Source organism: Cibotium barometz, chromosome 60 (genome assembly GCF_041138505.1).
Source record: "Cibotium barometz isolate CiBa-2024 chromosome 60, ASM4113850v1, whole genome shotgun sequence".
NCBI classification, from domain to species: Eukaryota; Viridiplantae; Streptophyta; class Polypodiopsida; order Cyatheales; family Cibotiaceae; genus Cibotium; species Cibotium barometz.
The window spans coordinates 23,241,015-23,313,103 of NC_141105.1; the positions used below are offsets into that span (position 1 = coordinate 23,241,015).

The 72,089-nt window shown below is 40.8% G+C and overlaps 1 protein-coding gene across 2 annotated transcripts; it reads left to right on the forward strand.

Moving 5' to 3' along the window:
* Positions 1–4,532: 4,532 nt before the first annotated feature.
* LOC147605141 (ubiquitin-conjugating enzyme E2 36) lies at positions 4,533–31,204 on the forward strand. 2 transcript variants are annotated; one of them, XM_086794008.1, is made up of 9 exons: positions 4,533–4,709; positions 4,857–4,884; positions 4,965–5,051; positions 5,593–5,651; positions 29,675–29,716; positions 29,823–29,896; positions 30,072–30,169; positions 30,296–30,367; positions 30,968–31,204. In XM_086794008.1, exons 1-8 carry the CDS (start codon positions 4,674–4,676, stop codon positions 30,331–30,333), a joined length of 462 nt encoding a protein of 153 aa, XP_086650134.1. In that variant the 5' UTR covers positions 4,533–4,673; the 3' UTR covers positions 30,334–30,367; positions 30,968–31,204. The 2 variants fall into 2 exon arrangements, with proteins under 2 accessions (XP_086650134.1, XP_086650135.1); XM_086794009.1 differs by having other exon boundaries at positions 30,916–31,070.
* The last annotated feature ends 40,885 nt before the right edge of the window (positions 31,205–72,089 follow it).

Here is a 72,089-nt window from a genome sequence, read left to right on the forward strand (position 1 = left end):
TTTGGAAGAATAGTTATATTTTGATCCATTCACATTGCTTTCTCAAATTTTCCCAATGTAGAATATCATTACAGTCAAAAGGTACGATTCTCTTACACTTAACTCAACCTTATGATTACTAAATTCATATTTATTATTCAAGTTTATTTCAACTTCAAATGCAAATCAAGCTTTCATCATCTAGACTTGTTTACCTAATCAATACTGTTAGAATTGGTACTAGTCATTCATATTTAATTATTGCTTAAATTTTTAATAAAATCAATTTTATCTACTCTTCATTTATAATCTCACATCCTCGCAAACAACTTTTTCAACTCAAGGTTAGTATTCCCTATCCTTATATCCATAACTAATTTAACTTTTATTCTGATGATGTTAAGTTTCTCATGAGATTATGTTTAATAACCTTATATACTCTATTCATAGAAGTAATAACGATTCACATCTCTTTCGAGTGTTAATATTATTTTTGACATATTATTTCAATTACACCACAACGATGGAGGTATGTATATGTATATATATTCACTTCATTACAACTTTTTCATAAGTATTTCTGTAAATATTTTTCCAACCTAAGAACCTAATAAATAAACCATAGATTCAACATTAAAATTAGTTCAAGTTCAATAACTTTCAAAATTTTTTCATATACTTACTCTAGACACATTTAAGTCTTCTATCTTTTACCATCCTATGTGTGTATGTGCAACGCGCCTATGTGGTATAGGACACTTAGACTCGTCTTACATACATTCATAAAATCCAAAAAAATACAAAACCCTAAAAATTGTAAAAATCCTTAAAAAAATACAAAACCCTTAGAAATGCACAGACCCTTAAAAACAGAAAAAAGTAGATGAGCATGATGGTGTGGAGAAAAGGGTTAGCTAAGTGAGAGGGGGATAGGGTGGCTTTGATATCATATTAGCATTCTTAAGATCATACATATGCAGCTACTATGCGGTTAAGTGTGAGCATGGTGGGATGGAAAACACAGGTGAGAGGTGGATAGGGTGGCTTTGATACCGTATTAGCATTCTCAATATCATACATATGTAGCTACTATGAAAGATATCCATGATACGTATGTAGAAAGAGTGCAAGTAGAGAGATAAAATGGAAGCTCAAGCCATGTCAATAGTGCTCTCAGGAGAGAGAGAGAGAGAGAGAGAGAGAGAGAGAGAGAGAGAGAGAGAGCGACTGAGAGAGAGAGAGAGAGAGCGCATAACGGAGAGAGATTGCATAGCACAATGATGAATGAATCATGACAATACTTCCACCATGTATATTACTTTTATAGGCATCAAGCCTCATCTTTTAACCTAGACCTTTACACCCTAAGGGGGTGTTCACACCAATGCACACACTACTAGAGTTCAAAATACCCAACAAAGGATATGGTCCTTCGTGATGTTTCTCTCTCACAAAAGGTGGGGAAAGAAGAATCTAATGGAAGAGGGAAACCTACAGTTACGCCTATTTAAACAAGCATCCATCTAGCATGTTAGGAATCCAATAGCAAGCAAGCAAGAAGAGGGAAGAAGGAGAGCTCACAAGAAAACTATTGCAAGGGAATGATTGTGTCTTGCTTATTGTCAAAAACGACTTATATACAAATGACTAGTTTTTACACTAGGTTGGCCAAACTCAAAATGATCCACCCTTTATTATTAGTCTTAAGCAACTATGTACACAGAGTCTGTAGACTTTCTATTAGTCATAACCTCTATGGGGACGCCCATTATTTATGAATGTTATTGGGGATATTTTATTTTTGGATGCGCCTTATATTTATATCATTTTCTAGGATTAATGTGTTTAATCAACTGTGTGTGGCGCTTGTATGATATAATCAAGATTAATGTATTTAATCGGCTAACAAATATTATTTTTGATATAGGCGGACTATTTTGTTAGTCACAGATGGACCAATTCTTGGACCACAATGAGATATTTTGGAAGACACATGAACACCTATTATGGTTACACATTTTGGCATTAATATTTTTGGAAGGCTAAGGCCTCAAATCCTTGTACATACCATTTAGTATTTATACTTTTGGTAGACTCAAGACTTGGTAGGCCTCAAACCTTTATATATGCCAATTAGCATTTATACTTTTGGTAGGCCCAAGACTTGATAATTGTAACTTGCTATATTTTTGGAAGAGCTCGTACGCTAAAAAACTCAAAAAGCTCTTTCGCTTTATTTTTGGATGTCTTTTCGAAAAGCAAGCTTTTAATACATATAAATAACACTTATCCACAGGGGAGATTGTACCCAATCTTGTGTCGACGGTGTTCTCTTTCTTATTTTAAGTTATCTTGTTTATTTTATTTTGTTTATATAAGGTTCATGCTGTTAATTTGTTCCAAGTTTATGGTTTGCTCTAATTTTTGTGTTTGAGAAATAGAATTCTTCTCCAAGTGTCATAAAAGTCCTGACACTTTCCCTATTTGACATTAAACATAGGATAAGCAACTTTATATGTTCCAACATTGTCTTTCAAAAGATAAGTGACCATTTGCATGGGTAGGATGGTAAAGCATCTTATGGTAGGTCGGGTGGTAAAGCATCTTATGGTAGGTCGGATGGTAAAGCATCTTATGGTAGGTCGAGTGGGTGAAACCATGTTAATCTACGGAGTGGTTAACACAAGTATTGAAAAAGACCATTTATAAATGGAATCTCTAAGCTTCACACAACAAGTTTGATTAAAAAGTATGGAGAAATGCACAAACTATAATACCAAAATAGAAGATCATGGTTTTAATCCCTTGCATACGATTCAAAATTGCTGCTTAAAAACTATACATTCAAAACAATGAGAGACATGTAAGCAATTCAACTAATAACATAAATTCTTTTTTAGATTTGCAACATTGAGAATCAACACATAGATAGAAAAGGAGATGCTCTTCTTATGGTTTCCCTTCTTCTTTGCTCCACACATCTACAAGCTCATTTATACATTTCTAAGCTATCATGAAACTTATTACTCATGTACCCACACACATGTGAATTATGGGAGTAATTCTACTATCCCTGCCAAGATCATCTCCTTGGGCATGTACGTCCATGCCTATGACCATAAGAAAATAGGTAAATATTGTGAATGCATGCCCATGACCATCTAAAAATAGGTAATTAAAATACAGTGACTGCATATTCATGAATAGTGATTAACTTCTGGTGATTCCCAACCATGTGAAATATTATCATTGTACATCAAGTCCATGTCCAATAAGCACATCCATCTACATGTCCCATTTCATTTCTTATATAAAATGCTCTTCCAAGAGTGAACCTTATTCATGCATGCAAAACTATCCCAACAAATTGGTAATCACTAGATGCTATCCACATCAATTCACATGCTAGGGTTGAGGTCCATGTGTTGTTGCATCATGTCATATTACCATGCACATGCATGTCAAACTTTAAGCACTCTAGTTGCCATCATGAAAAGAGCTAATAAGAACTAGCTTTAGAAAACTATAGGAAAATTGGTCAAATGATGTCATACCCATCATGTTATGTGCTAAGTTTGAAGAAGACATTGAGAACTACCATGTCAACCATATGTGCATTTGATCATTAGATCACATTCGAACTTTCAACTGAAGTTGGTGTATTCTAACTTACTTATTCAACAGTATGTCCTTTACATCAAAAACTCATACAAAATTTGGGTCATAAAGTATTCAAAAAGTACATCAATGTCATATTCATAAAACTATCATAAAACTATATCTATGCCATATATTCAAAAACTATATTTATGCCATATTTAACAACTATATTTCAGGTCATATATTAATAAAGCTATATTTAGGTCATATTAACTAATGCCCCCCTAGTACTAACATTAATTAATAGTGCTCAAATTGTATAACATTATTATAGCCCAAAGTCTACCCTCGCTCCCGCCCTCCCTTCAAAAGCTCTTGTTGTCTATCCATCCTTGCTCACTCCGTTCTCCTCCTTGCTTGAATTGCAATTGCCCTTGCTCCAGAATTTTCACTCATACTAAGTCCATGGCCACCTTATCCTCCCAAGGCAACGATGGTATATTAGTCCCCTCCATCGTTTTTTTGTAGTCCACACCAACGCTTCCTCTTCTCTACGCTCAAGAATTTGGAGGGAGATAAAGAGAGAGATTTCCTAGAGAGAAACACACCCTTATAACTCGTAAAGTTGGCACATCTTTAATTGATGGAGAGTACTAGCTTCATGAAGGGAATGCCATGTTGGCAGCCTTCCAGAGCTTGGTAGTGTGTAGAAAACGTTTTTATTGAAAAGGCACTAGATCCTTTTCACCCGTGCTTGAAAAGGAAATTAGAAGGGATTTATATATATATGTAAAAAAAACTAAAATTTGTGAAATTTGAAAGGATTTTTTTTTTTGCTTCTCAGGAGGAAGTTGAGAAAGTTGAACAAGTTATAGGCCTCTCTTTTGGGGAACCTTGGTTTAGACTCTTAGATCATACATGAATGGGATTGGTGCCTGGACGTGTGTGTGTAACCAATATATATAATTGAGTTGCATTTTGCTCCAGGTGAAGTCCTTGTGCTTTCTGCTTTTGCACGTTTCGTTGGGAAACCCTAGTCCGCCATCGCAGGCAACATCAGCAGATTTCTTCCTTCTCCTGCTGCTGCCATCGCCATGGACAACAGCAACCTGCCCCGGCGCATCATCAAGGTGTGCGCCTGTCTTGATCTCGTTAGGCTGCCTTCTTTTTTGTTTCTTCCCTACAAAACCCTAAAAGCCTGCAGAAACAGGTATTTTCTTTCCTCATCTTCTTCATCTCGAAGCTAAGAAAGATTAGATTTACTTTCTGAATCGCAGGAAACCCAGCGGTTGCTTAGCGAACCAGGTATGTGTGTGTGCAATTGATGCTCTGTACAGACGACTGTTTTGGATCCGTGAGGGATTGATTGCGCTTTCGATGAGCAGCTCCTGGAATAAGTGCGTCCCCCTCCGAGGAAAACTTGCGGTACTTCAACGTGATGATATTGGGCCCGGCTCAATCCGCTTACGAAGGTATCGTTGCCATTTTTTTCTAATCCATGAATTTATTGAAATTATTTTTCTTGTAGAACTTATTTTCTCCGGATTTTTTTCTTTTGGCTTCAAAAATTTTCATATGTTTCATGAGACAAAATCTCCTGTTTTTTTGCACGAATATTTTTAATACGTTCCAGTATTTTGGAAAATTTCTTAAGAAATTAGCATGTTTTTCTTTATTTTTACCAAAAATATCATTTATTTATTTTTTCTTTCCCAAACTTTGAAAATTTTTAGCATCTAATATATATCCGGTTCGGTTTCAATTGAAAATTTTTAGTTCATGTTTCTTTCTCTTATTTAAAAGCCAATGATTTCTTTCGGTGTTGGTCTCTAGAAGAAGTTTTTGACTAAGCATTGGAGATGGTTCAGAGAGTAAGAGATTAATGTATTCAAATCCGGAATTCAACCCTAGCTAAGCCAACCTGTACATGTGTGAGCAGCCTTTGTCTTTTTTAGTTTGGTAGGTTTTCTTTTTCGTTTGAATTGTTTTAACATTTTGTTTTGGTTTGTGAAGGGGGGGTTTTCAAATTGGAGCTTTTCTTACCTGAAGAGTACCCTATGGCAGCACCTAAGGCAAGTTCTTACTTGGTGATGCTGATCATCTATCAAAATTACCTTGTTTTACTCTTTTGTTATGCATATGGAGTCAAAAGTAACATCCAAAGATTGTCATAGTTATATTATTTCTCGAAAATTAATAATTTTTATTCTTATCGAAAATTAATAATTTTACTACATTACCTTGTGCGTAAAGGTCTTTATGGATAGTCCTCATGCTCGGCTAGCAGGCACCTGAGGGAGGGATTGGTGAGATCTAAAAAATAAAATATAATTAGACAACAGTCATGTCTGCAAAGATCCTAAGATCCATTTCTTTGAGGTCTCGCGTGGCTCTTCAGAATGAAGATCTCTTTACATACTCATATGTTCCAAAAATTTCATCCTTTGTGTAGTACCGTCTTGTCACAAATGATCTCAAATAGTCCTTAGCAAGTGGACAAGTGAACCAAATTGTTATGAGCAAACTCCACTAGTGACAACTTCTTTTCCCATCCCAATTTTTTTTCATGCGCATAAAATTTTAGTGTGTCAAGTACATTCTAGCCGTCTAGTTAGGGATGCGAGGCCAAAGGAGTTGTGATGGGATTTCCATCCCCAACAATACTCTTGGACATACCATAATCTTTGAACATTTGTACCATCTAATTGACCTTTGTGGTTTTCTTGACGTGAATGAAATGCGCTTGCTTGCTGAATCTTGTTGGCAAGGTGCCTAGGGTGAGAGTGCAAGCACACATCTAAGAGAGAGAGAGAGAGAGAGAGAGAGAGAGAGAGAGAGAGAGAGAGAGAGAGAGCGCAGCATGATTATGAGCTCAAGAGCAAAGGGATTAAGGGAAATACAAGAGTAGTGGAAAGCATATTTAAATTATAGAATTTTATAGGAGAGGCTCCCATTACAAGGTGTGGGCGTAGACTACCACCACATATGCCACTTGTCAAATATGATGCCAAGTGTCCCTAATAGGTGTCACTTTGCCACACACAACTACTTACATAATAGGCTATTCCCACACAAAATAACTTATGCACACTTGCGGTTGTTCGCACACATAGGAACCGCTATATTTAAGGCTTAAATACAATGCTAGTTTACACAACCACCTAGCCCTTGTTTATTTTCACATTAATTACTATTTTCACATTAATTACTATTTAATATTTATCATTCTCTCCCATAGTGAAAATGTGGCTAGAAAGCCCATTCATCATTGACTAGGTTTGCTTTTTCTTATGGTTGTTGCTTCTTGTTGTCGTAGGTAGAAGTAGTAGAGTTTATAGAGTTTTCATCAGCTTTCAGCTTTGCAAGCCTGTTTTGAAACTCCTCGATGTAGTGCCCTAGCTTGTGGCAGTAATGACACTTTACTTTCAGCTCGTAAGGAGACCAAGTTTTGAATTTGTCAAAAAAGGTGTGCGTAAAAGAAAGCCCCAAAATACATGTACCTGTGCGAACAAGATGCTAGGTGAGTGGATCCACTTCTTCTCTCTTTCCCTCAAAAGCACAAAGGTACACCAAGAAGCCCTTGAGCGACCACTTTGACAAAGTTTGGTGTCTTAGAGAACTGTGAGCGGAAGGGGTCTTACAGCTGGGTGTGGGTGGAGCTCAAGTGGAAGTGGCGGCAGTAGGGATCTCAGAGCCGCGAGGTTGGGTGGAGGCATCGACTGAGGTGGTAGGCGTTGGAGTATCTCCACTCGGGCCAGTGGTGGAGGTGGGCTGATTGGCAACGCACTAGCACCGTCCATCAAGGTGGTGTGGTTCGGTAACGGTGGGCTTTGGTTGGCAGAGTGGTGGTTGAAGAGTTGGGCATTTGTTCAACTTTTGTTCTCATGCTTGCTTTTCCCTTACCCTTAACACAACGGTGGTCACTTGGCACAATTGATCATACCTGTTGTTGCTAGGCCTTTGGAACTGATATGAGGGCTTAATGATGTACTGGTTCTGCGTACATACCCTCAAGGAATGCTTCCTCTGGCTTCTTGTTTGCAGACCATTCCATTTGCTATCTTGTTGCATTTTTCTCCTGGAACTGTGCACCTCCTTGGGACGATGCTTAGTGGTCTAACCAATGTTGCATGCGTGGAAGGCTTGCTACAGGTAAAAGATACCTGTCTCCTCTGCGCAACGAAATCTGGGGTGCTAGCAGCGGAAGTGGTAGTTCTTACGCAGGGCAGAGCCTCCCGTGTAGTCAAGGTTATTACTAACCAAACTGATCCGACTGAATCCGTAAGTCTCATGGTCAGATCAAGGAAAAGACTTGCACTTGGATCATAGAGTCCAACGCTTTTTTCCTCATCAAGAGATATAACCGTTGATTCTTTTCCATAAAACAAGGACTATGCGCGATTTACTTCATCTATCGTAACATAACAGAATTGAGTCTCATTTTAGGGATCCATTAGTCCAGCCTAATCTCATCCAATCCCATGGGTTAGCCAACTGTCCAACCACTGTAGTGATAGGATCCATTTAGGAATTTAGTTATGTTTTGTCTCGAGTACCAAGAAAAAGAGTTCCCAGGTCCCCTGGCCAGCACTTCAAGCAAACTTCGAGATAGTCACACCACTTACGCACCCAATATGAAATTGTCTGTTTCACAGATTCAACTGTCTTTAAAATAATTTTTTAATAAAGCCATAGTATCACTGATCATAATCCTCCAAAATATCTGGCTTGAATTCTAATTTTCAATCATTCCTTCATCAGTGTACCTATGGTATCATTGGCAACCAGAACGCTCACTACCTGTTCACTTAGGGGCCTTTTCAATAGTCCCTAGCTCATAGTACCCGAAAATATAATCACATAAGAAAATCCAAATAGATTCCTCTTTTACATCACATCGCATCTCATCCACATCTCATCACATTCACATCCACATCCATTTACATCACATCTCATCCACATCTAATCATTCATTTACACCACATTTTATCACATCCACATCCACATCTATTTATATTATATTACATCATATCTCATCACATTCACTCACATCTTATCACATCGCATTCTTATCTTATCATATTACATTCACATTTAGTACTGTTTTTTACTTTTGATACCGATAGGACTTTTCTAAGTTTCCGTCAATTGCTTGGCCTAGTTAAAGGTACTTTTTCTCGATGGATATTTTCATATTTTTTCTCAAATTTCTCAAGTGAAATATATTCAATATTTTTCTTTTAAGATTCATGGGATTTACAAAAATCAATTTTATCGATATTTTTTAATAAAATTAATAATACTTAAAATTTTAATTTTGATAAATACTCATAATTTAAATTCTGTCAAATTTTTTTTTTTACTATTTAATTACTTGGATCTCAATTATCATGGATTTTTTTTGTATAAAAATAAATTTATAAAAAATTCATCTTTTATCATTTAATTACTTGAATCTCAAATATCATGAGAATTTCTCTTTTTGTATAAAAATAAATTTATAAAAATTTACTCTTTTCTCATAATCAATTAATTATGCATAATTATAAACAAATTATTTTTCATGAATATCATGAAAATCATTCTTTTTACATGAGATTTCTAATCTTAGAATATGGTAGGAAGTCATCTTTTAGCATTATGCATAAAAATAAGATATGTATTATTTTTTAAAAATTTTGTCATAACTTCGTTGCTATTACTGATAATTCTCAAAATTTTTTTAAAGAATAAAAGCTTGTAATGAAAATATAATAGTAGTTTTTCTTTTATGCATAAAATCAAACTATGAATTTAAATCATAATTTTAATCATAATCATAAACTTAATTATGATTATCTCACTAGATTAAATTAATTCTATTATTTTTCTTTTTTCAAATTGATAGGATAATCTATTTCTCATTTACAATCAATTAAAGTAGTTTTTAACTACTTATAAATAATCTAAAAGAAATAACTATTATTTTGTTAACACAAAATCATAAAAATTATATATTTTTTAATCTCGAGCTTATCAAGCCTAGAGTTTAGCTTTGAATTAAGAGACTCATTGAGAAGCGCCATAAAGATAGCTATTCTTTTAGAGAGAGATTTACTTAAAGAAAGTATTACAATTTAAACATAAGGATTAACTTAATGCTAATTAAATATTAAGAAATTTAGAGAAATCTTGATTTGAATTAAAACAATCATTTAGAAAGCTTCTCAAGCTTGAGAGGGATTGAGAAGAAGAAAGTTATTGAGAAAATTGAAAAAAATCATAAAAATTGATTTTACCTCCAAGTTTGGCTTGATTCTCTAATTGCAGTTAAGTCTCCGACCGATCAATTGGTCCGCCAAGAGGAGAAGAGCAATTGAAAGTATTACAATTTAAACATAAGGATTACAATTTTAGAGAGAGATTTACTTAAAGAAAGTATTACAATTTAAACATAAGGATTAACTTAATGCTAATTAAATATTAAGAAATTTAGAGAAATCTTGATTTGAATTAAAACAATCATTTAGAAAGCTTCTTAAGCTTGAGAGGGATTGAGAAGAAGAAAGTTATTGAGAAAATTGAAAAAAATCATAAAAATTGATTTTACCTCAAGTTTGGCTTGATTCTCTAATTGCAGTTAAGTCTCCGACCGATCAATTGGTCCGCCAAGAGGAGAAGAGCAACTCGAAGAGGAGTTGTAGAGAGAGAGAGCTCTAAGCTCCCAAGAGGAAAATTTAAGAGATAATAGAAAATATAACTATTTTAATATAATACTGGCATGGTATAGCTCCAATGTTCAATCACAAATGATTGAGGGTCTATTTATAGGTGAGGGAGGCTACTAACCAAGTCTAACTAGATTCTAGAATTTTTCAGGTTCAGTTTGACTCAATTTGGATAAGATTTGGATCAGTTTGGCTTCCTTTTTGATTTAGTTTGATCCAAGAGAGAGGAGAGATAAAAATATCATAATTTTTTTGAATTAAAAACTCTTCCACACGTGAAAGAGGCGCCTACCTCAAGAGTCTCCCTTTTCTTATACCAAGGTGTCAAAAATGCATCATCATTTCAAAATATCTCATTTTTTTAGTAATATTTCATAATTTTTAACTAATAAATCTTGTACTCAGTCAACTCTTCATCTTATATGAGTATTTATTCATTTTTGGATATTTTTTTAAATTTTTTTAGATTTATCTCATCCCAACACTTGGATTAATTGAATTGGCTCATTGGAATCTTAATTGGATCATAATCCTAAAATTTTTGAAAATATAGACCTTTAGGTTGAGGTCCTTTATACCATTTTCAATTAATTCTTAATGCACATTGGAAAGTTCATTTTGAACTTCTGTTTTAGGGGATTCCATTTTAGACATTAGGAGGATTTTATATCCAACGATATCTCAATTTTGGATTATCTCTCTCTAGATATTTTCTCTCTCGAAGCCAAAACAGGGTAAAACAAGATCTTTCTATTTCAGAGAGGGAAATAATTACAAGAACAGAAAGAGAGTTTCTTACACCTTTACACCTCAAAAGCTGGAGGGAGGAATCTTACAACAGTGGTTCACTTTCCTAAGCTTGATTAAGAACAAGATACTGAAATAAACATGATTAAGATAGAGTCGAGAGAAGAAGAGAGATTTGGTGTTAAGGTTTTTCTTGTATTTAATATGGCACAAAAGGTTGCGTAATGAATGTACATGGCTGAGCCTTAGGTCAGCCCCTAAGGGGTGACTCTTGGCCTTTATACGATGACTACTAAGAACTTCTAATAATGTAATGATGAACTACTGAATGAGAATGTTGATTCATGCTTTCTTCTTATATATGATGCTTGAGGTGTTGGTCGGCCAGCACATGCTTCCGTCGGGTAGCTCTGGACAAATGTTTATGAATAAAATCTTGAAATGATGCGCTTCTTTCTATACTTGCTCACACTTGCGCCTGGTGTGGTCTTGCCTGCTGCTTGGATCCACTTGAAAGCTGCCGACTGCTGTAATACAGGCTTATTGGCTGTCGACAGGGCCCATGCTCTCCTTTATGATGCTTAGGATGCTTATGTGCTGCTGCTATTGATGATGATGATTCTGTTGCTGCTGATTTGATGATGATGATGCTGCTATTGATGATGCGACTGATGGTGCTATTGATGGTGATCTACATGCTGACTTGATTGATTATTAATCAGGGATTAAAGATGTTCATGTAGAGGATTAGCCATGGCACGAGCGTGCATGTGACAACAAGCCCGGAATAATTAGTACTGAATTAGATACGATTGCATTCTTAAGCCTTTGAAATGTATTCTACTCTTTCGTGGGTCATTGAAACCTTGCTTCTTCTCAGTCAATGGAGAAGCTTTATGTGCAATATATACAAATATAAAGGAAGCTTGTATAACATGTATGGATTTCAATCGACCCGCTCTTTGGTGGCCTTGATCTTTGTAGAATCCATGCTTATTCCTTCTTTAGTATATATGCAAGAAATCTGGTCTATCTTTCTACATTCAAATTCTTATGCTTAGTGTCATCAAGAGAAAAATCAAGTATCAATAAATTGACTTTTAACTGTCTTATTTATTTGAATGTGGCTTACAATAGGAATGGTATTGTGACACAACTCCAAGTATGCAGGGTTGGGCTGGACATAAGATTGTAGCCGACTGGCATAGAGTCGAACCATGTAGGTGACAACGATGCATTGCCATGTGGCAATGATGACGTGGTGACGGTGATGTGGCTGACATCAATACTATTGGCCGACTAGGAGCATTGGTGCATATATATACGTGGGTAGCCAAATCATCATATTCATCTGCTTTCCTCATTGTTGGACTTCATAGAGCATTTTTGTTCAGGCAAATTGCCAGCCAAGAGTGTACAGTAGGTCGCAGGGTTATGATTTGACGTCTTCATTCTTAGCCACATCTTGTACTTGAATCAGTTGTATTTCTTCCTTCTTGTATATAATACATAGCAACAATTGAAAACTCTTGTGTGCGCCGTATGTGATTCCTCCGCACTCTCCTTTCTATCTCTAGAAAACCCTAGCACATAGACACAAGTGTTCTATATTTGTATGAGAGGCTAGGAAACTTGTTTTTTATTTTTTGACATTCGTGTGTGTTGACCTCTTGGGTATGGTAGAGCACGTAGGTTCCAAGAGTGTGCAAGTTCGAGTTTGGGGAAAGTTAATATTTGGGTTCTTTTTCTCTGGATGATTCTCGTTGGTCTTCACCGGCTAGCTTGCCAAGTTCTTCCTCCATGTCTCGTGATTAACGAGTTCAATTATTGAAGCTTTTGAAGCCTCCCAAGCTCAACGGGAAGATGGATAGAGAAGTGGTCTAAAAATTGATTGGTTCCATGAATGCTCATAGAGATTTTTGAGAAGAAACATGTAAATGCAAAATAAGACTTGGTGAGCAAATGCATGCCCATGACAAAGACTGATTGAAATAGCGCGAAGAACGTGTGCATAACCAAAGTAGAAAAAGCAAATGTTACTTTGACACAATGTAAAGAGTAATGGCCATATGTGGAGCTTGTGCAAAAGGGAAGTACCTTTGTGTTGACCATGTAGGGCTTGTGCAAAAGAGAAGTAGAAAAAGAAAACACTATTTTTTCCAAGCTAAGTTGTACTTTTGTCAAATTTTATTTCCAAGGAGGAATGTGTAAGCACATAATAAGATTTTGTGAGCAATTGGATGTCGAGGACAGAGACTGACTGATACGACACAGAGCTTGTGCGTACCTGAAGTAGAAAAAGCAAACGCTATTTTGATACAATGCAAAGAGGAATGACTATGTGGAGCTTGCGTAGAAGAGGAATGACTATGTGGAGCTTGCGTAGAAGAGAAGTACCTTTGCTTTGATCATGTAGAGCTTGTGTAAAAGAGAAGTAAAACAAGGTGAAAACTTTATGTAGACATGCCAAAGGTGAAAGGTGAGGTTGTGGTGAAAGGTTGGGCTCAGATTGTAGCTAAGGGGATGAAGATGTTTACTATGGAGTCATTAGACCAGTAACAATAATTTGTTCCTATGGTTGAAGTTACGGTGTCAATATTGGTCCACATATGATCGATGTTTGATCTATAGACTGTCTTTGGTTTGAAAATGCTTTGAGCACAAGAGAAGATATGGATCAAGTTTTGTAATTTTGTGTAATGCTGTGATTGTTTTTGGGCATCAATGTTGAAATCTTCCATTATTACTTTGGATGCTAATGGGGGGGGGGGGGGGGTTTGTTTGCAAAGCTTCTTTAAGGTGGTGATACAATGGGGGGATTATATCTTGGCTGTTCGGCCAGATGACTTGGAGGATTTGGCTGCAAATAGACAATGCTCCGACTACCTTCAACAGGATGATGTGTTGGATCTTCTAGCCTTTCCTTGGGATATTCATCATTGCCTTCTTGGATGATATCTTGGTCTTTAGCAAGACTAAAGATGAGCATGGGAAGCATGTGAAGAGAGTCTTGTAGTTGATTGATGTCCATAATTTGTGGCTTCATCCTTGAAAGATAGATTTTTCATGGTCAAACTTTCTTTTTTGGGACATGTCATCTCCGACTATGAAATCTCGATGGATTTGGAGATGATTGTCACCGGCCTTTGTATTCTGACATCCAAGGTTTATATTCCACTGTAGGAAATTGAGTATTCTAGAACTCGAGGGTTGTTGTCGAAGTTGTACCCAAAAGGAGCAACTCTGAGATTGAACAACACTAAATCTTTTGTACAAGAGTCATGGGACTAGCCATCTCATGGAGGCATTGTTTATCAGTGAAGGAAATTTAAACTGAGTGCATGGATATGTGTTAGTCTACCATAGTGAGACATTGACATGGATAGCTGAACTATAATAGGAACTGGTGTAAAGACTAAGAAACTGGTGTCAAAACCATGGAACTGTTTGTGCATTCATTTGATTTATGCTTGTGAGCATGTGTTATGTATGCCAAGGGTCGGGGACGCCCAGTTAAACCCAAGGACGAGCATGTGTGCACGCGTTTGTGTCTGTTAGAAATACACCAAAATATCATGTGACATTGGGGATACGGGCATCTGGTCATTAGGTTATAGCCAACTTGGTGTGAAACACTCTAGGTGTGAACAATCTCTTAGTTAGAGTCAAAAGATAGGGTTTAATGCCTATAAAAGGGTATTGTACTTGGTGGTTCATTCATATCTCATTCTCATTCATTCATAATACAATCACCTTGTGTTGTGCCCAACTTGCTCTCTCTTGCTTCTCTTTTCTCTCTTCTTCTTCTTCCTTAAACCATGGATAGATTTCATACTCCATAGCTCCATGGTTGAACCTGTGATTGCCAACATGGTATCAGAGCCATGATTCTCAGTGTTTAATCTCCACTTATTATCTACTCCACTCTCTTTTAGTATAATTAGCTTCATCTTATCATTTGAACTAATCATGATTAGTAGCGAATCACTTTTTCACCATTTTTACTCTTCCTTGCAAAAACGTAGCTCTACTCCTTGCTGGTCTTTTGATTGGTTTTCCCTCCACACATAACATCTTGCCAAACCCTCTTAGGACATCAAAGCTAACACTATTGCTAAGCCACAGCTCAAAGCAATTGCTCCAATTCCACCTAGAACACATGATTTTGACACTGCCAATCAATGCAACAAATTTGGAGTAAAATCGCAAATTCGCCTTCATCGCTTAGAATTGACCCGATTCCTCTTAGCTGTAGCAACTATATGGTAAGAGCTACACGCTCACAAATTTTGAGCTTATTTGGTCCATAGAATAAGTCGGAAAGAGCATATCAAAAAAATGCAAAATGTAGCTTCATCAACATAAATCGACGCCTTATTTTCTTCTAATTGCTCTTGTGGATCAAATAGTTGATATTGTGGTAATTCTTTCTATCTTTAGTGGTGCATTTGCCCTATCAACTACTTATTTGTTGTACTAGTTCTTTCTATTTGCAACTTTCCTTAGTGCTAGGCTTCATTATGGCTGAGTCTGCCGTGCATCTTTGGAGGTTTGACAGAAACTCAGTACGAAGGCCTTTGTGTGAATACATGCTCTTATGTGTGTGTGTGTGTGTGTGTGTGAGAGAGAGAGCATATCTTGTGTGTGTGTGTGTGTGTGTGTGTGTGTGTGTGAGAGCATATCTTGATACAGAGTTCTACACCCATTATTGGGCACTAATGACGTTAGTGGGGATGTCGTAGTATCTAGTCCATACTATGCATAATGGAGTTGATAGTTATATAGCCTTGTGGATTGACTACCATGAGTATATAACATGCACGTTTCTAAAAGGTGAATTTGGGCATGTTCCTGGATTCATCTAGGTATATATTGAGTTAACAAGCTATGCACAACCCAAATCTTGAAGCAAATTGATCAAAGAAGGAGGAGATTCAAGAAAATTATCATTTTCAGCTTTCTATCATTAAGCAGGTAATTAGTGCTAATTGTACTCATCAATTAGTGTCATCAAGGGTTCAATCATACCATTGGGTACTTTCTATTGCTTGCCAAAGGTTCATATAGAGAAAGCTCCTTGATTTGTCCCTTCGACAGAGCTTCCAAATTAGGGTATTTTTTGCTCAATCGACAAAAAATTACATTCACTAATACCTTGATCAGTGCTAATCATTTGAGGTTTTTTTGGGCCATTAATGGTTCATATCTCACATTCAAGTGTTGCTAAACCTTTGAAAAGCATCATATCAGATTTGCCTCTTGATTTGAGTGGTCAATTTGTTAATCCAAAATCGGGTATAAATCTGTATCAGCTTTGTTTGGGACAATTCGGATTTCTGAGCTTATATGCTTCATGTACCACATCTATCATGGTCATAAATCATTTGTACAAGGCAAGACACTGACCATTGATAAGGCTAAGACCTCCTTAAGCAGATTCAATGCATTATCATTTGGAAGGGACATGTATCATCATCATGTTAGATTTTATGAACACATTGAGAATACGATCTATCTTTGCCTACATGGATTTTATTACACAATGAAATCAAGGATAACATCAAGATCTACATTGACATGAAGAAGATCAAAAGCTACATCGACTTTACGAGTTACATCAAGATTATCTTTATTTGCATATTGGGTGATCAAGGAGAGAACTTCCCCTTTGTTTTTAATTTTGTGTGAATTCTAACTGATCAAGTTTTCCTGACTTATGAGAATTGGAGGATAATGTTTTTTTTGGAATCATCTCCATAACATGTTGTAATGGAGCCAATTGCTGGTTTGGTAGAGTGGTGAGTTCTTAAGAGGTGTCACCTACATACATCATTGCTTATGTAAGATCCTTTTAAGAGGTTGTTCCCACACACAAAAGAACCCTCACACTAGTGGTTGTTCATACACACCAGAATTGCTTTATTTTAAACCCAGATTACTAAGTTATTAGGTGCCCGTTTACACAACCACCTAGCACATGTTTGACTTTTTTGCTTTTCCTTGTTTTTGACCAAAATTGGTGCTTTTTCCTATGCTAACTTCATGAACCTTGTTTCCATGCTTTCATCAATCTATCCGTGTGTTCGGGAAAAAGTTCCATTATGGGAAAAAGAGCTAGGAGGGCCAAATAGTTACATCCCTCCCTCTTTATATCGCAATTGTCTTCAATTGCGGACTACAAGTGTTCCAAGCACATCCATATGTTCCATGTATATCCATGTGTTCCAATTACATCAAGTACATCCATATGTTTCAAACATTTCCCAGTACAAGCCCTGTCGGGTGAACTTGTGCATTTGGTCTTTTCCCATATTTGTGGTGTCATTTGCTCATCTGGCAATATCTCTATGCGTATCTTTGACCAATGTCTTTATTCGTGATGGTACTTCTTCAGGGACTATCACGTGTTAGATATAATAAATGCATACTTATCCTTTGCAAAAAGTAGACAGAAGCTAGTCAACAAACAAGTATGCATCATTCGCGTATGCTGGGTACTCCAGGTACTGGCTAGGTAGTCTGGAGCTCATTGGACTATCACATGCCATAAATCCAAACATTGTCCACGCATCAAAAACAGCACACAAAGTCAAAGAAATTCAAACATACTGATAGGTAGTTTGGAGCCCATTGGACTATCACATGTCATAAATCCAAGCATTGTCCACACATCAAAAACAGCACACAAAGTCTAAGAAATTCAAACATACATTAGTATGCAATGCACAAGTAATGATTCTCTAGTTCATGGACTGTCCTGTCTGGTTTCATTGGAAACCGTGTTGAGCTATTTGGCTTCCGAGGGACACCGCTCGAGAGTTCGCTCAAGGCCATTTGGTCATTAAGACCGCCCGAGAATTCGCTCAAGGGTATCTAGTCACCCGAGAATTCATCAATAGTCATATGGTCGATTTGGTCGCATTGACCGTCCAACTACGAAATGGGCAGCGGCTAGGTTAACCTGAAAGGTGCCGGCGGCAAGTGGATGAAGATGAGGGTCTCCTTGCTCTCCACAAGCTTGATGCCCAAAACAAGAGGGCGCTAGCTTCTTTTATACTTGGGGAGGAACATGGCTTCAAGGACTTGCTATACAACCCTAGCAGAGCTGCAAGATCGGATGTGAGGTATGATAAATTGCATCATAGAAAGAGCGATTATTGACATGGCTTGGGCATCCTTGGAGTTGCACCTAGGTTGTTCTTTAGTAGGAGTAGTAACCTCTGAGACTGTCACCAGCTCGAACATTTTCCAATATGTAAGGAGTCTGGTGGACTCCAAGATGTTCAAATATTTGGAAAGTACAAGCTTTGGGAATGAGGGATTATCAAATACAAAAGATCTAGCACATGTGTAACTATTTGGTCCTCCAAGCTCTTTTCACATGATATAACTCATGCTCGAACACATGGACAAGAAGATGGACACATGGAAACAAGGTTCCTAATGCTGGCATTGGAAAAAGCATCAGTCTTGGTCAAAAAGCAAGAAAAAGCAAAAGTCAAGCTTTGTTGATCAAAAAGTTGAGGGCGCCATTGGAAAGAGGACATCGAACTCGAGCAAGGCCGTGAAGTTGTTAAAGCACAATCAAGAACTTTGGTTATTATTAATAATATTTAAAAGTGAAAAGCAAAAACTCAAAGATAAAGCAAGGCAAAACAAAAGCAGGGATCTTCCATCTAGTATATAAGAAGCATGTACCCTTATGGAGGAGCATAGAAGTACTCTTGGAGATTTGAAGGAGAACTTGTGAAGAAATATCATCATCTTTGGGAAGAGCAACTTGCAAGAGTTCCTTATCCTTATCCTCACCGTTGTCATCTCCCATCTTCTCCATCTCCACTGGCGAGAGCCATCCTTGAAGCGCCGACTTCTACCGCTGCTCTGCCTCCTTGTGCCCCTTTGAGAGCAGCGCTGTCAGCTGCTACCCTGCAGTGCTCCTCTGCACACCAGCGTTGCCTTGCTTTTTCTGCACTTCCCTGTGTGCCTGCGCCACTATCGTATGCCGCCTCTCATCTGCCACCCGTAGCCATCTTTGTTGTTGTCGCAGCTTGCTCCATCTGCACTGCACGATTGCGCCACCTTGTAGTGTTGTAGCCGCCGACTGTTTCAGTAGGACTACCCTTTACCGCCTGCTCTACCCGCCCCAGGTAGCTGAGCCACTTGCACATCTTCAGTCAGCAGTGCAAGCAAACACCGTCGCCGCCTGCTTGCCCCACCCTATGCAACATTGCAGCGTTGCCTCTGGTAGCCGCCTGCACTGTTTCCGCCAGTAATCCCAGTAAATACTGTCTTCAGAGGGAAGAAAAAACTGTTTTGACTCGCCTGCGAGCTCCGCTCTCCCCCCCCCCCCCCCCCCCCCCCCCCCGCTGCTTCTCGCCATCGCGCCTCACCTTCCCCCCCCGCCAGCCCTCCGCGGTCTCCTCCGCCCTCTCCCCCGCCTTCTTCATCGCACCCTTCTGCGCCGCCTCCCCACCGCCTTCTGCCTCGCGTTTCTCCCCCGCCTTCACCCCCCCGCCGCCACTCCCCCGCCTCCCTCCTCTTCTTCGCTTTCTCCCCCCCCCCCCCGCCTTCTCTTCCTTCGCCTCCCTCCTCGCTGCATTCCCCGCCTCTCCCCCCGCCGTTTACTTCCTTCCCCATTCCTTCTTCCTCCGCCTCTATCATCCTTCGCCTCCCCCTCTCCTCTCTCCCTCGCCACCTCTCCCCCCTCCGCCCGCTTTCTCCTCCCTTCCGTCCCGCCCCTCCGCCCACCGTTAACTCCTCCCCGCCTCAGCTCCCCCCCCCCCGCGCCCCGCCCCCGCTATCCTGTAACCCGCCGCTTCTCTTTTTTCCTCGCAGGGCTGTGTCCCTCCCGTTGGTGACCCCGGTTTCTGGCTTTTTCCCTCTGGAGGACTCCATGGAAGCCGCTCCGACTAACCCTGCCGATTCCGGTCTCCGTCTGGAGTTCACAGCTGAAGATCTTCAGTTGTTTGTTTCCACAGTTTCCGCTCTTGAGGCCTCCTCCTTGGTCTGCAAGATAGTGGGTAGCCGTCCGATGCGGAGAGAGCTTCGCGACCTTCTGCAAGGCAGCCTTGTTGGCGTGCCCGCCAAGATCGTCAGCGTGGATTTTTTGGGACGTGGCTACTATCAGGTGGATTTCGAGTCCCCACAGGCAGCTCAGATGGTGCTGGCTCGGAGCCCCATTGCCCTCCGCTCTTCCCGGGCGTTCCTGGCGCGATGGACTCATGGTTTCGACCCCGCTTCTGACCCGCTAGCAGGCGCGACAGGTTTCCCCGTCACTATCTGTTTTCCTGGACTCCGTAGGGAGTACTTGCCCCTCTTGTCATCCATCGGCAAGGCGTTCGGGCAGGTGGTGGAGACGCCTCAGACAGCGGCTTCAGTGATTGCTCGGGCAGCTGGACTCCCGGCCATTCGGGTTGTGGTTCCGTCACCGGAGTCCCTCTCGAAAACGATCCTTCTCCCTTGTCTTTCTGGAGGACATATGATACAGCGCGTGGAGTATTCGGGCCTCCCCGGCCAGTGTTACATATGTCGGGAGATGGGCCATCTCGCACGCGCCTGTCCCCGCAAGGGGGCTCATCCTTCACGTTATGCCGCCTCCGGACCCCCTGCAGGAGACCCGAGGGGTGGCCATCCACTTCAGAGACCGGACATCCCTGGCTCGTCACAGCAGGCGCCATCATCTGACAAGCAGGCCCCGGCGGAGGATGCCGCGCAGTCCCAGGAGGCTGGCGGATGGCAGGAGGTTCGCCGGCGGAAACGCCCGGCCCGCAGGGACCGTCGTCGCAGACGCCAGCAGGTAGCACAGGCTGGCGGACAGGCGACTCCGGCTGGCGTACAGGCACCTATCCGCACTTATGCTTCTGTCAGGGATAGGCGGCCAGCAGGTCCCACCCCGATGGACGAGGATTCAGACTCAGTGCCCGTTGAGGCCGCTGGTGGAGCCTCCCACGTGGAGACCCCGCTCCCACCTCCCCCCGCGGGGGGCCCCCCACCCTCCTTGGAGCAGATTCCTGAGGATCCTGGGCCGCACTCTTCGACCCCCGGCTCCCCTTCCCCTCACCCGGAGAGCACTCCTTCCACCCTTCCTTCTCCCCCCCCAGCCCCCCCTCTCCCGCCTCCCCCGGCGGCCCCCCCCCGACACCTATCCTCTGGCATATGCCTCTCCATCCTCTCCTCGCTCTCCCCCCTCCTCGCCACGAGCCCCCATCCCTCCCTCGGCCTCTCCAGGATACTTCGCCAGACCACCCACTGCCCCGGGGCAGCGCAGCTGGGTAGGCCAGAGCTCAGTCCAGCGGCTGTTCCACCGCCACTCCGGGCCGGTGGAGATGGCGATCCTCGCCTCGCCCGCCACAGAGTTCTCTCCAGCCTCCCCTGGGGGGCCCCCGCGAGTGATGGGGCTACCAGTGGATTACGGTTTTTTCAGGTGCCTCCAGCTGGATGCTGGCCCGTTCGAGACACTGGTCGCGCCGCCCTTGCGAGTTTGCGTGGTGTGCCATCCCTCTCGTTCTCCCTCTGTGGTGAGCAGCATGGTGGCTTTCTCCTTTCCTCTCAGTGTTGCCCCAGACACGGCATGGGATTGCAACTCTGTAGAGGAAGTTTTGCGTGATCAGATACTGGAGTTTTCTCATCACTTTAGTGACTTGGGGCTCACGGACCTACTGCAGACCCGATTACACTCAGCCCGCATGAGCCTGTTTGGTATAGGAGACTGGCGGGCGGATCCGGTCCACACCTCAGTTGAGGCGGTGCTTCTGATTCTCCTCCATGCCGCCCCGAGGGTGCAGCCTACCTTTAGATACATATATGCAGAGGATTGGTCTCACGCCTATGCCCTGGACAGGGCGAAGGCGGAGTGGGGCTGGACACAGAGACAGGTCACCCTCTTTTTGGAGAGACTCCGCACCCGGACAGACAGTGATTATTCTCCCTCCAAGCCGGCGCCCAAGACTCACAGAGTGGAGGGCAGATCACCCGGGCCGGCTGAGAGGGGTGAGCCAGTGGAGGCTGCTTCACTTGCCATAGCTCATCCATGAGGATCCTCTCATGGAACATCCAGGGTCGCGGTGGACATCGCTGCTACATTGGACGGGGCAGACTTCGCCAGGAGATCCAGAGGGCTCTCGTTGGAGGACCCATCGATATCCTTTTCATCCAGGAGCACCACCTTTCTGCTGGGCGTACCCGCACCTGCGGGAAGATCTTGCCAGGCAGGAGTCACACTTTTTGGTCACCGGCATATGGCTCCCAGGGGAACCAGGGTGGAGTATGCATCTCAGTCAGCGAGCAGCTTCTATCTGAAGTTGTGGACTCTGGCATTCTGGTCCAGGGTCGTGCGCAGTGGATCATCCTTCGGGTTGGGGAAGACCGCATTGGCTTCCTCAACTTCTACGCCCCCAATGGGGCGACCGGGAGAGCCGAGTTCTGGAGCACCATTAGGCAGTCCCTCCCCTTGGCAGACCACTGGTGCCTCGGAGGGGATTGCAACATGCTGGATTATGCAGAGGACAGGATGGGGGGCAGCCAGGAGACCATTCATGGGCCGGAGCTAGCTGCCTGGGAGGAACTAGTGCTTCAGGTGAGAGGCCAGGATCCGTGGACTCTCCCGGAGTTTGGCAGGTTGCAGGGGAGCCTATCTTTCTCGCGCTCGGATAGACGGGCCACAGGGGTTAACCTATCCCGCATCGACAGGTTCTACATTGATGAGTGGGCCTGTGATTGAGGTGGCACAGTGGGCATACTTGCAGGCTCCTCGTTTTCAGATCACTATCCAGTGCTTCTCCAGATTGAGGACCCCACGAGAGGAGAGCAGAGCCAGAGCGTCCGGATTCCAGATTGTCTCATAGAGGAGCCCGAGATTGCGATCGGAGTTGAGCAGGTCTGGCAGGAGCTGCAGTTCAGGAGAGGATCGGCAGCCAGCGATCTTGCCAGTGGCTTGCAGGAGATTAGCCAGATGCTCAGACAGGCTGCCTTGGACCGGCTGGAGGCTTTCAGAGAGCAGGAGAGGAGCCTACGGAGGAGTCTAGCGTCCCTCCAGAGACTCCAGGAGAGGGATCCTACGAGCCCTTGGATCTCAGAGCAGATGGAGTCAGCTCGCACGGAGATCAGATCCATCGAGGAGAGGAGGGTGGAGTTCCGATTCCATGCTCGGGCTTCCTTCTGGACACAGGCTGGGGACAGAGTGACTCGAGATTTCTTTGAGGCGACAGGGCCTCGCTTCAGACGAGAGGGTCTCAGGCGTCTCCGGCAGGCTGATGGCCAGGTTGTGGTGGATCCCCCCAGGGTTCGGGCTATAGCCACAGATTTTTACAGGGACCTTCTCTCTGCTGAGCCAGCAGATGACAGGGTGAGAGAGGCTCGGGAGGCAGTCTGGAGCTTCACGAGACCGGTTGTGCCGGCCCATTTACAGCACTCCCTTCTCTCCCCCTTCTCGGATACGGAACTGGAGGAGGCTCTTCAGGCATTACCTCGGGGCAAATGCCCAGGAGAGGACGGTCTTTCGGTGGCTTTCTTCCAGAGGTACTGGGGCCTCTTACACAGGGGCTTCAGATTGGCATTCCAGGAGATTATGGAGTCAGGAGTCATGCCGGACAGCATGGCTGAGGGTTTGATCCACTTGATCCCCAAAGAGGGAGGAGACAGACTGGAGATTAGACAGTGGAGACCGATCACCTTGCTAGGCACGGCCTACAAGGTCCTAGCTAAGGCGATCAGCAGGCGGCTTCAGCCTCACCTTCCGGACATCATCCACTCCACGCAGACTGGCTTCATCCAGGATAGGAGCATTCTGGATAACATTTTCTCCTTCTGGGAGGCTACGGCTCTGGCTAGATTTCGACTGGAGGATCTGGCAGTGCTCCTTCTCGACTTCGAGAAGGCATATGATCGGGTGGACTGGGCCTTCTTGGAAGGCACTATGGAGAGGATGGGCTTCCCCCCTCAGTGGATCCGTGGGGTCTCTGCACTCTACTCATCGGCTCATAGCCAGGTGCTGATACAGGGCGTGCGCGGAGAGAGGTTCCAGCTCTCACGCTCGGTGCGGCAGGGGTGCCCCTTAGCGCCCTTTCTTTTTCTTTTTGTGGCGGAGGCCATGAGCACTTTTTTGACGGCACAGGATACAGGTTTGCGGGGCCTCCAGCTTCCCATCCGTACCTCGGAGGAGCTCCTAGACTCGGAGTTTGCGGATGACACTGCTGTCTATCTTCAGGGAGGTGAGGAGAACCTCCGCCGCTTCGCCTTAGCCATGGACAGGTTTTGCAGAGCTTCGGGCGCTTTGATCAACTGGCACAAGTCGTGTGGGCTGTGGGTCAGCTCTATGCCCCCCCCGACTTGGAGGCCAGTTGACGGTTTTCAGTGGCTGCCCCCTGGCACTACAGTGCGTTATTTGGGATGTTATGTGGGCATTGACATATCTCCGGAGCAGCAGGTAGCCCCCCTTCTTCTGAGCATTCGGAAGAAGCTTCTGTATTGGAGTACCGCTCGTTTATCTTTGGCTGGCCGAGTAGTTGTGGCCAACCAGGTTCTGCTTGCTACTATGTGGTACATCACTTCCTGCTGGGCCTTCTCTCGGGCATGCATTGGCCAGGTGCAGCGGCTCATCAGGAACTTTCTTTGGTCCGGTGGCGATGGGCGGCCCGCCAGGGCCAAGGTGGCATGGGCGGTGATCACTCAGCCGAGGGAGAGAGGCGGCCTGGGCATTGTTGATCCTATTTGCCAAAGCCGAGCATTGCTTGGCAAGTTGGTAGTTCGTGGCCTCCTGCCAGGCGCTGAGCCGTGGAAGGAGTTTCTTGTTTCCAGGATGCTCAGCCGCACCCCCTCTCTTAGCGGCCCCTGGACCCCCAGCATTAGGTGGATCTTTACAGAGCAGCGATCCAGAGGAGTGGGCCTTGGCTTCGAGGAGCGTTTTGCAGCTAGCCTTCTGAGGGCCTGGTCGCATCTGAGGCCGTCACTCTTCCAGACTCCTCCGGGCACCGATGAGGAGCGCCTGAGGCAGCCATTGATCTGGAACCCCTTGATTCGACTTCCCAGTGGCCATATGGTTGGATCGCGGTCTCACGTGTCGTGGGGCCCTTTGAGCTCCGGCCCAGCCCAGTCCCTGGACGACTGGATATGTTTTCAGCAGCTGCCTCTAGAGGCCCAGGAGAGGAGACTCAGTGGGATGAGGGGCAGAGAGTTGATGAGACAGGACATTGAGGCGGCCATCCCCCGGGAGTGGCGGACCCCAGTACAGGACCCTCCACCTCCACAGTGGATGGGTGTCTTTACTCGGCATGAGATCCTTCTAGCGGTCTGCGGCACAGCGGAGAGAGTCGCCCCACTCACTTTCGAGGTGGGAGAGGGTGGCCAGCTTCAGAGGACACGACTAGATTTGGATGGGTTCCAGGGTTGTATTCTTCAGAGGGTGCGGGTGGTCGGCTTTCATCAGAGACAGTGGCATGTAGACCCCTCACCGGCCTCGATAGGAGAGGACTGTTCTTGGAGATTATGGGCTTGGGACAGCAGGCCTCTTATTCGCCTTCAGTGGGATCCAGGTGAGTGGTTTTGGCGAGATCCCTATTTGGCCCCTACCAGCCCAGGCATCCCCTTTTTTCAGTACACAGCGAGGCTGGGGCGGCGGATTCAGAGGCACAGGATAGCGAGCACCCCGGCGGCGGCCGAGCATTGGCGGCGACAGGGGCTCTCCCCTGCCTTTCTTAGGGACTTCTGGCAGCGCCTTTGGGCCAGCTTCCGGCCCCGGAAGGTGACGCTTTTTCTCTGGCTCACAGCGCATAGAGGACTGGCTGTGGGGGCATGGCTAGCTTTTGGCAGACACCCAGCGTCCTGCCCTCGGTGCGGCCATGCACAGGAGTCGCAGCGGCACTGCTTATGGGATTGCCCACAGGCTCAGCAGGTCTGGCAGCGCGCTCTCAGGATGGTTTTTGCAGGCTCACCAGGTGAGATGCTGGTGACGTGGGGTGCGGTGGCTTGGGCCACGGACAGCGGCCCGGCCCTTGGATATGAGGACGTCCCTGGCAGCGCGACCATCCAGGTCTCTGACAGGGCGATGGCGGTGGTTCCGACGCCAGACTTCTCATCGGCAGCCCCTCAGGAGGGGGTCGGGCACAGATGGGAGATGATCAGCAGCATGACGGCTTGGCACATATGGAGAGCCCGATGCAGGGAGGCCATTGACCGCCAGGCGACTCCACCGGCGGAGGTCATACAGGCCCTCTGGGTGGACATCATCCACATTGAGAGGACACTGGGGGAAACTCCAGGGCGACTCGGATCGCATGAGAGGGCGCCGCAAGGCTTTCCTCCGCACTTGGCACCCTGGCCCTTTCCTCACCGCGAGGGGCGAGGATGTCACTTGGCACTACAGGCCTCCAGTTTGGCTTTTCTCACCTCCCACTTGTACTACTAGGTAGCCCCCCCCAGAGAGCGGCCAGCCACGGGGGTGGAGCTCAGGAGTTCTCTGTGTTTTATCCCTCCTTGCGAGGTGAGCTTTGTAGCCTTATGGCGTTTTCTCATTAACTAATAGAAGGATCTTTTTCCCGGAAAAAAAAAAATAAAAAAAAATACTGTCTTCAGAGCAACGCCGCCTCCACTTGTTGTGCCACCCTTGCAAAGAGGAAATCCGAGTTGTTTTTGGGAGCAACCTCTTCTTATCCTGCTAATACCACCACCCCGGGAGTTTGATTTTTCTAAGGCTCTTTTCCATATTGGGCAAAGAGTTCTTTTGGGTGTTTGTAAGCATCAGAAATTGGTTTAGACATTGGATATTGGTACTAGCCCGGTGTAAGTCTCTTGTGGGTCAGCTTCGTGGTGAGCTCGGCACATCAGTTATTTTGTGCCTTGACATCGACCTCGGGCTAATCTTGACATCGACACTTTTGTTTGATATTGTATTCATTTGTTGTATTGGTCGTGGCTTGGAAAAGCCCATGGATTGTACCTGGAATAAATTCTTGAAGAGGGGGCAAGGCCTTTTCCCCGCTCAGCGTGGTGTACCGTGTGAAACCCCTATTCCCATCTCTCTCTCTCTCTCTCTCTCTCTCTCTCTCTCTCTCTCTCTATATATATATATATATATATATATATATATATATATATATATATATATATATATATATATCTTACACGTGGTTGCATGTGTCACTGCACGCTCCGTTTGGGCTTATAGCAGCCTGAAGCTTGGTCTAGGCGCTTGAGATGGTTTCTTGGACAGAGAAATGGGCATTGGAGCTCAAGTGTCAAGCGGAAAGCATGTATGGAAAGCTTCCGAGGATTTGGGAGAGATCTACCATTGAAACATGTTACTACATGGGATTACGTCCATAACCTAGGCAAATGGGGGGACTTGCTGAAGCACCTTGATAGAATGTCTACAAATTGAGATATTTTTAGAGATGAAGTTTATGGGAGGAACTATCTCTTAAATTGGGACATGTGGCATGACAGTGAACACAGTGAGACAAGTGGCCTCACACTTGTCATCTTAGGTGTACACTTGTCATTACAGCTTTTACTTTCCATTCTAGCTTATGAGAGCCCCAAACCTATAAATTGGAGCCCTCTCTCTTCATTTGAGTAGGCTCTATTGCTGCAAATTAGTCTCTACCATCTTGGCAACTCTTCTCTATTCCTAATGGTTATGTACTCCAAGGTTATGGTTCTCAACCACTGTTACAGGCTGCTGTAATGATGGCTGCTCTCTCTCTCTTTTAGGCTGCCCATGAAGTATACCAGCTGTTGGGGATTGCTTTGAAGGCTTCCATCATGAAGAAATATTGAAGGTGAGGATATTTATTCATTGTATTATGATTTTTCAGCCATTGGGCATTTGTCTTCTTAATTGGTTATATATGGACAGCAATTGAAAACTTGCTATTACCATTGGGCATGAAATTAAGCCATCGGGCACTTGCTATTGCCATGGGGAATTGTATCTCAGCCATATGGGCTTATGGACAGCTTTATGGGCTTATGATTCAGCCGTATGGGTTTATGGACAGTTATGTGGGCTATTGGATAAGCTATGTTGGTTGGTATCCACACGGAATATACATATTCTTGGCATTTTCATGGGGCTTTTTGATGACAGCCTGTGTATATGAATTATTCATGGTTGTATGTGGAAACATTTGGAGAGCATGCTCCCCCAAAGCTTGTACATGATATTTTTCTCCTTGGGTAATAAAATATTTCCGCACGGAGGAGGGGGGGGGGGGGGGGTTGTCATCCCATTCCGGCCTCTATGTGGTGTTAGACATTCACATCTCTCTTTTATAGTTTTGTGGAATTAAGTGGTTTATGTTTAAGGCTGTGGCCAATTTAAGTGTTTAATTGCATTAATGGTCAAGTGTTTTGCAAAACCCCATCTGCCATAGACTCCAACTACCACCTGTTGGGTGGTGAGCTTGAGCTTGCAAATATGAATTTGGACTACTAACTTCTATGTCTTGTGTTTAGGAGTTCTTCGGAGCATTCTGTGGCAAGAAACTCTGTTTCCATTGCGTGAATCCCTTATAGTGCACTTTGTGCTTGAAAATTCATCACAACAATTTATGTATGGGAGCTTCATAGACAACTTACCTTTGTCTTGAATGACCTCTTTTTTCCCACGGTCTGTCTCATGGTTGTGGGAAGGAAAGAAAATGGGACTTGCAGGGCCTTAATGATGTGCGGAGGTTGAAGTGTGGCCAATTTTGGAACAGCTTAAAGGGGGAGTGACGTGTAACCAAAGTTGCAGTGCTCCAAACACCGTAGAGCGGCTGAGAAGTGAGACCGTGTTGTCTAGGCTGTGTGGTCTACTAACATTTAATGTTTTTTAATTTTGCAATCTTTTATTGTCATATGGATTTATAGGGATAATGTGCACATGGACATGGAATCATGAGTGCTCCACCCCACCCCACCCCACCCTTCCCTTCCCTTCCCTCCCCTCCCCTTCTCACTTCCTCCAAATATATGGTGGCCATTGACTCATTTGTATGGTGTGTTTCTTTGCCTCCCTCTCTCATGTCTCTCTGCCTTTTTGTTCCGTTGTGTTGCTTTCAGTAATTATGTTGTATCTTGACACTCTACCAAATGCTTACTGAACTTGTGTGAGCCTATAACACCTTCATTGAAATTTGAGCTGAACATGACACTTATTTAACCAAACGTCTAGAGAGACAAGGTTGGTATTTTAGTGCTAACTTTCCTCATGGCTGAATCTGCTCTCCATTTTGAGATAAGTGATAAAAACTAAGTATGGTGCTTCATCAATGAATATTTGTCATCGCATGTCAGTTATAAAAACTAATTATGGAGTGAGAGAAACTAAGTATGGTGGTTCATCAATGAATATCTGCCGTTGACACATCTAAACACTCAAATCTGCACTGACACAAGTGGGGATGTCATAGCACTTAGTTTATGCAAGTAATGTGAGTGGTCTTGACTCTCTCATAATGTTAAGATGGCACTTTTGTTTTGTTAAGTCAGCGCTTTTCATTGGCATTTGAGTTGGTGCTAGATGGCTGCTTGAAATCGATACATGAAACCTATGCAGTTAGAACTGAGAGGATGGATTATTTTGTTCTTTGTTATGTGTCTCAAATTTACAGTCCTAGAAATCTTACATGGTATGTTTATGGATGCTCTGTGTGTTTGATGTGCAGGTGAGGTTCTTGACAAAGATATATCATCCAAACATTGACAAGGTATTCCTCTTTTTATTACAATTGCTGCAGGATGCAAAATGATTAATGCTTTGTCATGATTTGTGAGTTGATCTCAGTAGCCAGGGGTGGTCTCTCTCTTTTGCAGCTGGGCCGCATTTGCTTAGACATTCTGAAAGACAAATGGAGTCCTGCTTTGCAGATTCGAACTGTTCTTTTGAGGTCAGTTTCAAGTTCGTGTGTGTTTGTTAGGGTCCTGTTGTAACTCGAAGCATGCTTTTCAATTTTGAGGTCCTTCCATTTTGGTGGAAGTGAAGATTGTATCTAAACGTCTCAGTTTTTTAGGAGTAAGAATTTTTTTTAATTGAGTTCTGAAATTAGAGAAGGCTTTTCACAGCATCCAGGCTCTTTTGAGCGCCCCTAACCCAGATGACCCACTTTCGGAGAACATAGCTAAGCACTGGAAGACCAATGAAACCGAGGCTGTTGAAACAGGTGATTATACTGGATTTCTTAAAAGAGACATCAGATAATGGCTTGTATATGGACATTGATGAAACCTGTATGATCCTGCGAACTATTTTGTAAACAAGAAATTTAAGGATGGGGGTTTTCTCGCAGCCAAGGAATGGACTCGATTATATGCAACTGGAGCTTGACAAGGCCTCGAAGTATAAGTTACTTGGTTGTTATGTAAGTTTCTACCCTGAGTACTTTTTTATACGTTTTTAAGTGTAGTAAGTTGTGCCTGCGGGAAGTCCGGCAATGTAATTGGGAGGGTATGAGCTGATGCCTTTCTGGACATGTCAAGGATTAGAACCTTGCTCAGTGTGTGCGTCGGTGAACATGTTTGGGATCTCCAGTACTAGAACAATTACTGGGTGTGTGCATGCTTGCACGAGTTGATTCCCTTGCCACAATTCAAACGAGACCTTTTTTGCACTAATGAACATGCTAAAGCTATGGGTGTAGTCCATTAGTATTCGCAAAGCAAAATTTCAAGTTTTGAGACCAGGGTTAACAGCTGCACTCCCATTGGCCTGGTTTCCTCCTGAAATCTGGGAGGCAAAATCCTTCATCACCAAGCTAATGCTGGTGGCACAGCTTTGGAACAGATACCAACTTGGGAAATATAATTGGTTGATGAGCTTTGTTTGTTTGTGACACTTCTCTTGTTAGAATCAGTCTTTTTGCTGGTGGTTGTGGGCATTTTCTGTGTTGGGGTTTTATGAAATTTTCAGGTCTACCTTTTGAATTTGAGTGGCTTCCTGACTTCTTTAAGAACATTGTCAGGCCTGAAACATCTGAGCAACTGGTGGACTTTGCCCTTGTAATCTAGAAATAAAGCCAATTGCAATCGTAGTGAAATTTACGACAAAATATTTCAGTTTTTCTTGTAATCCGGTATCCAGGTATAGCTTAGAATATAAATTATTCTGAGAACTGCCACTTTGTAAGCTTCCTGGATGTGAAGGGTTTATTTATACCTGTTTACCAAATATAAAAGTGTTAAATACCTCGTTAAAAATTTCTCTTTGCTCCATACTCATCAAGGTTTCAAATTGATGTGTCAATGCAGAACGTTTTGCCTCAAATCATTTGTGTGGAATGACTTGAAGTAGTATGGTATTTGTGCTTGGAATGGTTGAATTTTCAGTATCTAAAGATTGAGTAGTGGGTATGAATGCCACCATGCAGTAGTGCACATAAGACAGGAAAGTAGCATATACGCATTTTTATCTTGTGGTTCAGAGGAATATTAATGCACACTTCGTTGTTTTTAGACAATGTGGCTGTTTGCAAGGTTGTGACCACACTCCTGTGTAACATGCTCGCACGGGTTCTGTAATTGTGGAGTTTGTTGCTTGGGTCTGGCTTTGCAATTACAATAGCAGCTTTGAAACGTGGTCTTCTCTGCATGTGTGCAGCTCTGTACATTCTTCCTAATACTTTTGCCAGTCGTTCAAAACAAATGCCTGTTGAGACTGCTTGTACATTGTGATTTGGCGATCATCCATGTGAGGGCAACAGGCTATCTGGCCAAATAACTTGGTTATATAATTAAAGTGCCGTACAGCCTCCTTTTGCAAAAGAGAGTGTGTAAAGGGCGTGTGAAACTTTTGTGCTAAGTGTTTTGGTAGTATTCGAATCCATCTTGTATCACCATTGTAGAAATGCTTCGTTGACAAGCGGGTCATTCAAGGGAAACGAGGGGTGTTCCATGTGGTAAGAGCTTGCGTCCTCTTGTCACTCTGATATTGAATTTGCTTGTTGGAGCTTGAGGCAGGACCTTGATGGGAGTTTGACCTGTGACTTTGAAGAAATGTGTAGGATTTTTCTTTTGATCTTTTCATCATCCAGTCCAGTGTATGTACCTTCATGCTTCTGTTCCATATATACAGGTATCACTTAAGGGGAGGCCAAATTTAGACCTCACCTTCATTGTACGTTGTCCTCAATGTATGTGAATATCTCCTTGCGACTATATAGGACTTAAAAGGGTTTTCCCGTATCTGATTTTCCATGTGGAGGTTCTAATGTGAAAGCAACATCGCAATAAAGTCCCCAGGAAGAATGATTGTTGGCACAATTCATCCTCTTGCCTAGCATATTGAAGTTGACTGTTGGCACAATGCTGTTCTTTGCCTAGCATAGGAAGCTCTGTGGCTTGAAGTTCGTTTGGTAGAAAGCCTGAGAGAAGGCATTCCATTTTTCCACTCCACATCAATGCCATTAATTAATGAGGTTCTGTTGAAGTATGCTTCTCGTGTACGTCGCCTGAGCAAGAGCTTTTCTGACCAATCGAAACAAGGACAGGTCATCAAGTCAATTGGTGTTCAGTAAGGCAGGATCTTGGTCCGTTTTCTTTCATTTCAGCTGGCAATTATACCAGAATTTGTTCATACAGATTTGCATTTGTTGTGGTCTTACGTGGCAAGTAGTACACGTGGAAACTCTAGTACAATCATTCTAGTTAAAGTCTACTAAGCACCTATGCAACTCGGTACTTAAGGTCTACTAGAAGGAGTATTGATGCAAGGAGAAATCATAGTTGCCCCAACAGTAGTATGCATTCCCTGAACTAGCTTTTGCCATTATGCAACTAACATGGTGATTCAATAGTCGCGTGGTTTATTCCCTTGTCCCCATTGGAGTGCCATGTTGCATTGCCAAAGTAAAATATATTGAATTTGCCAATTAGATCTCTCTTGCCCATTTGAGCCTGAATCCTTGAATGTCCGCTGCTTCACAATCGAAGAGTCTTTGGAGTTCTCCTTGATGTCTCCTATTTTAGCATTTATCCTACATCATTTTTTAGGCAAGGTTACTTCCTTTATTTGACCTTCTTCGTGGCATTCCTTTGCTAGACTTTGGGATGCATACACTTCCTTCTATTGAGAGCGTGTCAGCTTGGTAAGCTTCAGAGTCATCTCCATAATTGACACAAGTTAGATTTTGTCAGGCGAGCCTGCATAACATGTAAAACAACCTTTTGTGGAACATCCTTGATTGTGAGTAGTTTGTCGGTTTTTTTGCATGTTGAGCATTCCCTTGGAAGTTCTTTTGATAGCTCAGCTAGATGGTGAGATAGCATACAATGGGCTTCTTTATGTCCATCCTAAACATTTTGTAAACATGAATGTTAAAGGCGGATGTTGCAATCTTGGAGCTCCCATTGCATACACTGGACTCTAATCAAACTCTAGTAATAGATATCCAAGAGAAATCTAAGGGATGCTAATACTCAGAAAAGTGTGTAATCAATGATGCCATTGTGCATTCTATTCTTTACTAGCTTATGAGTACTATTAGACATGAATCTTTGCGCTTCATTTAGAGTGTAAGAGATAACAAGCATCTATGAGACCAAGGTAATACAATAAGAGTATCTATCACTAGCTAGATATAATGAAGGCACATAGCTTTGCAAGAGAAAAACTGTAAATATCCATGCAGCATGTGCTTCTTGGCCTTCCAAATAAGAGAATTGTAAGCCATGGTACATCTTCATACCTTTGTTTGATTGTGGTTGTTTGTATCTATGTGTTCCGTTGAGCTTGTTTAGTGCAGGCCTTGGACGTCTAGCTATCACTCCAATAGCAATGACTTTGTAGAATCCCTTGTAGTATCCTTATGTTGTCAGCATAGCCTTTTAGGAATCCCTTGTAGAATCCTTGTGTTGTTAGCATAGCCTTTTAGGAATCCAAACTTTTGTGGGTCCCTTGTAGTATCCTTGTGATATCAGCATAGCCTTTAGCTTTTGGCTTTGTTTAATTGGTTCACTTTTTCATTGTGGTGGTTGTTGATGGGCATCGACCCCTCTTATTTTGAGCTAGGGACTTCTTCTCCTTCTACTTAGGTAACCAAACCTCTTTATTCCCTTCATAATAATTTTGTGCTTTTAGGAGGTTCACCGGAACCCACTGCTTTTATTTGGTTGGTTTGGAGGGCAACAACTCCTAGGGTTTAATGGAGTTGTTACTTTAACCGATCTTTTCTCCATGTAGATCTATGGCTTGTTGGGGATCATCCTTTGAGCACAGTCACCCTCTGGCTACTACTAAAGACGATCATTCTCCAAAACCTAGGGATCAAAGTGGTATTGTTATCATGTTTTGCACTTGGATGGTCCGTTCTTTCCATTGTATGGAACAATAAGTTGTACCAATCCACACTCTTCCTAGCAATACCTTCTCTTCCATAACACCTGCATGCATAACATATACCTTTCTAGCCATAGGGTTATTGTTTGACAAGAATTTGCACATTTAAATTGCCTTCAACCTTTACCACACTAGCGTGGAAACTACGCTTTGCATTAGTTGGTGTCAAGTATGGTTTACCCAGAGCTTCCCATGTTTTATAAGACATCAGTTATGACTTTCTCATGTGTCAAGGAGAGTTATGCTTGTGTTGGTGTTTCTAGCCATAGACTATTGAATATTGACCCTTTTAGACTCAATATCCAGGTCATCATCCTCCATGGATGATAGCGTAGCCATATTGATTTGATAATGTTTTTCCCATCCATTTGTTTGCTTTGTTGATTTTGGTTGTAGCCTCCTCTTGGGCAAGTCTTTTCACCTTGTCTTGCTTTTTCTTCTCCTCTTTCTTTTTATGTATTTGAGCAAGCATGTCCTGAGTCAGGGGTCCATAATAATTTTTAGCTTGCTCCTGTTTTGATGTACCCATTGGTCTTGATACCATCAAGGGTCTTAATTTTGACTAACCCTTCTAGAGTAATCTCAGTGATCTTGAAGGGTCCTAATCCTCAAAATTTAAGATTTTTTTTTTGGGTTATTTCTCCCTGTCCTAAATAACAACAGTAGGTTGTCTTCTTTAAGCTCCTTGTTCTTAATGTTTTGGTCAAACCATTTTTTGCATTAGAGCTTTTCTATCATTAGTGGCTAATAGTCTGGTCTCTTCTAGTTTCTCCAAGTCAATTAACCTCTCAGTCATAGCATTTTTGGTTAATCTCTCACTGATGGCAATCCTCAAACTGGGAACGATATATTCCATGGGTATCACCATCCCATAGGTTAACCAAACCAGGGAACCAAAATGGGGTGTAACCAATTGCTACTTTTTGCACGATGTTTGATAAGCTCATAGTGCAGTCATATGCTTATGTCCCCAATTTGTTGTGATTGGCTGGTCTTTATCAAAATGCCACATAGGATTTTGTTAGTACTCTCCACCTATGTTGGATTGTAGATAGCAAGGTGATGACTTTCTGTGAACTAATGAAGGCTTTCATGAGGCAATCAGACACCTCAATGACAAATGTGACCCTTCACTAACTCCGAAGGGAACATAAACTTGAAAATGAGTTGCTCATATAGGAATTTAGTAGTAGTACGAGTGGCCTTCTTGGTAGCCTTGGCTTCAACCCACTTTGTGAAATAATATGTTACTACTACGATATGTAGAAGGCTTGGGTCTTGCATGTGATAGGACTAATGAGTCCTAAAAAATTATTTCCCCACTTCTCAAAAGGTTGTTGGAGTGAGGGGCATCATGTCTCTCTATTATGGCATAGCGAATCGTGACACTCATCTTGCAAGCTTTGAAAAATTCCATTGCATCGCCAAACCATGTTGGCCAACATAATCCTGCCTTGGAGGAGAACCTTACGTGATGTAACTTTTGCAGCTCTACAGTGTGCATCCTCTTAACACGTATAAATTAATCGTCACACGGGCACACCTTATCTAGCTTATATAATTATCCCACTATTAGTTTTGATATGTTGTCGCTAGCTTGATAAGCCGTCCCATCTTATCCTTGTTCAATATACCGATCTTGTGTAAAACCATATACGAGACGTATCGAGATATTTCATCACTCCAATCAAGCACCATGTCTTTCTTAAACAAGCATGCATCTAGGAGGTTATCATCACCTATAGTGTTAGCAGTAGGCTCACCATTAAGTCAAACCAAGAGTAAGAAACCATCATGTAATTCAACGTGTGGTGCAAGGCTTGCTGACAAGATATGGCAATACATAGTGATCCACAAAGAATATGAATTTGTTGGCCAAAAGATAATGTTTATATTTCTTCACTGCATAAACTATAGCCAATCCTTCTTTTTCTGTGATGATTGTGTAGTTCTTCATCTCAGATTCATTGAGTTAGCTGATTGCAAAACAAACAGGGTAGTCCAATTTGTGCTCCCTTGGTTGTGCAGCACACTCCTAATAGAAAAACTCACCATGCTCCCTCTAGCACAAAATCCTAGATTTTAAGGTATTGTAATATGCGTCTCTTCTAGTTTTAGTACAAGGACTCTTACTTTGGTCACATCATCACATGTCCAAACACTTCAAAAAGTTACTCAAATTTTCTTGAGTGTTGGATGGGATTTCTTAATCCATCAAACTCAGTTAAGAGCTTAGATATGTGGGTTGGTTTAGTAAGGTTAGCTTTTGGCCTTGATGCGTGTGCCACTGCATGGCCACCCCACTTCCCATTATGGAAAAATAGCTTCATTGTCTTAGATGAGTTTAGTCAACTAATAAGACACTAGGTTTTCCACTACCTCCACCTTCACACTTCTCAACCATATGTCCTTTCTCAAGTAGACCTATTGTATAGAGCATACATACACTATGTAACTTGTTTAGCAACCATTACCTATATAGAGTTACCATATACAACATGTAGAGTTACCATATACAACTTACCATATACAACATGTAGCAAACTTTCTTTGAGGATGAGCTTGTATAAATGCTTCTTCCTTATGATCATTGCAAATGGGTTTATTCAACTAATACAAACCCTAGGTTTTTCCACTACCTCCACCTTTACACTCCTCAACCATATGTCCTTTATCAAGTAGACCTATTGTATGGAGCATACACTATGCAACTTGTTTAGCAACCATCCACTATATAGAGTTAACATATACAACATTTAGCAAACCTTCTTTGAGGATGAGTCTATACAAATGCTTGTTCCTTTATGATGGCTTTATCCAAATACTAAGATACTTGGGAACTCACATGTCACATGCACTTGGGAACTCACATGTCAGGATCTCCATATAGTTTGATTAGAGTGTCTATCAAAGAGACTCCACATCAAAGTTGCAACAAGAGAGATGAGTGTACGCACAAAAGACATTATTCCGTGCGCCTCCATGGACACCCACCAAAATAAAGAAAGTCATTGCTATTGGAGTGATAGCTAGGAGCATAATGAAGGAATTAGGTCCAACAAAGAGAGGTTGACCACAGAACACATACATTTGTATGGAAAAAGAATCTGCAAATGCCACCTTGCTCCATTGACAAAAATATAGAGATAGTTTAGAAGAAATTTGATGAACCACTGCCATCAAAGATAAAATATAAGCACCACCAATACTAAGGTAAAATAAAAGTGGAGGAGGAACGAGCCATAGATCCCACCATGGATCCGACATCAAAACTGTCATCCGAGGTAACAACCAGGTTCAGAAGGTGTGGGGAAAGCCTACATCTTGTCAAAAAAAAAACTTTTTTTGACATGAATATCTAATATATTCACGCTGTGAAAAACCAAATGGTGTGAAAAACCAAATATTTCACGATCTTGAATAACTTGTTCACGCATGAAAAAGTTTGGCCAATGACATGTTGACCACCTATATTTATGAGTTAGTCACCCCATACTTGTCATGTATTTCCCATATTTAAAATTGTTGACTTATCCTTAAATTTTTTTTGGCCTATTTTCTCATCTTCTTCTCCTTCGCTTTCTTTTCTGTGTATCGATTCCGATTTCTGTGCTTACCCTCGGCTTCGTCCAACTATCGTCGCCTACAATAATACATAGGAGGGCTTCTCTTGCTTCATATCTATGTGTCTTTTATTTCAATGGTTAAAGAAATTGTCTTTCTACTCTACGCAAAGCAAAGAACTTCCCCCTTCTCTCTCTCTCTCTCTCTCTCTCTCTCTCTCTCTCTCTCTATTTCTCTCTCTCTCTCTCTCTCTCTCTGCCCTTACATATGTTGACTTGGCCATACCCCTACCAATAGGAGGAACCCTAAAGTTTGATATCTTTAGATGCATCAAAAACCTAATTGGTTTTTTACACTAGATAAAGCCCTCAAGAAAACTTATTGATTCCATCTTTATTCTCTATTGACCCTCACTCATCTTTCTAACATCATCTTGTGCCAAAGAATTAACTTTTTCTTGCTGTGATTATTTTTTTGAAAATCATGCGTGAAAAACCACCCGTGGTTTTCATGCCCAAAAAATCTTCAATATACCCCTTGGTCAGATCTTTACTAATATCGATGTCATACTACAAAAAACAGAGGGTTAGTGTGGAAAAAAAGATTGAGTTTGAGGAGGGACCCTTGGAGTCTCTGAGACAGAGCAACGAAGCCATTTGTGCAAGGCGCACTTCATCTTGTCATTAGTCTCCTCTGTTTACGGTTTCACTTTCTGATGGCTTAACTATTGCTCCTATCTTGTTATTTGTGCATATTTTTATGTCAACAACCCTGTTATTATTACTTCTCTTGTCTTTGAGCTATAGTAAAGTCTGTTGAAGTAGTTCTTCTTTTGCCTGCATTTCTGTCTTATATCTTGAATGATGAAAGACATCAAATGTGATATAACTTACTAGTGGCCAACTCCAACTGTTTTTATCTGCTTGGACATCTGCATGAAGGACCCAAATGGCTTGGACATCAAATGTGATACAACTTACTAGTGGCCAACTCCAACTGTTTTTATCTGCTTGGACATCTGCATGAAGGACCCAAATGGCTTGGACATGTTATCTGTTTAATTCTTCTCTTTCCTTCTCTAGATTTTCTTTTCTTTTCTTTTTAATTCCTTCAACTTTGTGGAGCTTAGTTATCCTGCTCTTCTTCCAAATTTTTACTTTCTTCAAAGTCATTCTTTGTCCTACTAAAGCTTTGCATTTAGTTCATTGGCTTGCTCTTCCTCCTTTTAAGACCATATTTAGGGAGCTTGGGTTCTCACTTTGCAAAGATTCACAAATGGGGAGCCCTATCAATCTTTTGTCAAAATCCTCCCCTCATGTGGCACATTGTTGGAAAGCTCTCGACATGTAGGCTCTAAATATACAATCTTCAACAAATTTGGAGATAGTGTGCTCATGATACTCTAATAAGTAGATTCAAATGTGCCACCATAAAGTATGGGATTTTCCCAAACTCCCTAATATGGTCTTTTTTTCAATTTATGTTCGTAATTCTATCTAATGTCATTTTAATTTCTTGACTTGTTGGCTTGCCTATTTCTATTACCTTTGAGATTCTGCCTCGTGTGCTAGATGTGGTGAAGTTAGTGGCACATTCAATACAATAGAAATCCAATAGGGATGTTGATCCCACTATGATCATGGATATCTTCCATAATGATATTTATCTTATAGATCATATACTGCCATGTAAATCTATGCATTGCATCCAATAGTGCTAAACTTTAGATCACGATGGTGCATGGTATTAAATGAACTGCATTAGCAAAGATCTAACCAAGGGGGATATTGCATTACTACAACAGAACTCCAATAGGGATGGTGAACCCACTATGATCATGGATATCTTCCATGATGATATTTATCTCACATCTCATATACTGCCATGTATACCTATGTATTGCATCCAATAGTGCTAAACTTTAGATCACGGTGCATGGTGCTAATGTACTCCACCATTTTAGATGAGCAAGAGGAAATGTACCATGATCATATACTGCCATGTCTACCTATGTATTGCATCCAATAGTGCTAAACTTTAGATCATGGTGCATGGTGCTAATGTACTCCACCATTTTAGATGAGCAAGAGGAAATGTACCGTGATCATATACTGCCATGTATACCTATTTATTTCATCCAATAGTGCTAAACTTTAGATCACGGTGCATGGTGCTAATGCACTCCACTATTTCAGATGAGCAAGAGGAAATGCTTGAGTCATTTATGCCAAAGAATGTAGACAACTATACTCCCCTTTATGGGTGTCATCTCCATACTCCTCCCCTCTCATGAGCCCACCCCTGACACAACTAACACTAAACCACCTACTAATGTAGCTTCTTCTTCTCTATACTTTGACTTTTATATTGACACTCTCAGCCCCGAAGAGTCACCGCGCCGCCGCCAACACCGAAGCCGAATGTGGGAAACTATACTGAGATAACACCACAAATTATTACCATGCTTGAGTGCTAATACATGTGCCAACTCTTAACCCAATAACAAGGTTATTTCCCAAAGCTTACATTACAACTCTAGGAAGCCTCCTATACACACCATATCCAATTAGGGCACCTATGGTGGAGTTGGAGGAACTGATGCCAATGGCAGGGGAAGGAACCTTGTGGGACGTTTCTATCAGTCTTTGATAGGTGGGAAATGGCCAAACTTTTGTAGATTAGGGAAGGAAACTTGTGGAAGAATGTGTATATCACAATTGATAGAGCTGGAAAGTGGCCAAGATTTTGTAGATTAGGGTTAATTTTGGGTGCCCAAGTGTAAATAAGGGCTAGTTATATATAAGTGAATTTCTCATAATACAAACACACAATCTCCCTTTATGCCAATTGAGGCTTGCTTATCTACGTTCTCTCTTGTTCTTTAGTCTTGTTTGAGAGAGAGAGAGAGAGAGAGAGAGAGAGAGAGAGTTAAGAGTAGAGTGCATGCTTCTTGGTGCATGTGCCTCTTGCTTGTTGTGTGAGAGTGAGAAAGAGTGAGAGAGGTGAGTCCTTGGTAAGGAATTGAAGCTAACTTCTTGGAGGTGAAAATAAGGAGAGGAGAGAGGAGAGATAAAAATATCACAATTATTTTGAATTAAAAAACCCTCCCACACATGTGAAGGAGGCGCCTACCTCAAAGGTCTCCCCTTCCTTACAAAGGTGTCAAAAATTCATCATTTCTCCAAAATATCTCATTTTTTTAGTAATCTCTCTTAATTTTTAACTAATAAACCTTGTACTCAGTCAACTCTTCATCTTACGTGAGCATTTACTCATTTTTAGATATTTTCATTTATTCTTTGGATTTATCTCATCCCAACACTTGGATTAATCCTATTGGCCCATAGGAACCTTAATTGGACCATAATCCAAAAATTTCTAAAAATCTAGATCCTTAGGCTAAGGTCTCTTATATCATTTTTAATTGATTCCTAATGCACATTGGAGAATTTATTTTGATCTTCTGTTTCAATGAAATATATTTTAGATATTAGGAGAATTTGAATATCTAAAAATATCTCAATATTGAATTACCTCTCTTTAGAATTTTTCTTCTCTCTAGGCAAAAACAAGGAAAAATAATATTTTCTTGCATTCTGAAATAGGGAATGATTACAGGGGATTGATGTAAAAACTTTTTCGTTATTCAAGCTGAGGAGGAATCTTACACATTTGGATGAACTAGAGAAGCTATTTAGTGCCAAACAAAAGAACTCTAAATTTAGCCTTAAAATTTAATTTTTTTTATTTGACATCAAAGAGAGTGAGTCACTCGAAGCACATTTAAATAAAATAAGAAGTGTTATGTAACAACTCGTATGTGTTTGGTCTCTAGTGGAAGAGGAGGATGCCATAGCAATCCTTCTCAAGAGCATGACGTTAGAAGCATTTAACCCGTTGGTCTACCTTGAAGAATCTACCTAAACCAACCTTCATCAGTATTGAAGCAGCCTTGATCAAAGTGGGTGGACCTTCATCACACTACAAGGAGAAAGTTTCTTCGCCAAAGGACTAGCCAGAGTGTGCAACTTTTGTGACAAGCCAGACCACATAGAGAGAGATTGTTGAAGCAAGAAGACTCCAAACAACACTCAAGAAAACATCATGACCAAAGAAGATCCAAATGAAGGGGCTTCCCAAGAAGGGGGCCAATCATCAGAACAACTCTTCTAGTTAATGGGTGATATTGGGTAAATGTTAGGAGTAAGGTGGAGTGGTATGTGACCCTCAACATTTGTATGATTTGCATGTCATAGAATATGGTTCAAAGGTTCAAAGTGAGCCTAAATATGAAGGAATATGTTGAATGACCAGCCCAATGGAAGCCAAAAGTTGGCACCTAAAAGAAGGTGGGAAAGAAGGTGGGAAAGAAGCCAAGTGGTTGCTCACTTCAGGGAGATAGTGCTCAAATTTAATAAAGGTTAGGGAGAACTTAATCAAGCTTATGGACCATGACTAATGGCTAATTGAGATATACTCAAGACTATAAAAAGGCACTCTATCTAATGGATTAGCACATGAGCTTTTTGCTAAACCTCTTGCCTTGTCATTATGCTCCTTTTTTGTCATTAGTATTAAACTCTTTCTTGCATTTCTATCATGTCAAGATGTTGATCCTAATGTATTTCTACACACCTTAATCCTTTCTAGACATAAATCACAAGTTGGTAGTGGGTAATGGAAAATGCTCACATATTGTAGTTGTGTTTACCTTTTCAAGTTCACAAATTTGGATTTTCCCATTCTTTTTAGCCACCATCACTATTGGTGTGATACCCTTTATGATGCTAAAAATCTCATAAATTAATCCCACTTCAACGGGCATCATGATCTCCTCCTTAACAAATTGTGCATATTTCGGATTCATAGGATAAGACCTCTGTTTTACTAGTCGTGCACCTTCCATGATAGAAAGTGTATGTTTCGAAACCCCCTTTATGTAACTATATCTCAAAGAGAAAAACAACCGCAAAATTTGTGGAGTACATTTTTCTCCTAAGGCTTGAGTCCATAATATACAATAAATCTATTGAAAACTTTTCCTCATTAGACTTGAGTCCTTTTGGTAAAGTATTGTAGTTTAGGGTCCTCTCCATGCCCTGAGGTGGTGTACCTCCTTTGTCAAGAGTATAAGATTTTGATTTCTTGGTACTTATTAGATCCTCGTCTTCCATTTTGGCCATAATGTGAGTATGTCGTCCCCAATTGTTCTAATACAACTTAGAGATTTTCCTTATGGTGTCTAGTTTTCTCTCCTCTCCAATTATTTGACAAAAATGGAGATTATTTAGAGATAACTTTACCAATTTTCACATAAGACCTCATGTGCATCCATGGCTTGGATGTATTAAAGCCCCAAGATAATTCTATTTTCATAGGAGTACGATTTTTTAAACTACTTTTAGGTTTGTGTGGATACGAAATTTTGGAACTTGAAGGGTGTTTTGTTACAAAACTTGGTTTCTCCCCCTTGTTCAACTACACCCTATTATGGACTATTTTTACCCTCTCAACAAGGACTCTCCCATTCTAGCGAATAGTGAAATAGACGTCATGGGATTCTTACCTTACACCTGGTTTAGGATCTCTTTGACCTCCAAGCACCACCAGTGGTTGCTAGCTCTAATCTCTCAAATCTCATCCTTGTTCTCACCTCCAAGAAGTTAGCTTCACTTCCCTATTGCAAGGACTCACCTCTTTATAGACAATTTCTACTCTCTCAAGAACTCTCCCATTTATGCTTTTATGTTAACAAAATAAAGGTAAATTCTTTTAGATTATTTATAAGTAGTAAAAAAACTACTTTAATTGATTCTAAATGGGAAAGAGATCAAATTGGAAAAAGAGGAAAAATGGAAATAGCTTAATCTAGTAGAATAATCATAATTAAGTTTATGATTAAGGTTAAAATTATGATTCAAATTCATAGTTTAGATTTAAGTTTAAGAATAGATCTTCTATCATATTTGCATTACAATGTTTTATTCTTTTAAGAAAAAAATTAAAAATTATCAGTAATAGCAGCGAAGCTATGGTAAAATTTTTAGAAAATAATACATATCTTATTTTTATGCATAATGCTAAAAGAGGACTTCCTACCATATTCTAGGATTGGACATCTTATGCAGAAAGATGGATTTTCATCATATACATGTGAAATAAATTTTAGTATTTATACATAAATATTTAATTTAAAAAAGAGAAATTTTAGATAAATTTATTTTATGTATAAGAATTTTTAAATGATAAAAGAGAAATTCCCATGACATTTGGAATTCAATCATTTAAATACAAAAAGAGGATTTTGGCATATTTTAAATAATGGATATTTTTATTTAATTAAAAAAAGAGAAATTTTTGATAAATGTATTTTATGATAAAAGAGGTATTCCCATGAAATTTGGAATTCAATCATTTTAATGCAAAAAGAGAAATTTTTAGCATATTTAAAAAAATGGATATTTGTATTTAATTAAAAGAAGAATTTTTATGGTATTTTAAGTAGAGAAAGGTTTAAATGAAATTTTGGTGACAAAAAAGAATTTTTCACCATAATTCCACCTAGAAAATTAGGGTTGATAATTAAATTGGTAGAAAGAATATTCTTAGATATTTTATGTGGATTAATCACCAAATTGATATTTACCCAAAATTAGCTTAAAGAAGAGTATTTTTATAAAAAATCTGATACTCATATAGTACCATTTTTAAATCTATTATGGTCAGGAAGGAATGAAATTCATAAAGTTGAAATTTTTCTTACGGTTAGAAGTTCAGTAGATGTTTATCTGAAGAAAATCCTTGGAATCAAAGTTAGAAGTAAACCGAATAATTTTGGTTAGACCACGACGACTGTAAGAATGGTGGCTAGTAAATTACTTGCCCATCTCTGGATCTGAATCACAGGTAAAAACCTCGACAAATTCCAAATCTTGACACAAAGAATAGACTACCGTTGAATTAGCATAGTTTTTGCTTAACCGAAATCACTAAGAAGCTAGTTGGAAATTCAGTCAAATGATGGGTAGATTACCCTGATGAGAGATCAATGATTCTCATTAAGAAAATATGGATTAAAGGAAAAGGGTTTTGTGGAACCAATCTCAAACCGGGAATTTTACTTGCATAGAACCTCTATTTTGTTTTAAAGGACTGTTTTATGCCAGAATGCTAGAGGAAGCATTTGGTATGTGTCTAACTAAGAAGAGACTCGTTGTGCAACAATTGGCGGGGAGTCGAGGAGGGATGTTGCTTGTGGCAAAGCCTGCCGAGGTCTTGGACCAGCCTCGGTATGGTTAAAATGGTGCACTTTTGGTATGATGGGTGAGGACCGACGAAGTGATCCCTGAGTGAAGTGCTAGGACACCTAAGTAGGATCCTAGAGGGTTGTGACCAGGTGATGCATAGGCTCGCGGTTGCTAGGACACCCATGCGTACGTCAAGGAAGATATGGATGATCCGAAAGAATGACTTTTGTGAATGGATTTTTGATGTTGGATCTCGTTGGTTGACCAGCTGGTCTTCAACGGAGAGTCTGGATGATATATTTTGGTAAAACAATGGACTCAATATTTTGGAGAATTATGATAAGTAATACCATGATTTCATTGAAAGATTGTTTTATAGACAGTCGAATCTATTAAAATGGCAATTTCATATTGGGTGTGTAACTGGTATGACTACCTTGAATTTTGCTTGAAATGTCGGCTAGGGGGCTGGGGAACTCTTTTCGTCGGTACTCGGGCAAAACATAACCAAATTTTTATAAAGGAATCCCACCAATACAATGTTGGGTGGTTGGCTAACCCATGGGCTGGATCGGGGGATTCTTGCGATACAAATAGTTACGGTTAAGTTACGTTAGCTAGATTAAGTCCTAGGAAGAGCCTTGTTTTGTGGGAGGGAATCAGTTGTGCCTATTAAAGGAGGAAAGAAGCGGTGATTCTATGGACCAAGTGCAAGTCTCTTCTTTGATCTGACCATGTGTCTTTTGGGTTCGGTCGGATCAGTTTGGATAGTTAAGGCTTTGACTTGTTAGATCAATTCTCTCATTAGATGATTTCCCTGGTGGAATCGCCCGTGCCTTTCGGGCGAGGGAAGTTTTTTCGGGTTTGGCTTTTCGGAGGAGCCGTCGGGCTAGTCTCTTGTTCGGACATTCGTGGTGGTGGGTGAGGCCCAAAGTGTGGATCCGTGCCCCGTGTGAGAGGCTGACGCTGCTTCTACTACTAGCGCCTCTCGGAGGGGGCATCGCGGAGGGGGCGGGGGTCTCACAGCTGGTATCAAAGCTTTGTTGAAAACTAATAAGGAAAAATGAATTCTTATCAGAAATTTATAATAAAAACTCAGAAAGAGCATTTATGTATTGTATTTTCATTCCTTAAGCTTCATTAATAAAGATTTTTAATCAAAGAATTTGGTTTTATAGATGGAAGTTCCACACTTATCCGGTATTCCCGATCTCACCCAGTCACAAGATATGACTGCTTTCGCCTCCTCGAGCATCTCATCTCTTCCGCGCTACAACGCGAGTGAGCCGAGCCAGACTCATAAGCCATTTCGAGGATTTATATTTCCCAGAGCCAGTGGAGAGACATCAGCACAAGTGGTTTGTAGGGCAGTATGTCCACGCCTCTTGCGGACCAGCATGTGATGCTGAGGGAAAATATCTCGTTGGCCATGATTCTGATGAGGCTAAAAGTGATTCATGGTGTTATTTTTTAATCACCCTATGCCTCGAGATTTCAGACTTTCCTACCATATCTACAGACTTCTTAGCCGCTTTATTCTAAGGAGAAGATACTAGCTCCCTTAGTAGTAAGGGAACGTTTATATCGGGGCATGTTTGTAGCCCCAGTATTGTCGTCTTATGCATTTGCCGAGGACGTTTTGACTTTCTAGACCCGAGATGCTTTATGTACATTTTGCAACCTTTATATGAATAAAGAAATGTTTTGTGGAAAAATTTCCTGTTATATAAGTGATTGTTTATTATATGATGAATTGATGAAGCAAAATTTGCTACTCGGACATATTTCATAGATCTCCAATAAGATGGTTTTTGTTTAAGAAATTATTTTTTGAACCTCTTAAGTATTAGGATCTGGTTGACAAAATAAAAATAAAAATTTAATAATGTATCATTTTTGATAGAATCATGAGGCGAGCGAACATGGCCGACAACTAGATCCTCTCACTGATGAGGAAGAGCTTGACCCTGACGTTCACAAGGCTCTTCACAGAACTCAGCCAGGACCCTTAGGTGAAGGGGAGAACTTGGGCGAGGCTATGGAGAAGTGGGTTGAAGCTATGGAAGAATATTTTGATGTCACCGGATATAACAAGAGGAGCAAAATGGCTCTTGCTAGGCTAAAGATTGTGGAAGTAGCCAAGGTGGCATGGAAAAACCATTGTGACACTAACCATCTAGATAGGAATACCCAATCATGGAATGATCTCAAAGCCTATCTAAGGAAGAGATTGTCCCCTCGGATTTTTAGAAACCAAGATGAATGAATTCCTAGAGCTAAACCAGGGGAGCAAAACTATTGAAGAATATCACCAGGCATTTGCTCTTCTCCTCAAGTACTCACCACCGCTAGACAAAGAGCAACTTATGGCCAGGTTCATTCGGGGAATGAACAAACCTTTAGACACTCTGGTCAAAAATGCCAAGCTAGTTTCCATGGCTGAAGCTGTAAGAATGGCGAAGGACTTTGCCAAAGCCTTCATTGTTAAAGTCCCGCCAAAGCCATCTCCCTCATCCTTCAAGAGATTCCAGACACCGGGAAGTTCTTCCAACCTTCCGTCTCCAAAGAGACACCAAGGTCCCAACCAGAATCTGGAATTAAGAAGTTTCAGGAATGAAGGAAGACCTTTTCCTCGAAGCTCTCTTAGGAACTCCGACTCTTTCAAGAATGCAGTGGGAAGAGATTCGAAGTGAGAATAGGTGCTTCGGATATCAGGGGTTTGGGCACCAGCTCAAGGATTTCCCATCTCCTTTTGTGGGCCAAGGAAGAAAGGGTCCCAGAATTCACAGACAGACTCCTTCGTATCAGTCAATCAGGGTCCCCCGCGCCAAAATCAGGGCAACCCCAGAAGAGTGCCAGCTCAACCTGCAGCCTCCGAACTCCCTCCCAGAATCAGGGTAATCAAAGAGAGAGAGTTCCACCTCAGACTGCAGCAGCAGCTAGAGCCATCACTATAGCTGAGAAAGTGGAGGAAGAAAAAGGAAAGATCTATGCCGCAATTGAGCATCACGAGAATAATTGTCAATTTTCAGTTCTCCAGACTCCAGCAGAGTACCAGGGTAAGCAATTCAAGCTTTTGATTGATTCAGGCAGTACTCATTCTTTTATTTCCCCAGGATGTCTGCGTAAGTTAGTCCTAAATCAAAAATCAGGGAAACCTATGTAAGTGGAATTGGCCAGTGGTGGAAAGATTCTTTTCACACACCTTGAGACAGACATTATTCAGTTTAATCTAGATAGGAACGTAACAAATTACTAGTTCAGAGTCCTACCCTTGGGAATCTATGAAAGAATCCTTGGAATGGATTGGATCCATAAGAATCAGGCTGACATTCATTGTCACAATGGAACCATCTCTTTCCATGACCTTCACGGGAATAAAGTTCAAGGAACTGGAATTTTCGGATCCCGAGTGCTGCAGTTAGTCAAGGCTTCTAAATTGTTAAAAGGGCTCAGAAAGAGGCAAACTATTTATGTCGTTAAGATGAATAATCTGGTAGATATAAAATGCAAAGCTAAAGAACCAGAGTGGTTAAGTGAGTATGCAGATGTGTTCCCTGAAGAGCTGATTGAGATGCCTATGTCTCACGAAATAGATCATGAGATCGAGTTAACCCTCGGAGCTCAGCCCCACTAGCCCAGCGTGCATACAAAATGCAAGTCCCTAAAGCCATAGAACTTAAGGAGTAGTTAAGATAACTGTTAGAGCAGGGATTCGTCAGACCTAGTGTCTCACCTTGGGGTGTGCCCGTTCTCTTTCAAAAGAAGAAAGATGGAATGTTAAGACTCTGTATTGACTACAGAGGATTGAATCAATTAACAATTACAAATAAGTATCCTATCCCGAGGATTGATGAAGTTTTGGATTGGTTAAGTGGGACGACCCAAATGTTCACAAAGATAGATCTCAAATCATCCGAGTACTACTAGATCAGAATCAAGGAAACAGGACATCCCGAAGACAACATTCAATACTCGCTATGGGCATTATGAGTTCATAGTCATGCCGTTTGGATTGACTAATGCCCCGACAACGTTTAAATTTCTTATGCAGGATATTCTCAGAGAATACTTGGATGATTTTATTCTTGTCTTCTTTGATGATATCTTGTTATACTCAAAGAATGCTGTAGATCATGAAGATCATGTGCGCAAGGTCCTGGAAATCCTAAGGAAGCACCAACTCTTTGCAAAAAAGAGCAAGTGTTCTTTTTCTGTTGATCAGGTGGAATACTTGGGATTCATAGTGTCTAAAGATGGGATTTCTCGTGACCTCGCAAAAGATCCAAGCAGTCATAGATTGGTCGGAACCCGAGATGGTAAAGGAAGTCAGAGGATTCCTAGGATTAACCGGATGGTATAAGATCTTTATACCCAAGTATGCTCAGATAGCATCCCCTTTAACGGTGGACTGCAATGTGTCAGAGTGCCTTTGATAAGCTGAAGATAGCCTTAGTAACCAACCCTATCCTTAAATTGCCATATTTTACCAAACCTTTTGAAGTAGTTATTACTGATGCCAGTGGATTTGCCTTAGGTAGTGCTCTTATATGCAGGAATGTCATGTAGTGGCCTATGAATCCAGAAAGCTCAGAACACATGAGAGAAATTATGCCATCCATGACTTGGAGTTACTCTCAATAGTTTATGCTCTGAAGTTGTGGAGACATTATCTTTTGGGATAGAGGTTCACCTTGATTGACAGATCATCAAAGTCTAAAGTGGATCTTTACCCAAAAGGATCTCAACATGCGTCAAAGGAGATGGATGGAGACCCTGCACAGCAGGAATTCGATTTTGAAATTAAGTATCGGCTAGGGAAAGAAAATGTGGTGGCAAATGCGCTCAGCAAAAAAGCCTCCTTGTAATTACAGTGGTGTCAAATCCATTAATCAGTGAAGCAAGGGAGAGAATCATGTAGAACAAATTCTGTGCCCCTATTGCTACCCTTCTGATGTAGGAAAACAAGACTCCTTAGGAAATTAGTTGAGTTCTTGGGTACAAATTGGATGAAGGATGCATGTATTATAATAATCGGCTATGCATTCTCAATGATGAGGGAATAAAATGAAGGATTCTAAGAGAAGCCCATGATAGCTTGCTGATAGCTGGACATCCAGGGTTTATAAAAACCTATATGTCTGTGAAGAAAAGCTTCTTCCGGTCAGGACTTAAAAAGAATGTACTTGATCATGTGCGGCAATGCTTAATGTGTCAGAGAATCAAGGTAGAGAGAGTCAAGATGCCAGGGAAATTGCTACCTCTAGACATTCCACAGATGAAGTGGGAATGTATCAGTATGGACTTTGTCACTGGATTACCTTCAGTGCAATCAGGTTACAACTCCATTTTTGTGATAGTTGACAGACTAACCAAAGTTGCCCATCTGATTCCAATAAAAGAAACATACATTGCAATGGATGTTGCCAGAGTTTTCCTTAAGGAATCTTCAGGTTGCATGGCTTACCTAGGAGGATAGTAAGTGACAGAGATCCCAAGTTCACATCAAAATTCTCGATTGCATTATTTGAAGCAGTAGGAACTTTCTTGGATCTCAGTATAGCCTATCACCCCGAAACAGATGGCCAAATTGAAAGAGTGAATCAGGTAATAGAAGATATTCTTTGGTCATGCTGTGGCAGGGAACCCAAGAAGTGGTTAAGCCATTTGCATCTAGTTAAATTTGCTTACAATGCTTCTTATCATCGAAGCATTGGGATGAGCCCTTTTAAAGCTCTGTATGGACAAGATTGCCTTACACCATAGACTTGGTTCGACCCATTAATCAGAGTCGAAATGTCTAGACAAATGCTTGGTGATATGAACAAGCAAATGCAATCAATCCGTAAAGATATTAAGGCAGCCCAAGATAGGCAAAAGTAGTATGCAGATAAAAGAAGATCAGAGAGAGAGTTTGAAGAATCAGATATGGTTTTCATTCGAGTACAACCAAAAAGAAGTTTCTTATCTTTAGGGAAGTACAAGAAACTCTCTCCCAAATATACTGTGGACCGTATGCTGTTATAAAGAAAGTAGGTGATCTAGCTTATAAACTTCTTCTACCTCCCCATCTCAAGGTACATAATAAGAAATATGTACCCAGCCCGAGTCAAGTGGAAGTTCTTCCCTCTAGAAGACACCACCTGGGAGAAAGAAGAGTTGGCAAAAGATTACCCCCACTTTGCGAGATGAGGACATCTCGCGTTTTCAAGTGGGAGAGGATGTAAGATTCCTCTCCTTAGCCTAAATAATGGAAAAGTTTTTACCTCAATACCCTGTAATCATTCCCTATTTCAGAATGCAAGAAAATATTATTTTTCCTTGATTTTGCCTAGAGAGAAGAAAAATTCTAGGGAGAGGTAATTCAATACTGAGATATTTTAAGATATTAATATTCTCCTAATATCTAAAATATATTTTCTTGAAACAGAAGTTCAAAATAAATTCTCCAATGTACATTAGGAATCAAATAAGAGACCTTAGCCTAAGGGTCTAGATTTTCAGAAATTTTCATATTATGGTCCAATTAAGGTTCCTATGGGCCAATAGGATTAATCCAATTAAGGTTCCTATGGGCCAATAGGATTAATCCAAGTGTTGGGATGAGATAAATCCAAAGAATAAATGAAAATATCTAAAAATGAGTAAATGCTCACGTAAGATAAAGAGTTGACTGAGTACAAGGTTTATTAGTTAAAAACTAAGAGATATTACTAAAAAAATGAGATATTTTGGAGAAATGATATTTGGAGAAATGATGAATTTTGACACCTTGGTAAGGAAGGGGAGACCTTTGAGATAGGCACCTCCTTCACATGTGTGGGAGGGTTTTTTAATTCAAAATAATTGTGATATTTTTATCTCTCCTCTCTCCTCTCTCCTCTCTCCTCTCTCCTCTCTCGTGGATCAAACTGGATCAAAAGGGGACCCAAACTGGTCTAAATCTTGTCCAAATTCAGTCAAAAGGGGACCCAAACTAGTCTAAATCTTGTCCAAATTCAATCAAATTGAAGCTGGAAAATTCTAGAACCTAGTTGGACTCAGTTAAGGGGACCCAAATTGGTCTAAATCTTATCCAAATTCAATCAAATTGAAGCTGGAAAATTCTGGAACCTAGTTGGACTCAATTAAGGGGACCCAAACTGGTCTAAATCTTGTCCAAATTCAGTCAAATTGAAGCTGGAAAATTCTAGAACCTAGTTGGACTCAGTTAGTGGCCTCCCTCACCTATAAATAGACCCTCATTCTTTTGTATTCTCATATGTGAGCTATACCATGCCAGTATTACATTAAAATAATCATATTTTCTATTATCCCTTAAAAATCCTCTACTTTTGGGGAGCTTGGAGCTTCTTTCTCTCATCAATAACTCTTAGAGCTGTCTTCTCCACTTGTTAAACCAACTGATTGGTTGGGGGCTTCACTTCTAGAAAAAGAAGCAAGCTAATCCTTGAGGTAAGAATGAATTTTATGGTTTTTTATTAATATTCTCAAATGACTCCTCTTCTCAACCCCTCTCAAGCTTGAGAAGTTTCTAATTGGTTGTTTTAAATTCAAATCAAGCTTTCCCTAAGAATTTTAATGTATAATCAAGAAAAAGTTAATCTTTATGCTTAATTAGAATGCTTTCTTATGTATACCTCTCTCTCCAAAAAGAATAGTCATTTCTATGGCTAATTCTTTAGCAAAAGAATGCTTCTCATTGATAAATTCTTAATTCAAAACCAAACTCTAAGCTTGTTAACCTAGAGAATAAGAAAATGGTTTTTTTATGCTTTTATATTAACAAAATAATGGTAAATTCTTTTAGATTATTTATAAGTAGTAAAAAAACTACTTTAATTGATTCCAAATGGGAAAGAGATAATCCTATCAAATTGGAAAAAGAGAAAAAATGGAAATAGCTTAATCTAGTAGAATAATCATAATTAAGTTTATGATTAATGTTAAAATTATGATTCAAATTCATAGTTTAGATTTAAGTTTAAGAATAGATCTTCTATCATATTTGCATTACAATGTTTTATTCTTTTAAGAAAAAAATTAAAAATTATGAGTAATAGCAGCAAAGCTATGGTAAAATTTTCAGAAAATAATACATATCTTATTTTTATGCATAATGCTAAAAGAGAACTTTTTACCATATTCTAGGATTGGACATCCTATGCAAAAAGAATTATTTTCATCATATTCATGTGAAATAAATTTTAGTATTTACGCATAAATATTTAATTTTAAAAAAAGAAATTTTAGATAAATTTATTTTATGTATAAGAATTTTTAAATGATAAAAGAGAAATTCCCATGACATTTGGAATTCAATCATTTAAATACAAAAAGAGAAAATTTTGGTAAATTTAAAATAATGGATATTTTTATTTAATTTAAAAAATAAATAAATTTTAGATAAATTTATTTTATGATAAAAGAGGAATTCCCATAACATTTAAAATTCAATCATTTAAATGTAAAAAGAGGAATTTTTAGTATATTTAAAAAAAAGATATTTGTATTTAATTAAAAGAAGAACTTTTATGGTATTTTAAGTAGAGAAAGGTTTAAATTAAATTTTGGTGACAAAAGAGAAATTTTTACCATAATTCTACCTAAAAAATTAGGGTTGATAATTAAATTGGTAGAAAGAATATTCTTAGATATTTTATGTGGATAAATCACCAAATTGATATTTACCTAAAATTAGATTAATGGAAGAAGAGTATTTTTATAAAAAAAATTTGATATTCTCATATAGAACCATTTCTTAATCTATTATGGTTAGGAAGGAATGAAATTCATAAAGTTGAAATTTTCCTTAGGGTTAGAAGTTGAGTAGATGTTTATCTGAAGAAAATCCTTGGAACCAAAGTTAGAAGTAAACTGAATAATTTTGGTTAGACCACGACTGTAAGAATGGTGGCCAGTAAATTACTTGCCCATATCTCGATCTGAATCAAGTAAAAACCTCATGATGATGAATTCCAATTCTTGACACAAAGAATAGACTACCGTTAAATTAACATAGTTTTTCCTAAACCGAAATCACCTATTGTGGTAGCCATAAGTAGCTCCCAAATGAAGGGTAAGGTTAGTGCCACATCTCGCATCCTTTCCATAGCACCACACGCACTTAGAGTTGGGTCTATTAGACGACAAAGTTAAGATGCTAATGAGGTTGGTGCTTTGTGGTCGTGTAGCTAGGCATGATCGCCTACTAGATGAAACCACTAGAACCTTGATAGAAAGTTTTTGGGAGGAGAATTGTCGTGCCTCACTAGTTTTCAAGAAAGCTTTGCAAAAGAGAGTGACAAGAGGAGTGTTCATTGAGCACGGTGCTTGCTTTCTTGAAATGACCCAAACTGAGTTGTATTCTCACTTTGTGGCTTCGTATCCAGAGCTTAAAATTGGGCAAAGGTCATTTGAGGGGTGTAAGCCTTGGTTTGTGAGGTATTCACGTCAGCGTGACACATGTTGTTGTCGCTACCATGTTGAGTTCAAACTTTTTTATGATGTGCTCTATTCTCTTAGTGGGCATAGAGAGTTGCCTCGTAGTCCTCGTGATTTCATCCACTCTCTTTTGTGTGCACGCACGGAGGATGCCCAGTTCCATAGGATGCCTTGTGTGGAGAGCAATTGCACATCATGTGGTTCACTTGCACATCTACAGATGGTAGATCTTGATGCAAGTGACCAAGAGATAGTGGCATGGCAACGTTATGAGTATGTGACACACCAGCTCCAGAGTGGTTGGATAGTCTAGGAAGTTGCTGCTCGTGGACAACCATACACCACGTTGTCACTTCACAGCCACATTCAGGGAGCAGATCTACCCCTATATACGGCACAATCATTGTGCCAAGTGGCAGGATCATCAGTTCTGAGCATGCCTGGCAGAGTTTCCTATTGGTGTGGTTGTCTATGTGATTGATTTTGCAGAGAACTACACCTTCACACCTTTTCAGGAGATACAATTTGAGTATTACTTCTTAGAGCATGTAATGGTTATATTTCATAATATTTGTTTCATGTTTGAGCTACATTACTTATTTGATTTTTTGTGTCCTAAACGTCTATATTGCTTACCTCACCAGGTTGCTATTATGGTCCACATTAGCTATCGACATGCAGAGGCTCATGTAGATGGGATAGCGAGTACCCTCGAGACCCGTGTCATTATTCGAGAGTATCATTTTTCTATCAGTGATGATTGTTCACATGATGCACATTTTGTGCAACATTGTTTTTGTCTCCATGACGATTTTTTAGGAGATTGTGGGATCATACGTGGCCAGCGATGGGTTTGGTCGGATGGTTGTGGTGCACAGTTCAAGTCATCATGACAATTCTATTGGCTCTACAGGTAGTACTTATGGTTCTCTTATATTTTCAATTAAACTAAATTCACTAGAATATCTTAAAGAAAACAATAACTAAGACTATCTTTTATGGATTTATAGGTGGCATGTGCAGTCTAGTATCCTAGTGATTTGGTCATTCTTTGAGACTGGTCACGGGAAGGGAGAGCATGATGGTGCGGGCGCGTGTGTGAAACGTGTCCTGAGGCGTCATCAGCTGCGGCGGCAGGATGCTGAGCGGTTTAGAGATGTGGGCCACGTAGTCAAGTGGTGCTCCCAACATTTGTGTGGGAGTGCAGCATCATCGTATCCCAAACGTGATGCTCGGATTGTCAGGAGATTTTTTTGGCATGTGGATGGTGGCATGATTGACCGTAGAGCCTTCCATGATTGTGACACAGTACCTGGCACCTTGGGCTTACATTCCATCAGGAGCATGTGCATGGCGGCTCCCACGATTTACACACGACGGTTTGCATGCTTCTATGGAGCATGTATGGATGATGGCGATTGGTCACATTGTGCCTCGAGAGGATGGGCAGATGCATGGATACAGACATTCCTCTCCCCCGAGCATCCTTCACATCCAGTGTTGTCTGATGAGCACACAGGTCTTACGTTCATGGTCAGTTATGATGACCTGACAGATTTGCTACGGGAGGGTGATGTATTTGCTATTATTGCCAGTGAGGGAAATAGCAAGGGAGTAGACTACTATCTGATGGGTTGCACTAGGCCAAAGTGCATCCTTGACCAGGATACAGTAGATGATCATGGATTTTCTTATGACGCCCATAGCATGATTGTGGCAGGCCGGTTCTACAAGCAAATTCGACTTCATTGGGGGAGTCTTGAGTTCCAGCAGTGGAAGTGGGAGTTAGAGGCATTTCAGTTCTCTCATCGTGGTTGCTACCAGGATCTCTTGATCGAGTACAGAGCCGAAAACACAGTTCTCACCCTCATTTTCGGCTTCGAGTGGATGACCATGAGAGCATTCTAGAGCAAGAGTGGGTGCTGCTGACTAGATCTCTATCTTGATAGTGATGACTAAACTCAGACTAGCTGGGTTAGCTCACTTACATTGTACTTAGATTTTTTGGGACTGACTAATCTCATAATAGCTGGGATAGCTCATTTTCAAAATACCTTGATCTTTTGAGTTAGTGGCTAAACCCAGAGTGGCTGTGTTAGCTCACATTCTACCACCTCGTGCATCATACAAGGCTGAAAATTCTATTATGATGGTCTATTTAACCAACCACACCCACCTTTGCATCTTTTAGATGAGGATCTCCCCATGCTTCTCGTACCTCTCTACCTGTAGTATGCCTAGTCTCTTGCATGCCTATTGTTACTAGATGATGTACCTAATCCAACCTTTAACTCTTCCACTATAACTAGTGAAACCAACAACCAACTCCTCAAAGTAGGATCACCATTATGATAGCGGTGTCAAATGACTTGTAATCCTTACCCAAGCCATTCAATGTAATAGCCACAAGATCAATGTAATCCATAAGTGTATTAATAGATGCAAGTGCATGACCACATCCCTTGATCTCTTGCACATAATCATGTATGCTCCTATTGTTCTGAGTTATGCTATTCATCTTTTGCTTCAATTTAATGTTCCTTGCCTGTGTATTGGTGTTATACAGTTTCACCAAAGTGTCCCATGCACACTTGGGATTATTTGTATCCTATATATGACACAAATCCCATCACACAAATCGAGAAGTAATAGTATAACACTTTGAAGGCTCTTTTTAACCAATTCCTATGTGCTGTGCTAGAGTTGTACTAGAGAGTTACATTAGCTGTCGGAACCATTGGCTGTCGGAACCATTGGCTCTGCCTCATCACTTGTTGACACTAAATTCCAATAACCCTTACCTTTCAAGAAGTTTTTCATGTGGTACTTCCAAATCTAGAAGTTGTTCCTGACAATGTTTTCACCAACAATCTATACAGGGCTATCACCCACCATTGTTGCGAAACACAATGTTTTAAACAAATACTCCTCCTCAAATCAACTAAGCAATGTGGTATAATGTACATCGCTCACCACACGCACATGTAAAATCTCCTGTTAATGGCAATGTAAACTCTCAAATGCTTTTAAATCGACTAGCTCAACCATGAATACATTTGAAATACACCTTACACCTCACGTACATGTGCTTTGGCCATCATCACCATCCATACATGTGATAATTCTCAAGGTCATATAATCCAAGACTTGAGAACACCTTTTATACACCTTTTTTTCTTTCTACAAATTTTGAAAAACACTTTCTAACTAGTCCTCCATGCACACCTTGAGCTCAAAATCATGTGGATACATGCATACACCACATGTACATCCACCATATATGAGTTATAATGGTTTTAGAGCTTAACCAGGCTCAAATTGTTAAAAAACTAGAGCATGAACCTTCATAATAGTTCACAATCCACCTCATAATAGTCCACATTGCCTTTATGTTTCCCGCTTGCTTCCTACTAGCTCAACAGGGATGCATAGCCACTAATGGGCTAAAACACATAAAGATTATGACCAAACCTTAGCTCCAATACAATGTAATGATGCAAATAATTAGTGCCCATTGCACTTGCATACATCTCCTCGTTTATAACTTTAATGGAAAGCTTCAAGGTTTGCTTGCTTGGGGCAGCCACCTCTTGGCTTCAATCTTCTTCAAACACCTAAAAAATCCACTAAGGATAGCTAGTACCACTTACTCCTTGGGCCAAGCTCTCAAGTTTGCTCCACGTTTTGGCTTCAATGATGACTCCTCAGCTTCAATGATGACTCCTCAGCTTCAATGGTGTGCTTCAATTCTTCCCCTTTGCTCCATTCCAAAATGCTTTAAGATTAGGTTTTTCAACACCAATATGAGAGCAACCTATGCTCTGATATACCATGAAGATAAATTTGAGAAACATGCACAACACACACTCTAAGCCATTTAGTTCACTCATGGAAACACACAAGAGGGAAAGAAGCCATATCTTCTTCTTCATCATTCTTCACACAAAACCATCTCTACACAATGATAAGTTCACATATAGCAAAACCTAATGCTAATGTCCACACACACTTGGCCACTAGACACAACCATTATTTTCCACACATTGCTAATGCTAAACCACACCTCACATGATGCCACTTGTCATCCAGATGAACTTTCTATCTCAAGAGATTCTAAGTGCTTCGAATTGACTTTTAATTGCACCACTAGATGAGGTGCTAGACCTTGTTTCTTAATCTGATATTTCTTAAATCACTAGGCAAGTTCCCATTGTTCTTTCCCATGGGACAAGAATAAAATTTCTTTTGAGCACTTTTAGCAATGTTCACATAAATTAGGTATTTGGTGTCAATGATGGTGCATTATGTTGCCTTTAACTCCTCTAGGTTTATGCATTCTTTAGGCCTCTTTCTCTTATCTTGAGGTTTATTCTTAACATCTACAATTTGTATACTTTGGCTTGCTTGGGATTAGGAGGTTGTGAATCTTTTTTTAAATTCTTGTTTCAAGACATTCTCCTCTACCCCTTATGTGGAGTGTTCTTTTGCAAGCTTTTCGGCTTTGGCTCACACCTTGGCAGCTTACAAATATGTGAGCAGATTTAGAGGAACCGTGGACAAGTGTCCATTCAGCACACTTAAAGTATTCAGAATTGGGTTAGCTGACAATAAAGCATCTCTCCTTGGGCAATCCATGAACATGTGATTCCTGCACATTGTTCACACATAGGTTATGTGGCATTAACAACTACAGGTGCATTCCACAATGGGTAGTCTCACAACAATGTGCCATGAACATGTGATTCATTGCACATTTTTCACACATGGCTTGGGTGTCATGAACAGCTGCAGCTATATTCCACACTGGGTAGTCTCTGGAACCTTGTGCAATGCATGATAATAGAAGCATTGTGTTGAGATTCAAGCTCGATGTCAGTGTGAGTCAGCTATGCTATGTGCTGGCAGATTAGGTAGGAACATGTGTGAGACATAAATGACCGCGTGTCCAGCTGGTCATAGTGTGTGTGGACATTACATTAGGTTTACTTTGTAGTGTGGACATAACACTATGTTGTGTTCTCCTTTGTGTGTGTGAGAGAGATGGTGACTATGGCTTCTCTCCTTCTTTATGGTTGATGATTATGGATTAGGGTTTGCTTCTCTTGTGTGTGTTACATCCTGCTTCTGTTTTTTTATCATGGTATCAGAGCCAAGAGCTCATTAGCTGAGTTGTGTGAGTGAGTGAGAGAAGAGGGAAGAAGAAGAAAAAGCTGTGAAGGAAGCCATTGGAGCTTGGAGCAAAGGAAAAGCTGTGGAGCACACACCGGCATCAGATCTGAGAGCTAAGGACCATTGGTGAGTGTAGCAAGACCCCCTCTGCGGATTGCAGGTACCAAAGAGCAAGTTAAGTGAAGATTGAAGGGCACAAAGCAAAGGAAAAATTCTGGTTTTTTTCTCTAAGCTTTCATGGAAAGCTTGAAGTGAATGTATAATCTTGGCAAATGTATACACAAAGGCACATGTATTTGGGCTTGCAAATGTATTAGCAAAGTGGGCACAAGCAACATACAGAATCTTGAAGCAGATTGATGCATACAGATTTGAGCAAAATCAAGTGAAAGTGAGTTTATGCAAAAATTTCTGGTTTTTCACAAAAACAGAAAACATACCCCCCGTGGAGGATCAATTGCAGGAGCTAGAGGCAAAATTGAGCTAAACCCTTCATACCCAAGGTAGATTAGGTCATTGCTAAGAGGCCTATCTATTCAATTGTGATTTCCCCTCTCTCTACAGCCCTCTGGAGCAGGCGGTGCATGAAGATGCAGAATTCTGGACAGTTTTCAAAGATTTCATCCTAATTCACTCATTTGGACACCAAATTGAATGCTTTAAAGCTTGGAGAGTTTAGCAAAGACATTGCTAAGGAGTTGTGATGCTTGGTTGCAGCTCATTTCATGGATTTGGAGCTCATTGAAGTGATTTATCAGAGGTGTGCAGGTTTACAGAAATTCTGTCTAGAAACAGAGCATTTTTAATCAAGGCATTAATCTTTGCCTATATCAAATTGGCCAAATTCCTCTGGTACAAGTAGAGTCCTATGAGTTGCTAAACTTTTGAATCAAAAAGTTTTGGATTTGGAGAAGATTTGAAGGAGATAGAGCAATTTTAGTGAGAGGTGGTACCTGACAGGTGCAGAAAAATTCAAACCAGAGGTTACAAAACTTGGTGGTTCTCATTCCCCTTGAAGAATTGGATCAAACCCTTCTAGGATATGTTGGAGCAATGTGTTGGGAAGCTAATGCAAGTTGAATCATTGCATTTGGACAAGATTTGAAGGATTTAGAGCACAATCTTGACTGGTTACTGGCGAGAATTTACTGGCGAGAAAAAAACCAGAAAATTTTTTGTGAAGGAGTTTCATTTGATTTCAACTTTGATCGAGTGTACATTGTTGGTGAACCATTGTGGGATGTTAATGCACACAATTTGCAAGCATTTGATGTGATTTGGAGAGATTTGGAGCATTACAGGTACTTCATACATTGTAATCGAAAGGGTACATCTACTCTATTTTTTTGCAACAATGGGAGATGGTCCGATACAGATTGTTGGCGAGAAGCTTGATCGCACTAACTTTCAAGTGTGGAAGTTTCGAATGAAGAGTTTTTTGAAAGGCAAAGGTTTATGGAGTCTTGTCTCGGAGGAAGATCCGGAGCCATACTTACCTCCTCAACCAAATAATGCTCAGTTACTGGCTCACAAGCAATGGGTAGAGCGGTCTTCGAAGGTGTTGCATTATTTTTCAATATGTGTAACAGATGCCTTGCTTATTCACATCCAAGATGCAGATACACCGAAAGAAGCATGGGGTATATTGTGCCGTATGTATGAGACAGACACTGGTGCAAGGAAGATACAACTAAAGCAACAGATTCACAGTGTAACACGAAGGAATCGGAGTATACATGAGTATGTTCAGGAAATCAAGGGTTATGCAGATTCCTTGTCATCAATCCATGCCCCAATGGATGATGATGATTTGGTTGCTCTCACTTTGCGTGGTTTAGGCAAAGAATACAAATCTTTTGACACTTCCATCTCAGTAAGGTTGGGAGGAATGCCAGACTTTAATGAGCTTGTGTCATTGCTCATTGTGGAAGAATTGAAGCTTGGCCTTGGTGGTATGAGTGTTACAGGTGGTGCATCCTCGTCAAGCAATGATGAACATGCAAGAAATCAAGCTTTTTACTCATCTAGAGGCTTTCGAGGCAGGGGGAGATTCGCATCACGTGGACGTGGTGGTAATGGTCGTGGATGGCAGGATAGGCCTCCACAGCAGAATTTTCAGCCTTCATATGGTGCTCGAGGTGGTCGTGGTTATGCACCTCAGCGAGGCAGAGGTAACCCTCGTGGACGAGGACGTTGGCAAGGCCAACAAAATTCTATGCAAGATGTGGAATGCCATTATTGTGGCAAATATGGTCATATGGCGAGAGATTGCTTTCGCAAACAGAATGATTTGAGAGGGGGAAGAGCACAACGTGGTGGTCATTATGGTGGAAACTATGCACAACATGGTGGCAACTATGCATCAAGTAGCAATGATGGAACTGCAAATCATTTGTTTGCCATGAAGCATGTTGTGGGTTCTATGACAACAAATGCTGAGAATGATGATACATGGTACATGGACTCAGGAGCATCAAACCATATGACATGTCATGGAGAATGGTTTGAGCACATGAAGCCAATGGATGTGAAGGGCTATGTGGAAACAGGTGATGATACCCAGCATGTCATTACACATGTTGGAAGTGTACCATTGGTCATGCATAATGGTCAGACAAAGTCTATGTCAGATGTGCTGTATGTGCCTTCGATCACTAAAAGCTTGGCCTCAGTTGGTCAAATGGTAGAACAGGGATTACAGGTTAGATTCAATGAGCATGGATGCTTCGTTGAAGACTTTAAACATGGATGTAGAGTGATTGCTAAAGGCAAGAAAGAAGGAAGACTGTTTAAGCTGGATGCTGGAATTCCTGAGCTAAAATCAGCCATGTTCTCAAAGAGCAGGAATGTGGTACAGGATATTGATATGTGGCACAAGAGGATTGGCCATGTAAATATACAGAGATTAAAGAACATGCAAACAAGAGGCATAGTCAATGGATTGCCTAGGTTCAAATATGATGGACATATGCATGTTTGTGAAGCCTGTCAGTTTGGGAAGCAGGCAAGATTGAGATTTCCTAGAGAAGGAAATATGAGTAACAGGCCACTTGAGATCGTACATAGTGATGTATGGGGTCCTGCACAAAACCCATCTATCAAAGGCAGTTTATACTATGTTACATTCATTGATGACTTTAGCAGGATGACATGGATATACTTTCTCAGGGAGAAGAGTGAAGTATTGGAAAAATTCATGGATTTCAAAGCTTTTGCAGAAAAGCAGTATGGCTGTTGGATTAAATGTCTGAGGACAGATGGAGGTGGTGAATACACCTCAAAGGCCTTTGAGAATTTCTTGAGGAAGCATGGAATAAGGAGACAATTGACATGCAGGTATACACCTCAGCAGAATGGTGTGGCTGAGAGGAAGAATAGAGTTATATGTGAAGTGGCAAGGGCAATGCTTAATGAAAAGAGCATGCCAGATTACTATTGGGCAGAAGCATGTGCTACTGCAGTTTATATATTGAACAAAACACCTACAGCAGCCATTCATGGAAGCACGCCAGAGATGCGGCTCACAGGTTATAGGCCAGACATTGGACATCTTAAAGTCTTTGGATGTGTAGCTTATGTTCATGTACCTGATGAAAGAAGACGGAAGTTGGATCCTAAAGCAGAGAAATGTGTCCTTGTTGGATATGCACAGGATCGCAAAGCTTACAAATGCTATAACCCTCAAACTAGACAAGTAGTCATCTCACGGGATGTTGTATTCGATGAGCTTGCTAGTTGGTATAAAGCCAAAGATGAGGGAGTCATTGACACACTTGAGGCGAATGTGCCTGTGAACTTGCCATCACAAGCAAGTTCTAGTTCTACTACTATGTCTGGGCCAGCAGAAGCTGAGAGTAGTAGCAGTGTACGTCCATGGTCAGGACATCTGAGACATGAGAGTGTGAGCACTGGTGGGAGTAGTGCTATGGATAAAGGCAAGAAGAAAGTCGAAGGAATTGGGATCACAGGTTATGAGTCCTCTAGTTCTGAGAGTTTGGATGAGGAGCTCGGGATACCTGTTGTACGCACACCTGGTGTTAGGCAGGACAGATATGTGCCACCACATGCTCGAGTTACAGGTGTACAGAGTGACCCGCATGCATTGCGGAGATCCCAGAGGGTCAGATATCCTGTTGACAGGTTGACATACAGAGATTTTGCTATGCACTATGCATACATGACATCTATGGTGAAGCATGTGGAACCTACATGCTATACAGAGGCTGTTGGAGAGCATGTATGGGAAAAAGCAATGGATGTGGAAATGGACGCATTGGTCCATAATGATACATGGGACTTGGTTGCACTACCAAAGGATAAGAATGTTATTGGATGTAAATGGGTTTACAAAGTGAAGTGCAAATCTGATGGTTCTATTGAAAGACATAAGGCAAGATTGGTAGCAAAGGGTTATGCACAGACCCATGGATTGGATTATGATGAGACGTTTAGCCCAGTGGCTAAGATGGGCACAGTGAGAGCAGTCATTGCTATGGCTGCAGCTAATGGCTGGGAAATGCATCAGATGGATGTTAAGAATGCATTTCTGAATGGAGATTTACAAGAGGAAGTATACATGGCACAGCCAGAAGGGTATGTACACCCTAGATATCCCACTCACGTATGCAGGTTGAAAAAGGCATTGTATGGTCTAAAGCAAGCACCTCGTGCTTGGAGTGATAAGATGAGCAGATATCTTATCTCACTTGGTTTTCAGACTTCTACAGCAGATTCTTCACTGTATGTGAAGAAGACACAGCATGGGATTGTTTTACTAGTCATCTATGTGGATGACTTGATTATCACAGGTGATCATAGTGCAGATGTGATGCATGTCAAGAAAGCTTTGAGTGGGCAATTTGACATGAAAGATCTTGGTGAGTTGAGATACTTCCTTGGCATTGAAGTGGTGAAAGATCATGCAGGTACTTGGTTAGTACAGCGCCAATATGCATTGGATATGTTGGCAAAGTATGGCATGACAGGGTGTAAGCCTATGAGTACACCATTGGAGCAAAATGTGAAGTTGCGGGCTGATTATGGCGAGGAATTGGATGATCCTTCCATGTACAGGAAGATGGTTGGTAGTCTCATATACATGACTATCACACGCCCGGATTTGAGTTATGCAGTGGGGCTAGTTAGCCAGTTTATGCAGAGCCCCAGGAAACCACATTTGGATGCAATGAGACGCATTATGAGATATGTGAAAACCACAGCACATTATGGTTTATTCTATGAGAGTGGTAAAAGCTTGGACATACATGGCTACACAGATGCTGATTGGGCAGGTAGCGCATATGACAGGAGGTCTACTAGTGGATATGCTTTTACACTTGGCAGTGCTGTGGTGAGTTGGAGTAGCAAAAAGCAACCTACAGTTGCCTTATCCAGTACAGAGGCTGAGTACAGAGGTGCAGCCATTGCTACTTGTGAGGCTATATGGTTAAAGAGTCTCTTGGCAGATTTATGTGAGCCTCTTGATGGCAAAGTTGTCATACATTGTGACAACATGAGCAGTATGCAGTTGGCAAAGAATCCAGTGTTTCATGCGAGGACCAAACACATAGAGGTCCATTATCACTTTGTCAGAGAAAAGGTGCTGGATGGTACAGTTGATCTTCACTATGTGAAGACTGATGAGCAGGTGGCTGATATCTTCACGAAGCCACTTAGCAGGAAGAAGTTTGAGTACTTCCGGACTATGTTGGGAGTACATGGGATGAGCTTGAGGGGGAGTGTTGAGAGTGTTGATATCCCAAGCTCATCTACATCTTCATCGGCAGTACATCATGAGCTTGAGAGGGGCTGTTGAGATTCAAGCTCGATGTCAGTGTGAGTCAGCTATGCTATGTGCTGGCAGATTAGGTAGGAACATGTGTGAGACATAAATGACCGCGTGTCCAGCTGGTCATAGTGTGTGTGGACATTACATTAGGTTTACTTTGTAGTGTGGACATAACACTATGTTGTGTTCTCCTTTGTGTGTGTGAGAGAGATGGTGACTATGGCTTCTCTCCTTCTTTATGGTTGATGATTATGGATTAGGGTTTGCTTCTCTTGTGTGTGTTACATCCTGCTTCTGTTTTTTTATCACATTGCACTATTTATCTAACTGCTTCCTTAGCAATTTCTATCCCTAGTTTTGGTTCTATTTGAGTCAAATAGACTGGATGCATGATGGGGCTCCTTGGTTTTGAGAGGTGGCTGTTGTGCACTTGTTATTACATGTGAATACACTCATTATGAGATGTTATGATCAAATGTCTTACACAATGACTACAGTATAGAAAGATTGTCTTGGGGTACATGTGATGTGAATTGGGATGGTGATGCACCCAGAATGTGCTCAACACAATTGTTCCACAAAAGAAATAGGTCACTGTTGAAATAATAGACCAAAATACCATGTGGTGACACTAGGGGATATGGGCATATGGTTCATTAGGTCTATAGCCAACTTGGTGTAAACACTCTCTATAGTTGTGAACAATCTCTTAGTAAGACTAAAAAGATAGGTTTGGTACTTATAATGTTGAAATATACAAGTGAATAGGGTGTGTGTGGGAACAAGCTCTTGGATAGAGGCTGTAAAAGAGGAGATGTAATTGTGAAAGAACCTGTGAAAAGGTGAGAAGAATCTACTGGGAGAAAATAATGGGTAGCATGAGGGAATTTAGGAGTGTGGAGATATTTTGGGAGATATTCAGGGAAAAGAGAAGAGGTGGAGAGAATCAGGCAAGAGGTGGAGATATTTTGGGAGTGAATCATGGAGAAATCAATGGGATTAGATGCTTGATGTAAACTCTATAAATTGAGGCATAGCCCTAATGAGAATTTGCAGGTTTTTGAGTATCCATGCCTACATTAATCTATGTGCTAATTATTCACTAATTACGTCTTAATCATTTGCTAATCACTTTGTTAATGATGTTGATTCTAGTGTTTGATCCACCATAGCTCATCATTATGCTCAAATTTCAACATGGTATCAGAGCCATGCCTAGAATCAATTAGGTTTATGAGCCCATTAGTTAATTAATTAGGATTAGTAGATAATTAGCAAAAAATCAAAATTTTAGTGAGTTTTCACTTCTCCCCTTCACCCCCAGCCAGTGGAGGATCTCTAGCACCTTGCACACTCACAATTAGGGCAAACCCTTCTAGCACATAATAGCCACCCTAAGCTCTTCATGCTCATCAAAACGGCGCAGCAAACCGCCAACGCGTTTGAGAGAAATCATCATTTTTGCAGGCGCCTGTTTCTGGGAGTAATCTGCAGATCTTGAGCTCATCAAATCAAATTGAGCTAATTCCTCTTAGCCCCAGGGGTTTTCAAGCATGCTCTACAAGCTGGTGAAGACAGAATTCAGTTTCATCAAGTCTACAGTGAGATCCAAGCTCTTCATCAAATCTGCAGGTGACTTTGGTAAAACAGAGATTACGCTTTCATTATTTGGTCAAATCTTGTGTTTCTTGGCTTAATCCTCTACTAGACTCATTGCTATTGATGCCTTTGAAAGAATTTGAGCTCATTTGAAGTGGAAGGCACCAGATCTGGACTCCCTGCATACTCTATTTTTTGCACACAAAACAGAGCATTAATTTGCTAATCAATGATTAATCAGTGCTAATCACTATATTTTGGTGCAATTGAGGGTTCAAATTAACCATTAGGTATCTGATACAGATCCCTAAAGCTTCAGATTGCAAATCAGAGTTGGTTTGATACTCCAACCATCCCGTACAAATTGGTTACCCTCAATTTAATGTAATTTTTGGTGATTTAATGCTGATAAAATTGTTGTAATCATCTATTAAACACCAGATTGAGTTGTAAAAGGGTAGACACTGCCCTTGAATCTTGAAATTGGATCAAGAGGTAAGACCCCCTTCACATCACCATGAGTTCAGCACAGGAAATAGCCAAATTTAATGGGGAACAGTTATATACATGGCAAACAAAAACCATGTATTTGCTGATGAGGAAAAATCTGTGGGGATTAGTTGAAGGGAGAGATGAATGCCCAGAGAGAGGAGAAAATGAGTGGAAGAGTAGGAATGAAAAAGCATTGAGACTTATTGCACTAAGTTTAAATGATGAAATCATTCATCACATCACAGGGATACAGTGGGCAAAAGATGCATGGGATGAACTCAATAAATTATTTGGTACACAAGCAAAAAATTCCAAGATAAATCTATTAATGCAATTCTACAAATTGGACATGAAGGAAAGTGAACCTTTAATCACACACTTGAACAAATATAAAAGCATTAAGCAATAGAGCTGGCAGCTATTGGCAAAAAGATAGAAGATGATGAAGCATTAGCTGTACTTCTGAAGAGTGTGGACAAAGGAGATTATGAAATCATTGTAGCAACACTAAAGAATGTACCTGAATTGAAGATACATGAGATAGAAGCAGCTCTACTAGATCAAGAGAGCAGAGGCAAAGAGAAGAAAGGGCTCGACTCAACAGAGCAGGAGAGGAAAAAGCATTCTTCACCCGAGGAGGATTCTCTCGAGGACGAGGACGAGGAAGAGGCAGAGTAGGAGGGAGGACCTTCACTTGCCACAAATGTGGAAAGCCAGGACACATGGCGAGAGACTGCTCTACAGCAAACCCAGTGAAGAAGGAATGACATCGGCAAACTTCATGGAGGCTCCAAAGGAAGTGGAGTCGGATCATCTTTTCTGAGAGAGAGAGAGAGAGAGACCCCACAACCCAATGTAACATGCCCCAACAAAGTAAAACCACCTCTCAGCCACCGATGATGTAGGCCAAGTGGTAGATGTATGTGTGAGCACTTTAGTCAAGGTCGCGGGCACTTATAGTAGCCTTGGACACATAGAGAGAGAGAGTGTCAACAAGGACTATGGAGTTTAGGGACTTGAGGCACTGGTCGCGGGCTATCAAGTAAGAGGGAAGCTTGATACAGGGTCCAAGTGTGCTAGGATTATTCACTTGAGGGGAGGTGTTGAAATATACAAGTGAATAGGGTGTGTGTGGGAACAAGCTCTTGGATAGAGGCTGTAAAATAGGAGATGTAATTGTGAAAGAACCTGTGAAAAGGTGAGAAGAATCTACTGGGAGAGAATAATGGGTAGCATGAGGGAATTTAGGAGTGTGGAGATATTCCGGGAAAAGAGAAGAGGTGGAGAGAATCAGGCAAGAGGTGGAGATATTTTGGGAGTGAATCATGGAGAAATCAATGGGATTAAATGCTTGATGTAAACTCTATAAATTGAGGCATAGCCCTAATGAGAATTTGCTGGTTTTTGAGTATCCATGCCTACATTAATCTATGTGCTAATTATTCACTAATTACATCTTAATCATTTGCTAATCACTTTGTTAATGATGTTGATTCTAGTGTTTGATCCACCATAGCTCATCATTATGCTCAAATTTCAACATATAAAAGGGTATTATACTTGGTGGTTCATTTTTTATATCTCACTCATAATACAAACATCTTGTATTTTTCCAATTTTCTCTCTCTTGTGTGTACTCGATCTTCCTCTTCTCTCTCTTCTTCATACTTTACAACCATGTAGAGATTTTGTGCTCCATAGCTCTAGATCATCCTATGATATTGCAAACAGGTATGAGAGCCATGATTCTCAGTGTTTAATCTCTACTTATCATCTACTCCACTCTCTTTCAACATCATTAGTGTCATCTTACCACATATCCTAATTATGATTAGTACCGAATCACATATTCATCATTCTCTTTTTCCCCTCCAATGGTGCTCTACAAATCTCAAGGTATTTTTTGCTAAATTAAAAAAAATTTACTTTCACCAATACCTTGATCAATGCTAATCATCTGAGGTTTTTAGGGCCATTAGTTGTTCATATCTCACATTCTAGTATTACTTAACCTCTATAAAGCATTAAAACAAAATTTTCCCTTGATTTGAGTGGTCAATTTGTTAATCCAAAACCAGGGTATAAATCTGTTTTAGCATTGTTTGGGACAATGGGACTTTTAAGCTTGAATGCTTCATGTAACTCATTTATCATGCTCATAAATCGAGTGTACAAGGGAAGGACATTGGCCTTAATAAGGCTAAGACCCCTTAAGCATATTTAATACATTATCATTTGAAAGAGATATGCATCATCATCATGTCAGGCTTCATAAACACATTGAGAATTTGATTCATCTTTGCCTACATGACTTTTATTACATAATGAAATCAAGGATAAAGAAGACCAAGAGATACACCTACATCAAGATCTACATCGACATGAAGAAGATCAAGAGCTACATTAACATTACAAGATACATCAAGAAGATCTTCATCAGCATTTTGGTCATTGAGGGGGGACTCTCCCTTTATTTCTAATTCAGTTTATATGTTGAGTCAAAGGTCGTCCCCCAAAATCTGAATCTTTTGGGCTTTTTGGGATTGTTGAAAAGCCTTAATGTTATAAAATGCATAGGTGGCTTCCTAGACCAAACAAAGCCCATCACCCCTCTATCCTAGGTTAATTATAATCACAACTAGATATCTAGCGTATGTCATCATTGTTGGCATTGTAATGGTCATCATAAACAACGTTGTAAATAGTAACTAGAGCTAGCATTGACATCATAGTAGCCATGAATATTTTGTTGAGGGAGAGTGTTGAAATAATACACCAAAATACCATGTAACATTGGGGATATAGGCATATGGTTCATTAGATCTATAGCCAACTTGGGTGAACACTCTAGGTGTGAAAAACCTCTTAGAGTCAAAAGATAGGGTTTGGTGCGTATAAAAAGATATCGAAGGCTCAAAAGTAGCCTATTGCTTATACAATGCTTAATCTCATAATACATGTTTGAATTACATTTATACAGAATCCACTCTATCTTGCCACACGGTTTTGAAGCTATCATATGGTTTCCTTAGGTCTCTAATCTATCATGTAGAGCTTTGCAGCAACACTCCACATAGGGTCTTGTCTTGAGAATCCATAGAGCCATCTTCAAAGTTTTGAAATTTACCTTAATTGCACGCATCAACATGATGAAGCATGTAATGGCCTTTCCTACTAAGTGCAAAAATTGAGTGCATGCACCTTGGTAGGGTAATTTGGATTTCTAAATGCTTCACATTGTTGCTCAAACACTTTCATGAATTAAACATGATCGGTAGATCCATCATATTTATGCCATAAGCTTGGAAATTTCTCTAGACACAAGTCTAGATGATTCCTTTGGGTCATGTACACATCCTTATTTGGTTAAAGCACCATGTAATCCTTGTGAAACCCCCTTCCTAGATTGTTCAATATTGCTAGAGTTTGGGTTGCAAGGTCTATGAGATACCATCTATAAGCATTTAAATGAAATTCGGACCATTAACTATGGGAATTGGATTAACTAGGGGTTTGAATCCCGATGGCACGATTGGAGGCATATGCAGAGGTGATCAGGGGTTGTAATTGAGATATAGGCCTCAAAGGCTAGCAACTGTTGGGCTAAGTTTCAATATTGGCATGTTTATCCTTGTAGGTTAGATATTTATGACCATTGTTCTCTTTGTTTGTTTGTTTGTTTTGTTTTTTATTTTTTGGGTTTCCTTGTAGCCCAAAACTTTGTATGATTGGTCTATCCCCTCTGTCTCAAATGAGGGTCCACTATAGGGTCTTCTTGTATAGATCTCCTCTTAGGCACCGCTAGGGCATGTGAATGCCCTCTAAGAAAAAAAATGTGCACACACTTATGGTTTCCAGATGTAGAAAAAGTCTCAAAACCTACTTTCCAATCATCACTGTGTCAAATCATGGGTTTTTTTTAACTATTAAAATGAATTTCTAGCCCTTTTCCTCTCATTTCTTTGTCATGTACATAAGATGCTTCCAATAAAGTTTGTCACCTATAATGTGCAGGGTATTTGCAATTCTCACATAAATGGAGATGTTTATGGAATTATGTATATACGATGGAACCAGATATAGTTTGTTTGCAAGAACACTTCGACAAAAATAATTTGGAAACAAGTTCTATGAGAGAGTTGTAGTATTTTTGGAGTATTATAACTTTTCTTCCTTGAACTTGATAAATTCTTCCTTGATTTTAAAATTGACTTTTGTCATGGTTGGTCGAAGGCCAAATGATGGAAATTAGCTTGGTGCACTCAACGAAAGATCTTAAAGATGAGCACTAGAACACACTCATCATTGGTCTTATGATTTTGGCCTTATGATTTGGGAGATACAAGCCTGTGCTGCAAACAAGGCTAATTTTTATACTGGTTAGTCACGTGAAATTTTATTGATCCTTTAAGTATAATTTCACTCCTAGTGAGCTCTAACAATTAAGC

Coding starts and splice junctions, on each gene's coding strand:
- LOC147605141 (XM_086794008.1), top strand. CDS start 4,674: ATGGACAACAGCAACCTGCCCCGGCGCATCATCAAG. Junction 4,710..4,856: donor TGCCCCGGCGCATCATCAAG/GTGTGCGCCTGT, acceptor TCTGAATCGCAG/GAAACCCAGCGGTTGCTTAG. Junction 30,170..30,295: donor AACCGAGGCTGTTGAAACAG/GTGATTATACTG, acceptor GTTTTCTCGCAG/CCAAGGAATGGACTCGATTA.